The sequence below is a fragment of the Dipodomys merriami genome, unplaced genomic scaffold, assembly GCF_024711535.1.
Source record: "Dipodomys merriami isolate MVZ:Mamm:240054 unplaced genomic scaffold, mDipMer1.0.p SCAF_646, whole genome shotgun sequence".
Lineage (NCBI taxonomy): Eukaryota > Metazoa > Chordata > Mammalia > Rodentia > Heteromyidae > Dipodomys > Dipodomys merriami.
In genome coordinates, this window is record NW_027206231.1 from 500,782 (window position 1) to 572,870 (window position 72,089).

The 72,089-nt window shown below is 37.4% G+C and overlaps 1 pseudogene; it reads left to right on the forward strand.

Annotated features, from left to right (window-relative positions):
* Positions 1-38,000: 38,000 nt before the first annotated feature.
* On the forward strand, positions 38,001-38,113 carry LOC138815525 (U6 spliceosomal RNA; annotated as a pseudogene).
* The last annotated feature ends 33,976 nt before the right edge of the window (positions 38,114-72,089 follow it).

Below are 72,089 nucleotides of genomic sequence, written 5' to 3' on the forward strand. Positions count from 1 at the left end.
GGAATATAATGAGCATGAGGAAGCTACTCAAAGACTGATACAGGAATTGCATGAGCAGCTTGAGAACACTCAACCAGAAATAAATAAATAACAGGCTGAAATGAGTCAAAGAGAACTACTGGGATCGCATGAACCAGAGGAAGCTAATCAAAGAGTAATACAGGAATTGCAAGAGTAGGAAGAGAATACACAAAGATCATTAAAGGCATTCATGGAGTCCATAAATGGAGAACTGAAAGAACTCAAGGATTCCACAAAGAGAATGCTGAATGGAACCCAGCAGAAAGAATGGGAGTCCAAGGAAACCATAACCAATCAACTAAGTGATTTGAGAATAAACAGTGAACACCAAATTAAGGGAAGTAAAGAAGTCCATACAAGATCTAAAGCAAAGCTCCAAAAAAGAATTTGAAGCCATCAAAGCCAACCAACTAGAAAGAAACGAGAAAAAAAAAAAAAACAAAGTAGAAAGTCTTGATAGTAGGTTAGAACATTCAGAAGATTGAATCTTGGGGATTGAAGACAGCATGGATATTGTAGAGAAAAAACATATATCCATCCAAGACAAATCCAAGAAATATGATAGATCTACTCAACATTTGGAAGACACCATCAGAAGGCCTAATCTGAGGATACTGGGTGTAGAGGAGCACTTAAAAAGAGAAGTTAATGGTCTAGGAAATTTGTTTAACAAGATCCTAGCAGAAAACTTCCCAAACATGAAAAAAGATAGACCTATTCAGATACAATAAGTTTTAGGACTTCAAATAGACCAGACCAGAATAGGACATCCCACTGTCACATTATAATCCACACTGGATCAATTCAGACCAAGGAAAAGATCCTTAAAGCTGTCAAGGAGAAAAGATGAATCACCTATAAAGGGAAACCAATTAGAATCACTTCAGAATTCTCAGCAAAGGCAAACAAAGCAAGAAGAGCCTGGAATGATGTATGCCATGCATTACAGACAAACAACTATCAACCAAGAATACTGTACCCAGCTTACCTCTCCTTCATAACCGAAGGTAAACTAAAAACCTTCCATACAAAAGAACAACTGAAACAATATATCTCCACCACACCAGCCCTACAAAAGATTCTTAATGATTTCCTACACAGAGAAAACCAACAAGACCACAATAAATGCCAAGAAACCGCACCCAAACTGAGAATCCCAGAACCATAGGAAGAACCCAGTTGCTGCAGCCCCCAAGAAGCTGCATAAAATGGCAGAAACTCCCAAACACCTCTCAGTCCTATCTGTCGACCTTAACAAACTTAACTCTCCAATTAAGCAACATAGACTGCCAAGTTGGATTAAAAAGCAAGCTCTTTCTATCTGTTCCCTTCAGGAGTCACAACTTGCCCATAAAAACAAGCACATTTTCAACATGAAAGGCTGGAACCAAATCTACCAAGCAAACGGCCCCCATAAACAGGCAGGAGTTGCAATGCTAATATCAGATAAAATAGACTTCAAATTAAAATTAGTAAGAAGTGATAAAGAAGGTCGCTACATACTAATAATTAAGGATATCTCCTGTATGAGAATATTCCAATTGCAAATACCTATTAAACCATCAACGGAGCACCTAAATTTATCCAAGAAACACTACTTTCCCTCATATCCCACATAGATCCAAAGACATTAATTTATGGGGACTTTAACACACCACTTTCCCCACTCGATAGATCAACTCGAGAAATCGCGTATCTAAACAACTGTATAGATCAACTAGATTTAACAGACATCTAGCAAATATTTCACCCAGCAGGATAAGAATACATGTTTTTCTCAGCAACACATGGAACATTTTCCAAAGTAGTCCACATTTTAGGCCACAAAGCAAACTTGTCCAAATTCAAAAACATTGAACTTATACCTTGCATTCTCTCAGACCACAAGGGAATAAAAGTAGAACTCAACACCAAAATCCACCAAAGAAAGTCCTGTAACACATGGAGGCTGAACAATACACTGCTGAATCACGAGTGGGTCATGGAAGAGATTAGAAAGGAAATTCAAATGTTCATGAAATTCAACAAAAATGAACACACAAATTACCAGCTCCTCTGGGACACAGCAAAGGCAGTACTCAGAGGCAAATTTATAGCTCTGAGTTGCTACATCAACAAATTGGAAAGATCTGAAACCAACGGTTTAATTAGGTATCTGAGCCTCCTTAAATAAGAACAGCAATATAAACCCCAATCCAGTAGAAGGAAAGAAATAATTAAAATTAAATCAGAATTAAATGAATTAGAATCCACAAAAAACCATAAAAAGAATCAACAAAACAAACAGTTGGTTCTTCGAAAAAATTAACAAAATTGACAGACCCTTAGCAAACCTTACCAGAAAAAGAAGAGAACAACCCAAATAAATAAACTCAGAGATTAGAATAGAAACATCACCAGAAAAACAACCAAGATTCAGAACATTATAAGGGAATACTTCTGAAAACTTTATACTAATAAATTTGAGAACGTGGCAGAAATGGACCTTTTCCTAGCAAATATTGACATGCCGAAACTAAACCAAGATGAGTTAAATCATTTTAACAGGACCATATCAAGTATTGAAGTAGAAACAGCAATTAGAGTCCTCCCAAGAAAAGCCCAAGACCAGATGGTTTTACAGCAGAATTCTACAAGGCATTCAAAGCAGAGCTCACACAAATACTCCTCCAACTCTTCAATGAAATTGAAAAAGAAAGTTCACTACCGAACTCATTCTATGAAACCATTATAACCTGTCGGGTCTTCGTTCGTCCGTCCCACGAATGATGGATGGGGGCCAAGGAAAGGTAATGCAGCCTCTCGCCTGTTACCCAGCCTCCCTTAGCCCATGAGATAATGAGACCCAGCGGTTAGTCAAGTCAAGCAGGAAAACTCATTTATTAACACAGAGCAAGCCCTTTTTAAAGCAAAAAAAGAAAAGCAGCATGGCAGTGGAGGAGAAGGAACCAATCACTGTCAAGGTCACACCCTATCATGCACCTAAGTTTCCACGGGCTGGTTACACACTGAACGTAAACCAAATTGGGCTCTGCCCACTCAACTCCCTCTCAGAGCCATCTTTGGTGCCCATGTGCTCTACAGATTCCCCCTTTTTTGTTTTAATGGCAGACCCACCTCCCAATTAGTTATCCTTTTCCCTCCACTGTAATGGTTATTTTAACAGGATTACATTGGTAAGAATAGCATTGGCCACCCTGGGGGTTCGAGGAAAGTCTGGGGGGCCTGATTCACCAAACAAGGATAGGGAGGGCCCTCGTGCATGATCCAAGAGCCTGTCCCAGTTACCTCAAATGCCCACCTAGCACAGTAATAAACATCAGTCCCACCACAGTTAGAAATGTCCAAAGCAGTTCAATTAGTTCCTGGGCATATATAAAAAAGTCAGTATCTTGTAAGGTCATTCTCTTCAGAATATGGGAGCACGGTGCATCCTTGTGGGCCACCACACATAGGCCATTCTATTATAGTCCAGAAAAATATGAAAATATAAAACAAACTGCTGACGTAGCAAAGTAATCCTTGTCACCTGGTGTCTTTTAAGTAAGCCAGTTCCTTGTACGTGCCTTTAAGCGAGCACAGGGGTCAAGAGGACCTTTGAGCTTTACTCTCAGCTCCGAAAGGCTCCCAACTTCTCCCCCTTCTTTGTTTAAAAAAGCGAATCCACCTGTCTTAGGTTGGGTGGATTGCCTTGTCTGCCTTCTCCGTCATCAGGAACTTCTTCAGAGTGAAGCTGAAGGCCCTGTCTTTGGTTGGTCATACTGACACCTCCTCTTACCGGTCTCTGGTTGCAATTCCACTAGAGGGAAATTCATTTCCTTGGAGCTTGATCTTATGTAACTGGCTGGCTAAGCTCATAAGAGTTTTGTAGTGCACGCAGAATGCTAGGAAAGCATTGCATTATCAGCAAAAGCATTATCAGGCCAAGAAATGTCATTAGCAGTTTTTTAATAGTCAAGAATGGGATAGCAGTCTTTGCCACTTCAGAGTCCAGAGGTGGGGCTTGTTCTAATCCAGCTATTTGCCTGTGGGGTTGAAAAAGTTCTAAACTGGAAGCATAACAAAAGGTGATTGTTTAACAATACCTATGGATTCAATAATGCCATTATACAAGCAATTAGTAAAAGGACAATTAAAGCAGGTAACATTAAAATAATTAGTTCCTACAGAAATATTAATCAGTCTGTACATAATGACATAGGGTGGTGATCAAAATGAAGGTCAGGCCACCAGGTCTAAGGGACAGCTTCTCTTGTGGTGCTACTGATGATTTCTGCATTGCCAGTGCTGATCACTGCCCAGGTCACCCGTTGAGGTTGATGCAGATTCCGTAGGGCCATTGCCAGGACTGGGAGTGACAGGACAGCTAACAGCTAGAGTATCGCCATCTGCAATTGTTATAGAACACAAGGCTTCTCAAGGGCTGGTTGCCCTTGGGAATGGTTAATGGTTGTCTTTCTGGCTTTCCTCTTTTAAACTCAAGCCTAGGCCACCATAGCTGTTTTTTTTTCTTGTTGGTTAGTTTATCCTTGAGCATCCTCCTGTATAGAGGAAATGGATAAAAACTTAAGGTTCCTCAAAGGTATCCAAATGGGCGTTGTCTCCCATAATGGAAAAAAACGCATCCAAATCCCCTGCCCATAGTAACTAGGGGGTCAGGTCTTCTCCATTGTTGTGTCAGGGGGTCCTTTAGCTGACTTTTACTTGGGGCTTAGAGTTTAGTTGTCCCCAGTGCTTCTGAAATCTGGATTCAGTTGCCCTTTTTGAAAAATTTAAAATATTAATGGTAAACAAAGCTATGGAACTGTAAAAATATTGCCTGATGGCTTTCTGTAATTGTAAAAAATTCTTGGGGCATCCTGTCTTTTACTTGGACAAATAAGGGCACAAGACTATCTTTAGGGACAGAAACCCATGGCAACATCCAATTGATTTTCCCTAAAAGACTGTGAAGTTGGATTAAGGTTAGAGAGCCTGGAATATCCGGCAAAGGCTTAAGGGGACTGGCCTGAGTCAAGGTAAGGTGGGACCCAAGCATTTTAAAAGGAGGTACATTTTGAATTTTATTGAGTGCTATGGTAAAACCCCCCTTTTTTGATATGGTGAGAACCTGGGCCAGAAGGCCCTCCAGGTGTCCGGGGTCTTGGTGCCCCAGAATTATATCATCCATGTAGGCATAAGCAACGGAGGTATCTAAACCTATCACAGGCCCTAAAAGTGTGGCCAAGTAGTGTTGGCAAAAGGCTGGGCTATTAGCCATTCCCTGTGGCAGCACCATCCGTTCAAACCTCCCATCAGGCTGGGAAAATTAAGAAAAGGGATGGAGAAAGAAAACTTCTCACAGTCATCAGGATGAGGGGGATATAAAAAATCTTTAATATCAATCAAAACCAAGGTATATTCTGAAGGTATAGTGGAAGTCCAGGGCATGCCTCTTAGGGGCGTTCCTACTAACTCCATCCTTTCATTTACCTAACAGATCTTGGAACATATGCCAAGCCTCAGAGGCTTTTTGAATAACAAATACGGGTGTGTTCCAAGGAATCAGAGTAGGGCATATGTGCCCAAGGTTTATCTGTTCCTCCACCATAAGGTATAGGGCTATAAGTTTAGGTTTGGTTAATGGCCATTGCTACACCCAAATAGGGCTTCTCATGTAAATTAAACTTGGATCCACAATCCTTTTTCCAAAAGTATCCCTCCCTGTTCCTGGGACAGGGTGTAGGAGGCAGTGTGCCCCCTCCCTCCCCTGTTGGCAGGGATTGTTGTAAACAGTCCATCTTAAAGTGTCCCTCCTGCCCTCATTTAAAACAAATCCCTCTCCCCGATGGTCTTGGGGTTCCTCAGCCCTGGGCTGCCAGTACCTGGTAATAGCCTCAGTCATTGCAGATGTCTGATCCTGTAAAGCTAAAGCTAATGATTGGGACTGTTGCTGTTGCATTCCCACATCCTGCAAGGCCACCACCCATCTGCTCAAGGAACTCTCTCTCAACCCCGTGCAGGCCATGCGATGGTCTTCATTCATTCCTTCCCAGACAAGTAGCTTTACGAACTGATCTCAGAAGTTACCTGCTGGCAGTTTGTGGTGAACGCTCTGTTGGACCCAGTCTACAAACTCAGCTAGAGGCTCACCAGGTTTTTGTTTTACTCCTGCTATGGGGGACTCAGTAGGCCCATCGTCCAGTTTGTACCACGCGGCAAGTCCTGCCTGCCTCACCTGGTTATGGTAGGGGCCAGGTATTGTGGCCTGTTTGACTCCAGTGGAGTACCCTTCCCCCATCCCTGTTAACATGGCATAAGTAATAGGTATCTTGGATTGAGCCTGCCATATATTCTTTGCTCATACTCTGCATTCCTCCTTAAAGAAAGCACATCATTTAATAAGCAGAACTGTTTAGGACAGCTTTGGTCACATGCAGTCAGTGCTTAAGGACACATGGGTAATAAGTAATATCCTGTAAAAAGTTCTGGGCCCAAGGAGAGTTTGGGCCATACTCCACCACCTCCTTGTAGAGCTCATTAAGATCCTTAGCTTTCCATGGATACCATTCCCAGGGCCTGTTAGATCCTGGTGCCAGATTGACCAGATATGCTTGGGGAAGCGAATCCTGTGGCCTAGGGTCCAGGCTCTCAATTGGCCCTTCCCTTCTAAGGTAGGCCTCTGAGTAGGTTACTTCCCAAGGCCTCGGTCCCTCCACAGAAGGTCAGTAGGGATACGGGTCTTGCAGGTGCCTCTTGAGGGTCGAGTGGGGTGCCGTACCTCCTCCCCAATAGGAGGAATAAGGAGGGTGCTTAGAACCATCAGGAGCACCTGAGTCAGAGGGAGTAACTTTCACCCTCGTTTTGATTTCTACTGTGCTTGTTTCAGTGTGTTCTCCATCAAATTTGACCCATTCTTGTTCCTTCTCAATTCTCAAGTCCTCCTTTACTCCTTCTAGTCTTAATGTTGCCTCTTCCTCCTTTTTCTGTGAGATAGCATTACATATACTAAGGGTTTCACTTACCCTGAGAGCATTTAGCCTCAGCCAGTATCTTTTCCTTTCAAGCCCCAAGTTGGACGCCAGATGTCCGGTCTTTGTCCATCCCACAAAAGATGTATGGGGTCTGAGGAAAGGTAACACGGATGCTATCACGTTCCTCAGCCTCCCTTAGCCTGGAAGACAATCAGACCCAGCGGGGAGTCAAGTCAAGCAGGAAAACTCATTTATTAACACAGAGCAAGCCCTTTTTAAAGCCAAAAAAAAAAAAAAAAAAGAGCAGCGAGTGGCATGGCAGTGGAGGAGAAGGAACCAATCACTGTCAAGGTCACATCTTATCATGTACTTAAGCTTCCTCGGGCTGGTTACGCACTGAATGTAAAGCAAATTGGACTGTGCCCATTTAACTCACTCTCAGTGCCATCTTAGCTGCCCATGTGCTTTACAATAACCCTCATCACAAAACCAGGCAGGGACTCATCAAAGAAAGAGAACTGTAGATTCATTTCTTTTTTTTTTTTGTAGACCCATTTCTTTGGCGAATATTGATGCAAAATTTCTCAACAAAATTTTGACCAATCGACTTCAACAATTCATCCAAAAAACCATCCACCACAATCAAACAGGATTAATTTCAGGTATGCAAAGCTGGTTCAATATACACAAATCAATTAATATAATTCATCACTTCAACAGGAGCAAGGAAAAGAACCACATGGGTATTTCAATAGATGCAGAAAAAATATTGGACAAGATCAAACACCCCTTTATGATGAAGGTTCTGGAAAAATTAGGAATCCATGGAACATTCTTCAATACAATAAAGGCTGTATAAGACAAACCTGCAGCAAGCATTATATTGAATCGTGAAAAACTAAAGCAATTTCCTCTTAACTCAGGTAGGAGACAAGGTTGTCCATTGGCTCTAGTGCTCTTCAATCTAGTATTGGAATGCCTAGCTACAGCAATAAGACAAGATGCAAACATAAACGGGATCCAGATAGGCAAAGAAGAATTAAAACTGCCTTCTTTGTAAATGACATATCTCGTATTTAAAGAATCCCACAAACTCCACTCCCAAATTACTCAAGCTGATTCAAAATTTTGGCAGAGTAGCAGGGTATAAAAATAACCCTCAAAAACCAATGGCTTTTCTATATGCCAACAATGAGAAAAGTGTGGCTGAATTTAGGAAAGCAACTCCATTTGTAATAGCCCCACAAAAAATAAAATACCTAGTAATTAACTTAACTAAAAACATGAAAAAGAAATGAAAACAGAACTTAGAAAGTGGCAAAAACTCCCATACACCTGGATTGGAAAGATCAAAATCCTGAAAATGGCAATACTTCACAAGGTTACCTACAAATTCAATGCAATACCTATCAATATTCCATCATCATTCATCAAGTAAATAGAAGAGACAATCCAAAAATTCATATGGAACAATAAAAGACCCGAATAGCTAAAACTATACTCTACAGAAAGAACAGTGCTGGAGGAACATCAATACCAAATTTCAAACTCTACTATAAAGCCATAGTAATCAAAACAGATTGGTACTGACACAAGAACAGACCTCAGACCAATGGAATAGAATTGAAAACCCAGAAATGAACCTACAGACTTATAGCCATCTAATTTTTGATAAGGGAGCTAAAAAAGTAGAATGGAAGAAATACAGCCTCTTCAGTAAATGGTGCTGGCAAAATTGGTCAACTAATTGCAGAAAATTAAGCTAGATCCTTATGTATCACCCTGCACCAGAATCAACTCCAAATGGATCAAAGACCTCGGAGTCAGATACCCTGAAAACATTACAGGATGGAATAGGAGAAACTTTAGGACTCCTTGGCACAGGCCGAAATTTTCTTAATAGAGACCCAGAAACACAACAAATCAAAGAAAGGTTGGACAAATGGGATTGCATGAAATTGCAGAGCTTCTGTATTGCAAAGGATATAGCTAGCAAGATCAATTGAAAGCCCACAGATTGGGAGAAGATCTTCACTAGTCTTACAACAGACAAGGATCTCATATCTAAAATATACCTGGAATTCAATAAATTAAATCCACCAACAATCAATCTTCAAAGAAACAACTGCCCAATAAATAATTGGGCTAAAGACTTAAAGAGAATCTTCTCTGAAGAGGAAAGGAGGATGGCCGATAGACACAAGAAGAAATGCTCAAACTCCCTCGCCATAAAAGTAAAGCAAATCAAAACAACATTGTAATACCACCTCACTCCAGTTAAAATGGCTATAATCAAGAATTCTAATAACCACAGATGCTGGAGGGGATATGGACAGAAGGAAACCTTACTGCATTGTTGGTGGGAGTGTAAATTTGTTCAACCGCTTTGGAAAGCAGTATGGAGCTCCCCTATGGCCCAGCATTTACCCACATGATCACAAACAAGGCCACACTAAAGCTCACAGCACGACTATGTTTATTGCAACAGCATTTACCATAGCTAAGATATGGAACCAACCCAGATGCCCCTCAGTCGATGAATGGATCAAGAAAATGTGGTATATATACACAATGGAATTCTATGCCTCCATCAGAAAGAATGACATTGCTCCATTTGTTAGGAAATGAAAAGTATTGGGAAAATTATATTAAGTGAAGTAAGCCAGGCCCAAAGACACTTAGGTCCCATGGATTCCCTTATTTGCAATAATTAGTATATGTCTGAGTCAAGCAGAAAAGGTCAGATAAGTTGATGTTAGAAAAATGAACCCTAAGTTATGTATTCAAATGCTTTTTTTTCTTTCATGTGGTTGTTTCTAACACATTTATGAGATTATTTTTTTGTTTCTTTGTATGTCCCTCCCCCATGGTATAACCCCTGCTTTCACTGTAGTGTAGGTTGGTATAATTTGTAGAGGAGAAGCGTAAAAACAAATAGTTTAAATAGGGATACAGGTGAATCCGTGGCAATAATGAGATGTACAATACGTTATGTGCAAAAATGAACTTCATGTCTTTGCTTGAGGGGAACAGGATTGAGAAGGTGGTAGGGGGAGGATGGGAAGGGATGGAAAGGGGAAACAAAGAATAGGCAACAGTGCTTGATAAGAAATGTATTCATTATCTTGCCCATGTAATTGTAACTCCTCTGTATGGTATTTTCACAGTAAGAAAAAATCAAAAATAAAATAAGATAAATAAATGCTTGAAGACCTTAAAAAACAGAAATTGTAGCTCCTCTGCAGGTATTTTCACAATAAAAATTTTATTAATAAAATTTTTTAAAAAAGAAGAAGAAAAAGAAAACAATTAAGAAAATTATTCCAGGGCTTGGAAGGTGGCTCAGTGGTAAAGTGCTTGCTTTGCATGTATGAGACCCTGGGTTCGATTCCTCAGCACCACATAAGCAAAAATAAAAAAGCCAGAATTGGCACTGGGGCTGAATTTGTAGTGCGCTAGCCTTGAGCTGAAGAGCTGAGGGACCGCACCGAGGCCCAGAGTTCAGGCCCCACCACCTGACCCCCTCAAAAAAATATTCCAAGCCTAGTTTGATCTAAGACTATATTTCTTTTCTTGTTCTAGTTTTCATATGTTCGTAAAAATTAAAATTCCAAAAATTCAATGGATGTTGGCATTCAGGATTATCTTCATAAACACTAATATTGGAGGCCCTTAAGTGGAATTGTTTTATTTCATTTATTATTTTCCCAAATAAATCACCATGATTGTGTATTTTGTTTCTTTTCATTGTTATTGGCTCTTATGTTGAGAATATTTTTTCCTAGCAAAGTAGAGAATAGCAATTTGATTGAGCAAGTAACATATGGCTTTCATAAAATGCAGATGCATATATTTGTGTCTTCTGTCATTTCTAAAATTTCTTCCAGAAAAAGTTATTAATTACTCATAAGAGATACCTAATTTTAATTCCAGTTATCACATACAATTTTTGATTGAGTTATCTCTGCATAAACTCAAAATAAACAGAAATCACATCTTCGTTTTAAAAACTGTAGTTTACAAAGAGTTTTTAGCCAACACCAAAAATATTTCTAGGTATTCTGAATTTTGTGTGAAGTATTTTTAACAATAGTTTTTTGCTAACATGTAATTCACATGCAATATATTATCTCTTTTTATTGTATACATTTTAGTGGTTTGAAAGCGAATTAGACAATCATGGGTTTTTCAAGCCTAATTTTCAGAAACTTTGATGTCTTCAAATAGAAAATGTGTAAACTTTAGAACAGACATTAAAATAGATATAAAATTCACTTACAGGTATTTGTCCAGCATACATCCTCTATAGCGTGTCTTTTCAAAATTTGTTTTTGCGGATTATTTCTAGGGTCTAACATATACCGTTCCAGTGTACTGTCAATGAACTACATTACCTGTGTAAACAAGTTTTTTACTTCTCTATACATTCATAGAAGTGTAATGCATGGATCCTATACAATTATCTTTGACCTTTTGAAGACTTGAAAACTTGCTTGCTAAAATGATTGCAGTATTATACAAATTGATCTGCTATTTGGAGTATAGCAATTTCTCCACAAATGCATTAATATATTTTGTGTCATCTTCTTATATAATGGTCATGCTAGTCACATTTTCTTTTTTCTTAGTTACTAAAGAGGAGCTTATTTCATATGCTTCTCCTATTGACTATTAATTTACATATGTTCTTTAAATAAATATTCTATTCAGATATAATTTATATAGAATTAGATGATATAAATATACTTAAGCCTCAGGATCATTGTAGATATAACATTGTAGCATTAAAAAATATATGCCCTCTATATGTTGCATATATTTTCACTTCTGTTATACTGTCCTTTTTTGAAATATGAAAGGTTATCAGTTGATGTTATCTAGTTTATTCTTGCTTGTCTTTAGCCATTAATGAGGCTCCTGATCATCTAGGATTATAGGCAAGACCGATTGGTGCATGTTTGTCTTTCAATATTTTAAGTGTTTTCCTCTTTCTTTTGAATTCCAATATTGTCCTTTCAGGAATTCTGCAAATTCTCAGACTGTTATTCTCCAACTGTCAAGATGATAAGCATCTGTTTGATGGGTAACTGTCCTTTTTATTGTGTTTGACATATTTTTCATGATTTCTATTGTTTTATCCTTCCTAATTATTGCATATCATGATTAGAATATTTAATATATAGACTTCAGCTTTGCCTCAAAGGAGATAGTAGAAGTCATATCAAAAGAATGGTTTAAGGAAGTGGCGTTGTAGCTCAAGTGGTAGAGCACTTATCTTGAGCTGAAGAGCTGAGGGACAGCGCTCAAACACAGAGATCAAGCCACATGACTGACAAAAAAAAGAATGTTTGAAAAGATTCTTATAGAGACGGAATTTTGAACTTTATACATAAAAATGGCAAAAAAAAATTTAGTTGGTCTTTGTTCGTATGAAGAAATTTTAAAAATAGGCTTTAAATTATATAGCAATATATTTTAAATGCCAACTAAACAAAAAATTAAAATATTATAATCAGCAAAGTTTTCCCTAGATGATTGTCTCATGTATCCCCCCCCCACATCCTTTTCCCTGTTTTGGAGCCTAGAAAGGAAAAGGAAAATTGATCTTGATTATTAAGCATTGTAAAGTTCTCAAACTAGCTTTTCAGAAGCTCTACAGGCTTGGGATGTAGAACTGTGGTAGAGACCAAGCTTAGCATATGGAAGGCCCTGCATTGGATCTTCAGCACTGAGAAAAGAAGAAGACGACCACGATGACAACGGCGAGGAAGAAGAAGAAGAAGAAGAAGAAGAAGAAGAAGAAGAAGAAGAAGAAGAAGAAGAAGAAGAAGAAGAAGAAGAAGAAGAAGAAGAAGAAGAAGAAGAAGAAGAAGAAGAAGAAGAAGAAGAAGAAGAAGAAGAAGAAGAAGAAGGAGAAGGAGGAGAAGGAGGAGAAGGAGGAGGAGGAGGAGGAGGAGGAGGAGGAGGAGGAGGAGGAGGAGGAGCAGGAGGAGCAGGAGGAGCAGGAGGAGGAGCAGGAGGAGGAGGAGGAGGAGGAGGAGCAGGAGGAGGAGGAGGAGGAGGAGGAGGAGCAGGAGGAGGAGGAGGAGGAGGAGGAGGAGCAGGAGGAGGAGGAGCAGGAGGAGCAGGAGGAGCAGGAGGAGCAGGAGGAGCAAGAGGAGAAGGAGGAGCAAGAGGAGCAGGAGGAGGAAGAAAAAGAAAAAGAAGGGGAAGAAGAAAAAGAAAAAGAGGAGGAGGAAGAAAAAGAAAAAGAGGAGGAGGGGGAAGAGGAGGAAGAGGTACAGAATCACATTTATCCACATTTTATTTAGTGAATAATTATGTCAAAATAAGAGATTCAAGTTTCTTTTTGATCTTTACAGTAGTTCCTGCTTAGCCTCCAGATATACATTCCAAGTGGATATCTGAAATCAATGAAGTAACCTCTGTATTCAGAATTTGCACATTAGGTGTTCACCCAACCAGAAATTTAAAATATTCAGGAAAAAAATTCTTCCCCTCACATTCAATATAGCAACTATTTACATATTGTTACATATATGTTGGTAATAGATATAACCTTGAAGTGATGTAAAGTGTAGCTTACTTTGTATGACATATTATGTTATTTTCTACATGGGCCTGGAGCCTACACTGATTTTAGTACACACAATCAGTTCTGGAAGCCACCCTATAAATACCAAGATGAAAATTTTATGCGTTTACCCAGACAAATATAGCTACCATAAAGCTTAATTTATAAATTAGGTACAGTAAGACAATAATTACAGTAACTAATAAAATAGAAGACTTGAAACAATATACTGTAAAAAAAAGTAATGTGAAATAGGTTTGGAAGTGCACACCTGTAATCCCAGAAAACAAAGTGGAGGCAAGAAAATAATGAGAGAGATTTACAGTGAGACCTTACATCCACAAAAACCAAAAAAGGTATTGTGTGAATGTGATCTCTTTCAAAATATGAGATTTTTTTTCCTTTTAATCTTTTCAGAGCACAGTTGAGCACAGGTAACTAACTACAGAAGGAAATTACAGTGAAGGAGACTACTGTATAATTGTTTTGTGAAGAGAAAAATGTATCCTATTTAAAGGTTCTCTTCTGAGAAAAAAACCCATGCACCATTATTTTGCCTTTTTCTGAAACTAAGACATTTCTCCCCTCCCATCTAACCACCTTACCACCTAGGTTGTGGAAAGGACAAGCCCTTTCAAACTAGCTTAGCTGTGCCATCAAGGCTTTCCATGGACTTACAAACATCTTTATTCTTGAACAATTCAGCTTCCTGTAGCCTGTTTCACTCCTATTTTGCTCCCTGATGCCCAGAAGACCCTCCTTTGAAGACATATTCGGTATTTTCACGTGAGTAAGATAAATGACTCCCTTAGAAGAAAATGTGAATTTGAAGATTGAAATTGAGAAGGGAAATCAAACTCTTCCATCTTTTTCTTTATTAAGGATCAGAAAAAAATGATATGTGCTTACATGCTGAGAGTAAGCAACTTTTTTTTTGGGGGGGGGGATCCTGTCGTGGTGCCTGAACTCTGGGCCTGGGCGCGGTCTCTTAGCTCTTCACCTCAAGGCTAGCGCTCTACCAATTGAGCCACAGTGCCACTTCCGGCTTTTTTCTTTTTTGCTTATGTGGTGCTGAGGAATCGAACCCAGGGCCTCAGGCATGCAAGGCAAGCTCTCTACGACTGAGCCTCCTTCCCAGCCCGAGTAAGCAACTTCTGCAGCCTGTGCTAATGAATTTAATCTTGATGCTGAAATGAAATGTCTGCCATGTGTCCTGAACCCGAATTCCTTATTTTCTGAGAGTACCACTCTTCAGAAATTCAGATTTGTGCTGTGAATATTTACTTCCTGTAAAATGTAGTTGCTTGGATGTTTTGATTTTGTGAAAGCTGGGTGAATTTGATGTTCTTTCAGTTAAAGTAAGCATGTAAAAATGAATTGAACCTGATTAAATGAAGTTCTTTCTGCCCATTTTCTCTGCTACAGATTTTTCTGATTTAGGAAATCTATATTTTAAGTCATTCTGGATGCCTAATTAGGTCTGTGTATGTATATGAATCAATAAGAAATGCAGAATTCGCCACATTGATTTTGGAGCAAAGACTCACAGCTGGTAACTGGGCAATGATTCAGAAGACAGCTGAGGCTGAAGCCATGAGCCTTCCTGCCTGTGTTCAGCTACAATCTCTTCTAAAACGCCCCTCACTTCCCATGGGTTGGTTTCTCTTTCTGTACAGAGGTTTCTAGAGCTTCATCTTATTCTGGCCTCTTAGTATACCAACATGAGGGGAGTCAAAGCAAGCAAGTGAGATGTGTCAGAGGGATTTTTTTCGGAGTCGGTTGTGGGGCCTTACCTCTGAGCATGTCCATTGTCCCTCAGCTCTTCAGCTCAAGGCTAACATTTTCCCACTTGTGCTGCAGCGCCACTTCTGGCTTTTTCTGCTTATGTGGTGCTGAAGAATTGAACCTAGGTCCTCATGCATGCAAAACAATCACTTTACCACTGAGCCACCTTCCCAACCCCAGCAGAACGATTTTATCTCAGGATCTATCACACTTGGGAGCTTCTGGCTGAAAACCCCAGAAAGACAAAAGTGAGGAAACACCTAAAAAATGTAATATAGGAAGTTGAAATGTTTAACCCTAAAAACAGTTTCTTGGATAAGGAGACTCAGGAACTGGTGTCACCTGAGGAGAATCTGGTAGAAGAGAAAATATCCAGAAAATGAGAAGGGGTGTGAGGGAGTGGAGAGAAAGAGGCCTAGATTACCCAGAACTGGACCTGAGTGTGAGCTTAATTTCACCGTGGGAAACCAACCACAATGACACAATAGTTTACAACTTTGATTACTTTCTCTCATGCTACCAAGCCTTTTCCAGGTCCACTGCCACTCAGCACGGTGTCCATTCTGGGATTTACTGACTGCTGGTGGTTCCCAGTGGAAGAAAAAAATGTAAGCCACAGGACTAAAGCTCAGAAAAGACACTTGTCATCATTTCTCACATGTCCTTTGTAAAAGTAAGTTATACAACAAAGCCTGGTATCAATGGGGATGGGAATACATATTGTGAGAATATAATAATATCTATTATTATTGTCATAATAAGCTAACATCTATTGTTTTCACCAAAGGGAAAGAGATGGCATTTCTCCTTTTTCAGGAGTATGGGACAAGTCATTCTGTAGAATGTTCTTCAATTGGGGGCTCTCTGAATCTTTTCTCCTATGATTGTGGCTGTGAGGTTTCAGGAAGGAGAATTACAGTGCAAAAGTATGTTCTCAAGCTGAGCACTGGTGGCTCACACCTATATTCTGAGCCTGAGATCTGAGCATTATGATTCGAAGTCAGCCTGGGCAGGACAACCCATGAGACTCATCTCCAATTAACCAGAAAGAGCCAGAATTGGAGCTGTGGCTCAAATGTTGGAGCACTAGCTTTGAGGGAGTGTGGGTGAGAGGAAGCTCTGGGACAGAATCTTGGCCCTTAGTTCAAACCCAGGATTGAGGGATGGAGGGGAAATATGCTCTAATTGCATGAAATCAAGGGTGTATGTCAGCATCAATATTGATGGTAACTTTGGGGTAGAGTTGACCAGTTTAATTCAGGAAATGATATGTTCCACTCTTCTCTGTTCTGTATTCTTACAAAAAAAAACCCAGCTACGTGCAATCTATACCTAAGAGGTGTGGATTGCACTGATGGATTGGTTACACTTTCCTCTACTTAAGAAATTATACATAAGTCGTGTAAAAAGTGTTTTTATTTTGAGGAGTTTTAATTTAATATGTGATTTTGTGAGTACATCTTGATCAATGTCACCAATTTAATCATTCTTCTCTCTCTCTACCAACCCATCCCCTCAATTTACCTGGTTACACTTTCACACACTTACATTATGACTGGATTAGCCTACTGCACCAGTTTTGTAAAGAATTTTCTTCATTGTTCAGGCAAGGAAGATGAAGATGAGGACGACAAGCCCAAGACAGCATAGCTATTAATTGGCATCAAGATTATTTGACTTACAAAATCTTCACCAAAGGAAGCATTATAAAAAAGAACATGGCCAGGAAAAGTAGAAGCATCTGTATTTGTGTGTGGGGGCTAGTTCTGGGGCCTGTGTGCTGTCCCTGAGCTGCTTTGCTACCACTTGAGCCACGGTAACACTTCCAGCTTTTTGGTAGTTAATTGGAGGTAAGAATCTCATGGAATTTCTATCCTGGGCTCACTTTGATCCACAAACTTCAGATCTCAGTCTCCTGAGTAGCTAGGATTGCTGGTGTGAGCCACTGGCAGCTAGCAAAACATATATTAGTTGTCCCACTTAAACAAATGGAGCAGTAGGTCAATTTATACTGGTGAAATGCAGATAATGATTCCTCTACTTGTTCCTCTCTGGTTTTTATGACTAGTGTGATACTGCTCACTCTGGTTTATATGACTGTGCAATCATTGTTCCATTTTGTTCAGTAAACAGGAGAACTGTAAGGGGAGAATATGGGATGAAAATTTTATCTATAGTTTTTGTGGCCTGGCAATATCTTCTCAGAATATTTACAAGGGAAATAAGACTCCATATCGGCTGAATAAAGGAAAAGACACACATGTGCCCCAGAAGCAGTGCCACAGAAGGACAAATGGGAAAACTCATCTAGGCTCAGAGCAAAGCAATAGGATGGGTTGTTCAGGTGCGTGAAAATTTGTGAAGATTGTCTTTCTTACCATGGAGCCATCATTCAATGCTGGCATTTATGATATGTTCCAGGACTTATATCTATTTAGGTCTGTTTCCTCTGAAGCATCTTTGATAATGACAGAAAGGAGAATGTAACAATGGCACCTGGTTATGTTATCTGAAGGAGATTTCAGCTCTCTCCCAAAACAAATTAGGGTTGTAATGAATGACTTTTATTTCCTTAGAGAATTCATGTTTAATTCTTTGTTTCTATTACGATTATCAAATTAATAACTTTAAATTTGTTAGATATTATTATAACAAATATGGAATTATGATTTTTATGTTACTAAGAGGCACCCATTTTCCTTTTAGATAGAAAATATTTGGCTGGATTTCAACTAAAGTTTTACATATCAGCCTCCTGAGTACCTAGGATTGTAGGCATCAGTCACCTCTCCTGGCTGAGACAAATATTTTTGATAAGGAAAATCACTATGCTATGGAACATGAGGCATGAAGAATGTAGACTAAAAAGGAATATTTTAACAGCATTAACAAACTGAAGTTTATCACAAACTTGCCAGCTTCAGTGAGGAGAAAAATGAGAAAGAAGTTCCAGAGTCAGAATTGGAGACTAAAGAGAAGTTATTGAATATCTCTTTGTTAGCAGAACTACAAAGATTCCTTTTTAGAAAAATTCATTTTGATGTACTGGTACATGCTTATAATTCTAACTACTCATGAACTAGACACTGGAAGTTATAGAAGGTTTGCTGTTGGTATGGTAAAATTAGAATACTGGTACCTCAATATCCAAAACAAACTAGTGCCACATGTTGATAAGAGAGGCAGAAGTAGGACGATCACAGTTTGAGGCAGAAGTGGGCCTTTGTTTATATGTGGATGGTAATTAAGTCATAGAGGCAAGCCTTCATGAATGGGATTTAAATAAAACCAAATAGATTTTACTTCTGATAGTTAATACAGTGCATTACACAGAAGAAGAAAAAATCCTGACTATGTTGGCATTGAAATCTTGTATCTCCAGGCTCCAGAATGTAGAAATAAATTTGTTGTTTAAAACCAATTCAGTAATGGGTAATTTGTCATCATAGGTCTAAAGGGCTAACAGTAAGCCATCTGAAATGGACTGTTTGTGTTTTTGTTTTGTTTTGTTTTTGTGTTTTTTTTTTTGTCGGTCGTGAGGCCTGAACTCTGCGTCTGTGCACTGTCCCTCAGCTCTACAACTGTAGACTAATACTCTACCACTTGAACTTCAGCCCCACTTCCGGCTTTTTCTGCTGAGGAATGGAACCAAAGGAATCGAACCAAGGGCCTCAGGCATACAAGGCAAGCACTCTACCACTGAGCTACCATCCAGCCCTGGTTTCTCTATTTTATTTTTCCATCTTTCCAGAGACCTTTTGATACTGAAAAATGCTAAGGCTCCATAGAGAAAAGTTCTAAAACTGCCCATTGTCCAACTCTGACTTCATAAATTTTGGAGTGTAAGGAATGACATCAAGTACCTGAGAGACCTAAGACAGGACAATTCATAGTCTTCGGCCTTGCTTCTCAGCACCTGGTGCACATTCACACTATGTAATCAAGTCAACTAATGGTAGTTATAATAAATTTAAAAATACATAGCCACAAAACATTTCATGAACACTCTTGCACTGTAGTCTCATTGGCTCCCATGTCCAAAATAGGAAACAGAGGCTTCAAAAGAGGTAAGTAATTTACCAAGGGTTGCAAACCTGGTATATTGGTACATTTAAACTCAGAGTAATCTATATCCATACTTAGGCTAACATACCATGTGCATTTATTTTTTGCAGAAATAAAGGCTCACAGACCTTTATTCAAGTTCTAGACTCATATGTGCTAACATGATATGTCTATCCTGGGTGCTTTACTGGTGCCCCCAAGTCATATCAGCTGTAGTTGATACATCTGTACCCATGCATATAAAAATTGCTGAGACTTGGGCAACTGTACTTTTAAAATCTCCCATGAAGTAATAATGTGTAATTAACAGTATGAAATCCAGGGCTAGAGAATAAAACTTCTATGATGGTGCCAGACCCACCTTTCAATTCTTTCTTGGTCTCTTTCCTTCCTTCCTTTTTAGTGCTGGGGATTGAACCCAGGGCCCTGTGCATATTAAGAAAGTGCCATAATGCCAAGGAATATGGTCATTTCAATCTCTCCAACTTCACTCTCCAATTCACTGCTACCTTGTTCCTGATACTTTACATTTCTTGATCCTAATATTTGGAGATTACTGAACTTCATAAGATTTTCTTCATTTTACAGAATATTTGTTTGCTCTCTTCCTATGTATCACGATACTGAGCAATAAGGATTTTCTTGAACTCCCCAGGCAGAGTTCATGGCTCATCATCAGGTTCTATTTTACCATGTATATCATTATATTATTACATTTATAATAACAACTCACTTAAATAATTGTTTCTCTTCCTCAGTCTATTGGTAGACCCATGTCCAATCCTAGTTTTTATATAAACAGGAATAGAATTTTTCTTGTCTTATTTTCCTCTTTTTGACTTGGTGCAAATTTTCCTGATCTTATAGAACTGTTTTTATCCATGAATATTTTTCAGGACATTTCTTCATATTTTGCATAATTCAATTAAGAGATTTCCAGCCAAAGAAAACAACTCAGAATTCTAGAGGTTAATGACTGTACTCTGGGTTCTTGTGTACTTGGCACTGGATTTGGCATCTCTATGTTACAACAATAAAAATATATATATTGAAAGTTGCTTTGTTTTTGGTTTCCCATTTTGAGCCATATGAAGCATTTAAGGTGCATAGCAAGTTAACCGTAGAAGTATGAGCTGGTAATCTTTTAAAAATATTTTTTATTTTAAAGAAATTGTATAGAGGGGTTACAGTGTTACAGTTACAGTACAGTAATGAGTACATTTCCTGTCGAGCATTGTTACCCTCTCCTTTGTTTTCCCCCTATATTCCCTTCCCTCCTTACTTCCCCAACTCCTCCTTCCCCCTACCCTGAAGTTGTGAAGTTCGTTTTCAACATAGTGTATTGTACTTCTCATTGTTACAATTGGTCAACCTGTATCCTTGTTTCAGCATTTTGTTGTTTCCCTTCCCCTCCCAAAATTAGAAAAATGAATATACATGATGTAGAGAACTGGAATCAAATACAGTGACAACAGAGCATATGGGAGCTGGTAATCTTTAACCTTCAAATTCCAAAACAAAAATAAGCAATGAATGATAAAATTTGTTCAAAAGGGAACCCTCAGACTTCTGATTGATACTCTGATTCTTCCATTTAAATAAAATGTTGTTAGAATCAAGTTCTGATCCAGGGTACAATGTTAATACCTGTGGAAATGATGACATTGAGTTGGTATTAGTTAAATATGCCTTCCTATTAATGAAATACCATGGAAAATGTTTTTACAAAAACTGGATGATAGCAAGAGGGATTTTCGACAAAAGCAGTATAGTGGGTAAGGTATGTAAAAGTTACAAAACTGGAACTGCATGCTGAGAAAAGAATAACTTTATGGGGCGGAGTAACGTATTGTTTTAGATGAGCGAAGTTAAGATGGATCATTATGTAACAAGAAATTTCCTATTTGGTTCCTTCTAACAGCTAACAGATACTTATCTATTTATAAAAATAAATACTAGAATGAAAAATCCAAAAGAACTTTAATGATGCATTTAATATTTTGGAGACAACAAAGATTTTCAGTGATAGGGACAGTTTAATTAATTCTCAAATTTATAAGCACTGGACTCCCATGTAATCATTATAAGTGATGTTCTTAGAATAGTATGAAATTTCTAAGGATATGAAATATATGAAAGATATAATTAGATGAAAAGTCAACTTATAAAGTAGGCTCACACCTGTAATCTTACCTACTCACAAGGATGAGATTGAGTATCATGGTTCAAAACCAGCCCCCAGAGGAAAATCCATTTAACCACCAAAATGACAGAAATGGGCCTGTGGCTAGCGCTGAGGACAAAAAAAAGCAGAGAACAATGTGTAAGCCCTGGATTCAAGCTCCAGTTTGGGCAATAAACAAATGAATAATCAAACAAATATATGACAACAAATTGTAGGAAAATATGCATATGCATATATGCATGGCAGAGTGGTCTAACCGTGGTGTTCCAGTGTTTACATTGTGGAGTTCCAGGATGGGAACATCACAAACATTTAATTAAAGGAAATCAAATGTAACAATACGTTGGAAATGATTTGCTCAACTTGGGAGGGATTGAGAGAGTGAAGGAAAGAGGAAGAAAAATAAAGGATAGGGTAACAAGTTAGATAAGAAATGTTATCACTACCTTACTTATGTAACTGTAATCCCTCTGTACATCACATTGACAATAATATTGAAATAAAAAATAAAAACAAAAGCTTTTATTTATATCATTATATTTAAAAGTATACTTTAAAAGAGTTATAGGCATGTTTTAAATTTCTAATGCATTGCCCCACTCTACTGGAGTATACTGGAATATGGGGAGAATTACTTACACACGAGTCCATGAGTAAGGACCCTAATAAGAATTCCACAAAGATATGTCAACATGAACCAAAGGGTCCTACCCATAATACCTTCCTTCTAAAGCAAATCCCACAACCTCCCAAATCCACATAATTCAATCATTTAAAGACAAATGATGAACCAACGACTCCATGTGTAGAAATACATAGTTGCGACAAGGATGGAAAAGGCACTGAGACAAAGTGAATAATGCACAATTTTAAGGAAGATTCCATAGATAAAGGAATGTGTCCCACACACTTCAAACTGTAAAAATGGGAAAGTCAGTCATCTTTGTCGTACTAATAAAAACCACAAAAAAATCTAACTGTGGGATTCAAAAAGATTGTTCACTGTGACAGCACAGTAACATCAGTGCAAATTACTATGTCCCTCTTTCCTTGTCTTATTCCCACCTCATTCTTGAATTCTGAAGGTGAGATTCTGGGGAGCCAGTTCCCTTTGCTCCAGTAATTCATGAACGTGAATGGGTGATTGGAGATACAATTTCTTCATATAGTTCTTGGATTCTCATTTTTTATTAAACTTACGGAGAAATAATGGAATTGCATAACACAAGAAAGTCTTAACTTTTCCACTAATTTCTAAAATGCCTGCTGTAAGAACAACAAAATTAATGAAAGAAACAACTCAGAAACCATATAAAGATATTTTTGGTGTATTGATACCAGGAGAAATTGAAAACTCACGTATAAATACCAAATTACATTTACAAAGCACAAAACCTAATTCTTCACTGAGCTAATATGATAATTACACATTTATATTTTCCAACAAAATCACCATTGAGAATACCACAGTCAATTTCAATCACAGAAGCAAAGCTTCAAAGAACTGCTAAAATTTTTACCTATTCTTTCCTGGAGTTGAGAAGGTTGATTCTGCTGACGTTGACTGTTTGATCCTCTTCCTCCTCACAAATAAGTGTGCCTATGTAGAACAATATATACCTATACCTTAACTTCATGGGTGTCTAGCCTTTCTGGTTGGATCTTCGGTCTGAGTACCACCTACGGAGCATATATAGTTTATGAACATGGACCATGCCTTAACAAGCTAAAACATGCTCTAAAACAGTTCTAACAGAAACATCTGTGATAATGGAAATATTCTATATATGCATTGTCTAACAGATTAGCCACTGGCTATATGTGCCTAATGAATCTCATATGTAAAGAGTGTCTGAAAAATTAATTCTTCCGATTTCAGTTAAATGAAATTTTAAATAATAAGATTCATCTACTCATTGTTAACTGAACAACTCATTTTCCAAATAAGGAAGCTGAAGTTCTGACAAAGATGATGATAAAATATAATCCAAGTGAAGAAGTTTCCATTAGATACTAACTGAATGCCTGTGAATTATCTGAGCTTTCTTGTCTTATAGAATTCAGCCATCACTCAGCTAGATTGACAGCTGGGAGGAAAGGGGTGGGAGATAAACACAAGCTACTTGGGATACTGAGAATTGCTCCTTGAAGATGAGGGTTATGCATGAATCTTTTCTATATTTAGTAGATAACAAAGTGTGTGGAGTCCTGAAGGTAGAAAAATAATGATTGTATTTCAATCAAACAGGTGCTCTGTTTATCAAAATGGGAGAGAAGACAGATGGGTGAATTCTATAAATATACAAACTATATAGAGAAAATTTGCTATGTTCTATTCCATGATAGGCCCTGGCATAAACGTTGGCACTTTGTACATACTCTGTAAATATTCACACACTAAAAAACAGAAATGTAATTCTTTATTACTGTTAAAATACATAGAATATCTTCATACTATATATTTGTGGGCCTATTTTTTTTCCTTAATTTTTTCCACCCCTATATTAAGAACTGGCCCTAAGAGAAAAGCTTCTAGATGTGTTAAATTTGAATTCCATCTATTTCTTTTGTTGAATTGTACTCTAGATAGGATTGAGGGATTAGGACAAGAAAAATAATAAGCATTATCAACAAGTTGTCATGCCTCATTTTTAAGGGGAGGTATGCGTTTATTAGGAGAAATATGTATTGGTCTTTGTAGCTAGGAACAATCAAGAAACAAAAGAAAAAGAAAAATTCCATGGCAGTCTCAAGTGTTTGCATATCTTCAAGTGAATACTAGCTGTTCTATATTCCATAGTATATTTGCAATCTTTTTCTAAGCTATTGTCATCCTCCAGAGTAAAGTTCAGGCATGCCTATTGCTCATTATAAAGATCGCAGTTGCTCAAACTCAGAATACATTGTTTGTATAGGCTTCACATGGCTATCTTTATTTCACTCAGTAGCATTGAGGAATGGGAGATACACTTGAAATACATAAATATACACATACACACATATCTCACTGGCTTTCACTATTACTGTAAAAATTAAGTCCTTTTTGTCTCTGACCCAAGAGCATCATAAATCGTCTAGCATCCATTAATGTGTGACAAGTTCATTATTAACTTGCAAGTAGGTTAAATCTCTAGATTCACACAATTCTAAATACTCATATGCAGAAAAATATATACCTAGAATTTTGGTGTGCTTCTATATTACAAAGCTCTCAATTTTCATCTTATTTGCACAGAGGCGGCAAAAATGCTTGATAGGAAATGTACTCATTACCTTGTCAGGTAACTGTAACCCCTTTGTACAGTATTCTTACAATCAAAAATGTACAAAAAGGAAAAAAAGAAACTGGAAGTCACGTATTTCCATTAAAACTAACCAAATTTAAGGCCTGTAACTTTCTACAGGTTTTTAAGGACCAAATAAGTTGTAGATATGCCCCAAGGCCTTTACGAAAAGCTTAGGGAGAGAGATCCAAAAGTGGCAGGAGAGCATAATTATATAGCTTTACTTCACTGTTACCATAGCAGGAGTACAAATCAATATGATGGTTCATAGTTACAGGACCAGAAGATATACTAGAAACTGACATCAATGAAGGTCATTCATTGTAGGAAAACATAAATCAGGATGCAACAAAGGTTGCAATCAATAGTGACCAAAAAAGCAACACAGAATGGGATAAAGTTATTTCAAGTATATATTTGATAAGTGGTTCACATCAAGAATATATATAAAAAAACACATCATTGCAACGACAGGCAACCTGATTTTACTATGTGCACAGAAATCAGATTTTTGTCCAAAGAAGACAAAGTGTTAACAAGCCCATGAAGAAGGTGTTTAACATTACTAATCACAACAAAAGTGCAAGTCAAAATAATGAAGAAAATTATCACTTCATATGAATTAGGTAGGATAACTACAAAAAAATAAAGTACAATATTGATAAAAGTGTGGTAAAATTGGAACCGTTCTATGGGAAACAGAATGGCATCTTTTCAAACAATTAAAAACAAGATTACTCATACCTATAATCCTAAGCACTCAAGACAGGAGGCTGAAATGCAAGGATCACGGTTCATAGCCAGCCTGGGCAGAAAACTGGAAGTGGATCTGTGGTTTAAAGTGGTAGAACTCTAGCCTTGAGGAAAAGTTCAGGGACAGTGACTTGGCCCTGAGTTCAAGCCCCATGACAAAAAATTTAAAAAAAACAGAAAGTAAAGAGAGTTTTCCTGTGATCCAGTGACTCCATTTCTGGGCCTATACTCTAAACATCTAAAAGCAAGGTCTGGAAAAGGTCTTGTACACTCATATTTATTTTGTTCAATATTCAAAACATGGAAGCAATCCAGTGGCCATCAACAAAAGAATAGCTAAAGCAAATGTGGTTTATACATACAGTGGCATATTATTTCAACTTTTAAAAGAATTATGGGGCTGGGAAGGTGGCTCAGGGGTAGAGCACTTGCCTTGCATGCTTGAGGCTCTGGGTTCAATTCCTCAGCACCATATAAGCAAAAAGAAAAAAGCCGGAAGTGGCGCTGTGGCTCAAGTGGTAGAGTGCTAGCCTTGAGCTGAAAAACTGAGGGACAGTGCCCAGGCCCAGAGTTCAGGCCCCACGACCGGACCCCCCTCCCAAAAAAAGAATTATGTTGTGACATATTCTATATTATGATTGAACCTTTGGAATACTGCTAAGTGAAATAAGCCAGTCATAAAAAAGATCAAATATTACATGATTCTACTTATATCAGTAGTTACATAGAACAGTCTAATTGATAGAGACAGGAAGCAAAATCATACTTGATGTATACTTTGAAGCAGAGGAGAGTGGAAAATTGTTTTAATGAATAAAGAATTTGAATCTTGGAGTATGTAATGAGTGTGGACATTGAGATTGTACAATATTGTAAATGTACTTATTACTACTATGTTGTATTCTTAAAATGATTAATAAAACCTGGGAGAGAATTATGAAAGGGTTAAGCATAATCATGGTACATAGTATGCCTATGTGGATATATCAAAATGAAAGATCCACTTATTTAAGTAGATAATGCTAATAGAGTTGAAAAAAGACAATAAATTTTAAGTTAAGGGTGCAAGTTTAAGTCAGAGGGCTTTGCTTCTTCAAAAAAGCAATTTAGACATCCAATTTCTCTGTCAACATAGTGTTGATGGGACATCACAATGTACAGTGCCCTGTGAGCAACAAGTGCTTATGTGCCACTTAGAGGGAGTTAAACCACTTCATCTGGGTAGTTATGGATAAAAGGTAATGCTTGGACAGTTCCAACATAGTGGGGATGAATGATGCAGCAAAAAATACACACCCTTTTCCCCATGAAGCTTTAGGTGCTAACACATGGATTTTTCTGACTATGGTCTGGGAGTGTCCTTCTACTTCCCATCCAATCAAAAGTGTTTTCTGTGCTTGTGCTCTGAGAAGGGGCATCCAATAAGGAAAAATTCCATACTCATGCTCTGAGACTAGGAAACCAATTATGAGACACTATGTCCCTCTTTTCGCTGGGGAGTCTGTTTCACTGCTCTGTTTTTGCTTTGAGGAAGAGTCTGTTGCATTGCTCTCTTTTTGCTTTGAAGAACAACTGCGATAAAAATTGTTCTGCTCTCTAATTCTTTAAAGAAAACAAACCCGAGACATAGACAATATTGCTATTCTGAAGATGTTGCGGGGAGGGAAGCCTTGACCTTCAGCTTTGAGAATAGATTTAGAATTTGATAACTTAGGTGCTGTGGTTTCAGATTAATCTGAACCAGGCTAATGTCTGCATTTTCTCAATTCTTCTAACTAGAATCTCTAAAGTATTAGGAAAAACAAAACAAACAAACAAATAAAAAATAACAAGAATCTGATATTAGGCTAGCAAAGGCTCCAGAAATTCTCAGAGTTCTTTTATCTTGTATAAATCTAATAAATGAAAAGTTAATGCAGCAAAGTGTTAATTCTGTAGAATGTGGTTTACTTTCTTCATCTTATTCTGAGATAGAAATTGATCTATTCTAAAGCCAGAGGCTATGTTTTCTTTACAAGCTAGATCAGGTTCGCTGAATTTTGCTTTCTTAAAAATTGCTTAACGCCTGTAAGAAGGAATTGAAGACTGCTAGGCAGGAGGGATTGAGTGTGAGATGTGGGAAGTGTTCTCATACTCTGCATCTAGAGGGCTAGAAAATATGATGATCTGCTTGCTGCCTCAAGCAATTCAGAAAGTGGCTTGCATTTTCTAAAACCTAAATCCAACCTTTCACCTTCTCTTTCCCACCAAGAATTCCCCCTCAGGCTTCTTCTTACCATAGTGTCTTGGCAGCTTAGAACTGCTTTGCCTCAGAAATGTGGCATCCGAAGTGTGCCCTGTGGTCAGCCCAGCAGCTGGTATCTGACTGATTCATCTATGGCTCTGAAAATGCTGCAGCTCAATCTGTGCTCTGTGCTCAGGGTTCAGTAAGCATGCTTAAGTCCATAGCTATGTGCTTCCAGAAAGCAGACTTTCCTCTTTCTATTAGCAGTAGGAGCACAAGTACAAGACAGGTTCTTTATAATGAAGCAGCCACACATAGTTGTTGGTTTCATAATTACATGCTAAGGCGAGTTTGCCTAAGGGAACCAAGGCAATATGCGAATAAGGTGTTTTCACCTGGAAGCTCATAAGCCTCCATTCCAAAAAGGAAGCTGCTTATAATAAATTCTGTCTGGGAATGGACTTTGTAGGAGTTAGAATAATCTTTTTCTCTGAAAATGATTGATTGAGGGAAAGCATTGACTAAGCCTAATCATCTTCTAAAAAGCTATATAACTAAAGTATATCCTGTTACTAAAATAGTCTAGGGACTTAAGGAATAGTTTAACTCCTAAAGCACAAGATGAGTAAGAATTTTCTAACAATTCCTGGTCTGGTTGTCCTGGTTTAGTGGATTGCTCTGAAACTGTTAACCCCTTTCAAAATAAACAGCTGAGCTTCAAAAGAGCTAATAGAGCAAGATTGTGAACATAACGTGTGATCAATACCAAAAGTAGTAACTCATTAGGGGTATAACTTGGGCAGACTTCCTACTCAGAGTGGTTGCCTCCTGTCAATAGCATGCTCTTTAATAGAGCTAAACTTTGCCATGCTAAGTTCCTTTCAACTTGGTGGTCATTCTTGGGATATTGGGTTACAGTATGGGAGTATTCCCAACAATGTGGGGACTAATCCAGGATCCATGTGTAGGGAGACCCTCAGGAGGAGACACATCCTGACTTGTTGAGATAGCTCAAGGTTTGGTTAAACACCATCTGTTAGGGTAAAGGATGGAAAGTTTATCAGCAATTTCAGGAAAGGGCCCAAGGAAACACCTCAATAAAAGGTAATCTCATGCATAAGCAATGTGAGGAAAAATTGGACTAGAGCATACTACCTGGTTGGTTGGGGATTTTTATGGGATGAGTGTGCCTTAGGCACAAAGAGAACTTGAGTCTCAATGTGTGTTTTCATTCTCTGGCCCAAGAATAAAAATGTGGGAGCTGGAAGAATCCATTGTTGAGAAATCTCCAATAACGGGAGCGTTATAGGGAAGATTAAGTGCACCAAAAACTGAAATCACAAAAGACATGCTAAAATTGGGAATAAGAATTCTAGGCCTAAGGAACCCAAGGAAAATGATCTAAGTACCTGTTTCTGATAATCCATTGGGAGAATGTTGACAAAGGTCTGAGAACACTATTAAAGAATGGATGATTTTCATTATGGAGTTCCATAATGTGCACTTGTCCAAACAAAAACTTGTTATGAATATGTGCTTGCATGTGTGTGTTTTAAATACTATATCCTGAAAGGGGAACTCAAAAAAGTCCTACTCACTAAACTCCCTCAGCTGCCCATTTTGACTCTGAAGTCTGGATTGATCATCTAGCTGATCCAAGGATGTATGATATTGAACCTTAGTTTCAGAAGGAGACTCTCTGGGTAGACTTAAAATTCAAGTCAAAAGTCAGATGCCAGTGGCTTGCACCTGCAATCGTAGCTACTCAGGATCTGAGAATTAGAGTTCAAAACCAGCCTGGGCAGGAAAGTCCTTGAGACTCTTATCTCCAATTACCTACCAGCAACTGGAAGTGGTGCTGTGGCTCAAGTAGTATGGCTTTTGCCTTGACCTCTGGGCCTGGGTGCTGTCCCTGAGCCCTTCAGCTCAAGTCTTATGACCAATAAAATAATGCTTGTGTTAAATGGGTTAAATATTCTGCCCACCATTACTGTTAAGATTCTGTGGCACAGAAACCACAAAAACACGTGGTCCACTTCCTACTATGATGAACCTCAGATCCCCAAGAGCATGGAGTGCATGATCTGTCAGTCAAACACAGCGTGGGGAAACTTGTAAGACCCTGCTGTTGCTATTCACAAGAGTATGGATCTAAGACAAAAACCCTCTTTTCCCAAGCCAACTATACCCCTTGCTTCTGTAAGTATGGGGAGGGATAATTGGCATTTCTGGGAAACTTATCAAGATGCAGTTAAATCCAAACCTTGAAGAGATGAGCAGTAATCACTAAATATAGCCAGGGGAGATGTCTAATGGTATTGTGGAGGACCAGTGTTGTAGACCTTCCTGGCCAACTAGAGTAGAACCTGTACTTTGGTTCAATTAGCCATCCCTTTCACCTTAGCATTTCATCCACCTGTCCATTCTCAAACATTTTATACTAGTTAGGAGAGACCCCTTCCCTGGAGGGTCATTTGTATTTCCTAATTACTTAAGTGGTTTTCAGGATCCCCCCCTCCAAAGTTTCCAAAACGTTCAAAGCCTGAAACCAGACAGCACCTTATGAATCAATTTTATTTTATGATTAGTATAAATAAAATATTTTGGGGGCTGGGAATATGGCTTTGTTTGTCCAGCATGCATGAAGCCCTGGGTTTTATTCCTCGGAACCACATAAACAGAAAAGGCTGGAAGTGGCACTGTGGTTCAACTGGTAGAGTGCTAGCCTTGAGCAAAAGAAGCTCAGGGAGCCACAGGATTGGCAAAAATAAAATATAGAGTAGAATAAAATCAAAAGAGGTTTGTTAATTATACTAAATTTTTTTAATCCATAAACTAAATGCTCTAGTAGGGTGGCATGGAAAAATTAGCTCTAGAAACATTATCTGACAAGGGAAGAGCTTCTGTAGTGATTGGAGACCAAAGCTGCACAAAGATCTTTTTTTTGGGGGGGGGTCTGGTCCTGGGGCCTAAACTATGGGCCTAGACACTGTCCCTCAGTTCTTCAGCTCAAAGCTAGCGCTCTACCACTTGAGCCACAGTGCCACTTCTGGCTTTTTTTCTTTTTTGCTTATGTGGGGCTGAGGAATCGAACCCAGGGCCTCAGGCATGCAAGGCAAGCACTCTACCACTGAACCATCTTCTCAGCCCCTGCAAAAAGACCTTAGAAGGTTTGAACATTGGCAAGTGAGTTAACTAAGAACTCAGACGAAGAACTGGGAAGGTGGTTTAGCGGTAGAGTGCTTGTCTTACATGCATGGACCCGTGGGTTCGATATCTCAGCACCATGTAAGCAGAGAAAGCACTGTGGCTCAAGTGGTACAGAGCTATCCTCAAGCTGAAGAGCTGAGGGACAGTGTCCCGGCCCAAATTTCATGCCTCACAACCACCAAATCCAAGAACAAAGAAAAGAAAAAAGAAAAAAAATATGGGCACTGGTGGCTCACGCCTGTAATCCCAGCTACTCGGAAGACTAAGATCATAGGATGGTCATTCAAAGCTAGGCAAGGCAGGTAAATTCTGTGATACACTTATCGCCAATAAACCACTTAGGAAACTGGAAGTGGTGTTGTGGCTCAAGTGGTAGAGGACTAGCCTTGAGCTTAAGAGCTGAGGGACAGCACCCAGGCAAAGTGTTCAGTTCCAAGACCAACCCCCCCCCCAAAAAAGGCAAGCTACACCTAAAGGGTTTCCTACCAAGAGGGAGGAAGGGTTTTGTACCAAGAGGAAAGGAGTTTTGGGGGTTTCTATCTAACAAGAATGCTAGTTTCCCTTCTAGTGGGCAGGGGCATTAGCTTCTAGTAACGAGGGTGTTAATGAAAAAACTGGTCAAAGCATGATTCAGTTTCATAATGTCCAGATAAATGTCTAATGTTTGACTTGTGAAAACATCCTACTTGGGGAACTCCAAACACTCTTAATGCCTTTAAAGTGATCATGCTTAGTTCCAGGGCCTCAATGGACCCTCTAGGCAATCTTACGATATGATTGCAAATTCAATCTTGTAGCAGACATTCTGCATATGTCTTCCAATTTTGAGTCTACCCAGATTCAAATTGAGACTGAATAAGTGAGGTAAATACTGTGGTGATTCTGTCCACATATGGAGTACTGCGATGACTGTGTTGCAGAGAGGGCACACAAGAGGTCCTATTTGTGCTGTCATAGAGCTCAGACCCCATGTGCATGAAATTCATGGTAGGTCAGCAAAATGTGATCCAAGACAACTTGGAACAACTTGTTGCTCTTCTCAGAAGCAAGAGTCTGTTTCAAAAACCCCTGAAACTGATCAGCTCCATTCTTTCCAGGTCAACTACCTGGGGAAAATTGGACATTTCCAATTGGACATTTCCAAGAAACTTACCTAGAGGTAGTGAAGGCCAAACTTTGAGGTGAGCAGTAAGTACAAATCATAGCCAGGGGAAATGTCTGGTGGTATTCCAGGAGACCACTATTGGAGATGTTACTGGCCAACTGTAGTGGAATCTGTACTTTGGTTCCTTTGGCCAATCCACACCTGACCATTCTCAAACACCTTAAATTAAGTGAGGAGAGACTTCTTAGCTAGTGGGTCATTCAAACTTCATATTTGCAAATACAAACTATATATTTACAAATTTTATATTTACTTAGGAGCTTAAAGCTAGAAACCAGAAACAACAGCTTAAATTAGTTTTATTCTGTTGATCTCCACAATCTATGATCTCCATAATCCAATTATTCCAATATGTGCTTTTATTTATCAGCAGGATTTGTTTATTGGAAATGCCACCATGTAAAATAACTAGGACCCACTGGTAGGATTGAATGGGAAAAATTTGGACTAAATATAATACTTGACCAGATAAGATGGTGATAAGTGAAATGAACCCCCACATAGGGGCACAAGTGTTTTTTGTCATTTCTTGCTATTGTTTCTAACATATTTATAATGTTCCATGTGATTTTGGTTTCTTTGTATTCTGTCCCCCCAAAAAACAGCATAACCCCTGTTTCCAATGTTTTTGATGTTGGTGCCCTCCATCTTGTATATACACTTCTCTAGTTTGGAGAGGGAAAGTGAAAAATAGAATACTTAAATGGGAATACAGGTTGACCCATTGTAACAATGAGATGCACAAGACACTGTTGAAAACAAACTTTAAAATTTAGGCGGGGTTCGGGGGGAGTGTTTAGGGTAGTTTTGAAGCTAAGAGGTTAGGGATGGTAGGGGACATATAAAGCAGGAGGTAACAATGCTTGATAGAAAATGGATGCTTTACCTTCCTCATGTAACTAACCCCTCTGTACAGTATTTTTACAATAAATATATAAAAATAAAAGAATAAATATACTTCAAAGGTAATCTGTGTGGTGGTTGGAGGTCAATGATACAGAAAGACTTACAAGGATTGAATACTGGAAACAAATTACCTAAAAACTGAGATGATGCTGAGTATAATCCTAAATGCTCAGTTGACTGAATTCTGAGGATTTGTGTTTGAAGCCAACCCAGACAGGAAAGATGAGACTTTTATTTCCAATGAAGGTGCAAAAAAAGATACTACTGGAGTAGTGGCTAAAGTGGTAGCCTTGAGTAAAACTGCTCTGGGACAATGCCCAGAGCATGAGATCAAACCTAAGACCAGCCCCCAGTCACTTATAAAGAAGGTTGTGTGTCTGTGTGTGGTGGCAGATCCCTTTACAAGTTTGATGATAGAACAAGCATTTCAACAATGAGTCATGGTGTCAATATTTACCTCTTTAGTAATTGTTTTCATAGTAATGGGTACATGTGTGCTTTATCTCTTCTATAGCAGTTTTTTTTTTCCGTGACTGACTGAAAAACTGCCTTAATCAAACCCTTTTTTAAATCAAAATATCTTATTGGATACTGCTGAATAGGAAAGTCAATGATTATTGTTTGAAAGAAAAAAAAGCAAAATCAGATGGGAGAATTGTAGAAGTTAAATCTTGAAGTGCTTGACTGATATAAGCACTGCCCTTGTAAAGGTAGTCAAAACCTTACCAATTTTAGAGAAGTGCTAAGGGCTAGAGGCATGGCAATAGTAGTAGAACACCAGCTGGGTAAAAGTTGGTTATTTTTCATATGGCCAGGTGTTCGGATTTGGTTGATTGTTAAGGCTTTTGACTAGTTTGAAAGGGGTCAAAAGTTTGAGCCATCATAAAAGATGATCCCAACGCTCAAATTCATTGGAGCTGGGCTGCCTATCCAGTGTGCTTATTCAACTTGGACATGCGACAGCATGCCTTCTGCAGGAGTAAACTTTGCCTTGCTGAGATGGTGTTTGTAGAATACCTTAATTGCCCCCGGTATTTCCAACACAGATCTTCTGTGCAATTCATGAGGGATCCTAGGAACCCCTCATAGGAGACACATTCAGCTGCCCTGTTGAGCAAAACTCCTCGATGTTCTAAACATGCCAACCTTGGTATCTGATAGTGGAACTAGGTATAAAGTTAATCAGAAACATCAGTAAGAGGCACAAACAGGCACCCTCAGAAGCAAGCAACCTCATGCATTGGCCTTGGTAGAAAAAAATGAAACTATGTATCCTGTTTTGGTACTTGTGTCTTTGTAGGGATGGTGTATGAGAGAAGTGTCTTAGATTCAGGCTCTTAAATTCTTTCTGTCTAACAGTCTTGATCTGCAAATGCATTTGTCCAGCTAGGAAGAGTGAAAATTTGGAGATGGATTCATCTCTGAGAAAAATCTCTAATAATGAAGTTGAGAAAAGGGAGGAACAAGAAACACAGTCTGAAGGGCAAAGCATACCAAAAAATCTTACTCCCATTACAGCATGTCTCTGTGATTTAAGAATTGTAAATCTACAGACCTATAGCCATCTAATCTTCGATAAGGAAGCTAAAACAATAGAATGGAAGAAAGACAGCCTCTTCAGTAAATGGTGCTGGCAAAATTGGTTAACTACATGTAGAAAACTAAAGCTAGATCGTTATATATCACCCTGTACCAGAATCAACTCCAAATGGATCAAAGACCTTGAACTCAAAGCAGACACTCTGAAAACATTACAGGATGGAATAGGAGAAACCCTAGGTCTCCTTGGCTCAGGTCGAAATTTTCTGAATAGAGACTCGGAAGCACAACAAATCAAAGAAAGGTTGGACAAATGGGATTGCATAAGATTGCAGAGCTTCTGCAGGGCAAATGACATAGCTGGCAAGATCAATAGAAAGCCCACCGATTGGGAGAAGATCTTTACTAGCCATACAACGGACAAGGGTCTCATATCTAAAATATACTTGGAACTCAAAAAATTAAACCACCCAACAACAAATCCTCAAAGAATCAACTGCCCAATAAATAAGTGGGCGAAAGACTTAAAGAGAAGCTTCTCTGAAGAAGAAACAAGGATGGCCAATAGACACATGAAGAAATGTTCAACATCCCTAGCCCTAAAAGAAATGCAAATCAAAACAACATTGAGATATCACCTCACTCCAGTTAGAACAGCAAAAATCAAGAACTCTAACAACAACAGATGCTGGAGGGGATGTGGACAGAAAGGAACCTTACTTCATTGTTGGTGGGAATGTAAACTTGTTCAACCACTTTGGAAAGCAGTATGGAGGTTCCTCAGAAGACTTCACATAGATCTCCCCTATGATCCAGCAATCCCACTTTTGGGCATTTACCCAAATGTTTACAAACAAGACCACACTAAAGCTACCAGCACAACTATGTTTATTGCAGCATTATTTACCATAGCTAAGATATGGAACCAACCCAGATGCCCCTCAGTAGATGAATGGATCAAGAAAATGTGGTATATATACACAATGGAATTCTATGCCTCCATCAGAAAGAATGACATTTCCCCATTTGTTAGGAAATGGAAAGGTTTGGAAAAAGTTATATTAAGTGAAGTAAGCCAGGCCCAAAGAAGCATAGGTCCCATGGTTTCCCTTATTTGCAATATCTAGTATAGGTATGAGTCAAGCGGAAAAGGTCAGATAATGTGATGTTAGGAAAATGAACCCTTAAATATGTATTTTAATGTTTTCGTTTCTTTCATGCATGTGTTTCTAACGCATTTATAAGATGATTTCTTTGTTGCTTTGTATGTCCCTCCCCCACAGTTTAACCCCCGCTTTCACTATATTTGATGTCAGTATAACATGTGGAGGAGATGGGGACAAACAAGTCGTTCAAGGATTCAGGTGGACCTGTTGCAACAATGAGAAGTACAAAATATCATGTCAAAACCAGCTTTACAATGTCGGTGTGGGGGGGGAGGGGGGTATAATTGGGTGGGGGGAGGGGGGTAAAATTGGGTGGGGGAGGGGGGAGGCCGGGAAGGGAAGTGAAGGGTAAACAAAGGAGGAGGCTGCAATGCTTGGTAAGAAATGTATGCATTATCCTGCCCATGTAATTGTAGCCCCCCTGTACAGTATGTTCTCAAATAAAATAAAATACAATAAAAAAAAAAGAATTGTAAATCTAGGAAACCCAACAAAATTGGAGCTAAAAAGCCTCCCTCATACATTGTAGGGAAAGATATGACAATATGTGTTAAGGCTGATTTTTATTTTTGAGCTCAAATTTTAATGTTCATTTGGTAAACTAAATCCTCTATATCCCTGTCTCTGTGTAAATACCCATCAACATGAAATATAAAGTGATTTTTATAAAAAATAAAAATTACTCAGAAGAAATTGTAAATGCAAAAACAATCTTCACAGAAGCAAACTCTCAGAGATATTTCATGACTTTGACAAGGATAAAGTGGGTGAAGTTAGTATATAAATTTAGAAGTATGACAATGCACAAAAACATAAAAAGATACTCATCTATTTCATTATATACCCAAAGCAGAAAGCAAATCTTGGTTAGATGATTTTTTAAAACCCAGTCTCTCAGGTACTGGGAAGGTGGCTCAATGGTAGAGTGCCTGCCTTGCATGTATGAGGCCTTGGGTTTGATTTCTCAGCATCACATAAGCAGAAAAAGATGGAAGTGTTGCTGTGGCTCAAGTGGTATCACTAGCCTTGAGCTGAGGGACAGCACCAAGTCCCAGAGTTCAAACCCCATGACCAACAAAATAAAAATAAAAATAAAAAACAAAACACAGTCTCTCACTTTTGTGTCCTCAACTCTGTAATAACTCTGCTTCAGCCTAGGGCTAATATTTTAGGTGTGGACATATATCAACACTCCTGAATCAGACTCCACTTGATCATTTTTTAAATCCATATTTTGTTCTTAAGTTTCCTCTTTATAAATTCACATACACCTATAAAAAATGGTGTGGCCATCCCAGTAACCTTCTCAAAGTACCTCCTAATGACAACTTACAAAAAGTTGTATTATATTACAACAAGGAAAACAATGCTAAAAATAAAGAAAACAAATTATGAAATATTAATGATTAATAAAATAAAAAACAAAACAATTACCAGTGTTTTCAGTATTTGAAGTGTACTAAAAATTCGATTTTATTATTGCCATATTTCTTTACATTTAACACTGTCTAAGATTATGATGTTCAACAAGAATTTTATAGGCTATGAGTAGTGTTTAAATCACCCACTACGATTACCATTTATAGTTCATCTCATAATTTGTATATGGCTTATATCATCATTTGTTCCTCACTAACATATGAAGTAAGGCAGGCCTACAGTTTTAACAGAATCTGTGTAGTTAACATAGTCAACTCTTTATTCTGCTCCTTTACACAAAGACTTTGCAACTTCTCATTAGTAAAGTTTCTATAAAATCTGAAATGTACATACTTAATAGTACTTATCTGCTACCATAACTCTTAAATACTTTATAGAAAAGAATTATGACCTGCCAAACAGTCCCAGTTTTGGCATATATAAGCAAATTCCCAAAATTAAATATATTGAAAACATTAAAACTTTTAACAAATATTAACACTTGTTGCAGTGTTCATTACGACAGATCCCTTGTATAGAATAATTGAATTCCTCCTCCAACACATCTCTTGAACAACAAATATCTGGAATTATTTTGTTTTTGACATGTCAATCTTGACTTTATTCTTAAATGTGTACTTATGTAAGAAGTACATGGTTCTAAAATTTGACGACAATTCTTTTAAACTTACATTTTGTTGAATTGTCTAGTTTAAGAAAATCAATTACAATTTATATATAGAAATGTTCTGTGCTCAATTCAGCATCACATACACTAACATTGGAATGATACAGAGAAGATTAGCATGGCCACTGCGCAAGGATGACAGGAAAATTCCTGAAGTATTCCATCGCCCAATTTGTTAGGAAATGGAAAGACTTGGAAAAAAAAATTATTAAGTGAATTAAGCCAAGTCCAAAGAAACATAGGTCCCATGGTTTCTCTAATTTTCAATAACTAATGTATGTCTGAGATAAGCAGAAAAGGTCAAAAGTTATGTGTATATGACCAGATAAGATTATGTTAAGGGAAATGAAACCCAAGTTAGGGACACAACTGGTTATTTTTTTCTTGCTATTGTTTCTCACGTACTTATAACGTTCAGTGTGTTTTTTTTTTTGTTGTTGTTTCTTTATATGTTCCTCCCCCATGCTATAACACCTGTTTTCACTGTATTTGAAGTTGGTGCGCCTACATCTTGTATATACTCTCCTCTAATTTGCTGAGGGGAAGGAAAAAAAAACAAAATGCTTAAATAGGGATACAGGTAGACCTATTGTAACAATGAGATACACAAGACACTGTGTTGTAAAGTGAACTTTAAAATTGAGGCTGGGAAAGGGAGGAGGTTAATGGACTTGTGGAGGTGGGAGGGAAGGGATGGTAGGGGAACAATAAAGGAGGAGGTAACAATGCTTGTTAGGAAATGTACTCATTACCTTGCTCATGTAAGTGTTACCCCTCTGTACAGTATTTTTACAATAAGAACGTATAAAAATGTTCTGAGATGGAAGAGTTTATTTCTTTTATTTTACACATATAATATTGTTAGCAAAGAAATTCATGCAAAACTCCGATATGAAGGCATTTTGAATAAATATGTGTGTGAATGCACGCATGTGCTCAAGCACTTGAATGTGTGTTGACGTGCTTAGAGTTTGAAATCAGGGCTTCAAGGTCTTGCTAGGCCTTTTCTCTCTAGCTACTAAATGAGCTACATCTCCATTCTTGGCCCTTTGCTAGTTCATTAAAATTTTTTGAAAAATAATCACATGAATTTATTTGCCCCAATTGGCTTCCAACTGTTATCCACAGATCTCAGGCTCCTGTGTAGATATCCCTAGTAGTTAGGATTACAGGTGTGACAAACTAGCAAAGGCTTTCAGAATAAAGTTAAAAGTAGAAGAAAATAAACTTCAGAGGGCATGTTTTAGCATCTCCAATTTTAAAGCATTTTGGAGTGATTATTTATGATTTTTTTCTACTTTTTGGATACTTATAAGACAGTAGGTGATGATATTTAAAAGTTTTAGTACTTTTTAAAAAGGATACTGGAATTGTGGGACAGAAGAAATTTGGACCTCAATGTATAAGCTCAGTTCTGTGCATGATAACCCAATGTCACCAACACAATCTGTATTGAAGACAAATGTGACAGAAAACAATCACCATGGGCAATATTTAGTATGCTATTATTTCTTGGACAATATGAATATTGAATTGAGAGTGTCATAGAATGGAGAGATTTTATCTACCTTTTGTGTATTGCTGAAAGGCTTTCAGAAACTTTGACTCATTTCTTTCCTCACTGTGTGTGTCTTTAGGCCATGCACTTACGGCCTTTAATTACAATTTTTCCCAACACTAAACATTAGCATTATAATAACATTAGCATTATAGCAAATGTTATCTTAACAATTAAGGGAATAAAACTTGTGAAATACTTAACATAAACTTTTAGGAATGAGCTTTGAGTTTAGCCAGCAATCTTTTTTAAATACTAAATAGAATGTGAAAAGTAGTACAGAAACCATTACATGTAGTGAGCAACTAGAAGTAATATCTATTGATCATGCTCTGCTTCCAAGGAAGCCAGGTGGATAACTTTTCATGCTGTAAATCAAACTGGTTATGTTATGTCTTGATAGTGTAAAAATATCAGGGACAGAATGATGAAGGAATGTTGTAGACTGAGGTGAAATCCATATGAAAATGTGCAAAACTGATAAAACATAAAAGTATCTGAGCAGTATTTTGTGTTTTACAACATTTAAGTTACATCGCAAAGATAAAGAAGACATAGAAGAATAAATTCTTTTTTTGTTGTCCTATCATAGGTCCTTAGAAGAATGAACTCTTTCCTTATTCTTATACAGGCATCATCGGATGAGAGGAACTGTATTTTTTTTTGTTTGCTTCCTTCCATTTGTTCTTCAGTTTGAAATCTGAGCTGCTTGAGACTGAAAGAAACCAAGAGAAATTAGACAAACAGGCTTTGGAAAGAACAATGTAAAATAAATAAACTACAGCCTTGTAACAGGTCTAACTAAATTGGGTTATATATTGCTAATTTTTAACAGAAAATGATATAAGCAATACCATGTTATTGAAAACTGAAAAATGTTAGGAGTTGCTTCATTTTTTTTTCTTTGCTACTACCTGGAATTAATTATTGATCTGGTTTAGCAAAATTAAAGATGAGATTAACCAGAACCTGGATTAAAAATGGACAAAATTTCTGAATAGACATGTTCTGCATAAAGCCCTGAAAATTGCCTGTGGGTTTACAAAGTTGTGTTTAATACAACTTCTATGCTGCCTTAATGCTTTTTGAGCAGAAGTCATTAGAGAAATATAATTCAAAATTACTATGATACATCTTCATAACTATTATAACTCATTAAAAAATTAATGGAACCAGTTATGGTGGTAAAGGCTTTTAATTCCAAGCATTTAGGAGGTTGGATTTAAGTCTAAGGCCAGTCTAGGGTACTGCAGATAGTAAAATCCTGCCCTTTTTACCTTTGAATAAACGGTAATAATGTTGGTGAGAGTGTGGAGAAAAGGAAATTTTCTACACTATTGGTCAAAACACAGGTTAGTATTCTCGTTGTAGAAAGTAGTATGCAAGTTTTTAAAGAAATACAAAGTTGAGATATCATCTGACCCACCAATCATGTGATTATTTCTCTCTGGGTACCTCATAAATATATCTGTAGTTCATTGTTATTCACATTATTCACAAGAGCAGCCAAGATATAAGTCAATGTTCAGTGTTCAACTACAGATTAATAAAGCAACTGTGGTACATGCACAAATACCTTTTTCTGTTTCATCCTTAAAAATAACAAGAGACTGCTCCCATTAGCCACAACTTACAATGACCTGAAAGATGTATTCGAAATGAATAAAAATGTTGTGTTCTGATCTTTGTAAACACACACACATACACACATACAAACACACACACACACAAACACACACACACACACACACACACACACACACCTCAAATATTAAGACAGATTTTTTTTAAAGTAAAGCAAAGTGGAACTTCTGGGGCATTTAGTTCACAATGTAGAAGATACTATATATACAGTAGGAGGTATAGAGTTGAAATGTACAATATGAGGATACAGGGGACAACACTGGCCTTACATAAGAATGAAGCTAAGTAAGTAGGAGTTGTTCTTCCTAGTAGGGGTTGCTCTTTTAGTTGTTGTTCTTTCTTTCAGTAGTTGATAAGATGAATGTAATTCTTTCAATATACCTGCCTGTTTGCAGAAATGATAACAAACAATATTATTATAATGTTGCATGCTCAAGATAGAACAAACTGTCAAAATAAAATACATGAGATTATCCTTGATGTAAACTAATTATTACAAATAAGGGAAACGTTGGGAACTATGTTTCTTTAAGTCTGGCTTATTTCACTTAATATGATTTTTTCCAAGACCTTCCATTTCCTTACAAATGAGGTGGTATCTTTCTTTCTGATGGAAGCATAGTATGTGTGTATGTGTATATGTGAGTGTGTGTGTGTCATTTTCTTGATCCATTCATCTACTGAGGGGCTTCAGCGTTGATTCCATATCTTAGCTATGATAAATATTACTGTGATAACCATAATTGTGCTGGTAGCTTTAGTGTGGCCTTGTTTGTGATCATCTGGTTAAATGCCCAGAAGTGGGATTACTGGGTCATAGGAGCATTATTGTGTACATCAAGGATAATCTTAGTAGATGAGTAGAATAGCTCAATAGCTATGTACATATGACCCTATAGGATGATTCTAAGTGAAATGAACTCCAAGACATGTTCTTTGTTGTTGTTGTTCTTAATGTACTACATGATTTATTTTTATCCTTTTCTGTTTTCTCCACCTAAGGTTTATCCCCTGTAGTCACTGTATTTGATTTTGATACCCTGGGTATTGTAAATATGTTGATCTGAACTTGAGAAGGGGAAGGAAAAAAACAATATAGTGAGACAAAGGACAAAGGGGGAACCTATGCAACAGTGATACTCACAAACAATAGGTTGGAAACGATCTTGGGAGGTGCGTTGGGAGGGAAAAGGGAGAAAAATGGGTGAAAGGGTAACAAGTTAGAAAAGAAATTAATCCATTACCTTAATTATGTAACTATAACCCCTCTGTACATTACCTTGACAATAAAATTTAAATAAAAAATAAAATAAAATATATGAGAGCAGCAATACAGTCGGTGGGACTAGGGGAAATTGTGTACTATACAAAGAAAAGTACAACAGCTGTGGAGAGCAACAATTTGACTTTAACGTAAGAAGTAATAAACTAGCATGCAGATTTTCAGCCTCATGTCAGTCACTATAAAGGGAAAACAAAATGCATAATTAGCAAACCAATAGAGATAAAATAGAAAACTAAACAATTGAGGTGAAGAGGTGACTTGGATCAAGAATAACAAATGACACAATTAGAAACAAATAACAAGATGGTAAGTTTAAAAAACATTACCCATAATTCTATTAAATGTTGTTTATATCAGAATTTGTTAGAACTATAATACAAATCACAGTTTAATAGTATATCATTTTAATAATAGTTTACTTATTATTGATTACTTCATATTGAATGTTTAATATATAATTTTACTTTCTGCAGATGTAGAAAAGAAAAAGTGAAACTAATTTTAATAAATTAATGTAATAATTCAAAGTGTATCCTACACTTAGCACTCATCTTAGCATGAAAAAATAAATTATTGTACATGACTCTCGGTATTATGTGGAAGGTTTCAGCATTGTAGTAAAATTCACACCACACAATACAGGAGGGTATTACTCCTCTAATCTAGCTTAAATTGTGGAAATTTGAATTTTACATGCATGTTAAATTCCTGTCTAGGTAACATCTAAAACATATACAATCATATACACGAGGAGTATTTCAGATGATACTTAAAAGTCACATTCATTAATTAAATTTTTATCATTTTGTACCAAATAAATATTTAAAGAGAGACTGGATTTCTGAGTGGATGATGGTGTATATTTGCCAGATTATTCATATTGAGGCTTATTTTATATTTCTGACATTGTTTCTACAGTCAGATTTAATTTTCCATAAAGGGTTAAGAGCATTATATAGGGTATATGAAAGTAAACTGAATGTTTATTCCAGTAATCCTTTGTGACTTGTCTAATCCCAATATAATTTATCCATGTGTTTGAAGTAATGAAAATAACAACAGATAAAAGAAAGATAAATCAGTCTGTAGTAGACAAATATTTTCACCTTTATTTTCATAGTTGGTCCTCTTTTACACTACAGAATATTCTTGGGGAAATGTGCTCCAGGCTGGCCACAACTGCAGAATATTATGGTTTGATGTATCATAAGAGAAGGAAGGAAGGGGACCTCCCTTCCAAAAGTCTGCTCCATGGGATGTGATCTGCTTCATGGTGCTGAATTGGAAATGAACATTTTTCACACTCAACCTTGAAAAGCCATCTTGATAGGCCATTTTTATAAGTGGTTCCAGAGGATTATTACTGGCTTTGCAAGGATGCCAGATTGCCTCATTTTGAGATAATTAACAGGAATTTAGTCAGCTGTTTCTTTGTATCTTTAGGAGAAAAACCCATTGACTTTAGGTCAGGGGATCACTGGGACCCAGAGAAGCTACTACCTTGAATAGTAATCCTAGACCTCTAAAACAACAAAAAAAATACCACACAAAACAAACAAACAAAAACTCCAGTAAGCACAGCCAGTCAGGTCTGCTATCACAGCCTACATGAAGTCAGAAAGTCATTTAGCTGATAAATAATATATTTTTTATGAGGCAAACTCAAATGAGACTCCAGAGAGTGTCAGAAAGACTGAACAGAGAGACTGAAATTGATCACACAAAGATTAGAAAGTAGAATTCCTGGTAGAACAAATAAGTCATAGATTAGAAAGTAGAATTCCTTGTAGAACAAATAAATCATAGAAAGCCTATGCATGTAAGAACAAGACAGATCTTAGTCAGATTTAGTAATGGTCTGTCAAGTCTGTTAATTTATTTAAAAAACCAACTCTGATTTGGTGATTCTTTCTATGTTTTATTTTGTCTTTATTTAGTTATTTCTGATTTAATTTTTTTATTTGTTTCTGTCTATTGCTTTGGGTTTGGGCTTCTTCCTGTTTTCAAGGAGCTTGAGCTACATAATTAAAATATTCATTTGAGATTTCCCAATTACTTGCTGTAGGCACACAGAGCTATAAATTTTCGTGTAAGTATTGCAAGTATCAGAGTAGCTGGTATTTTGTGTGTTCATTTTTGTTAAATTCTAGAAACTTTCAGATTTCCATTTGAATCCCTTCAGTGTTGCACTGGTCATTCAGCAACTTTTTGTTGAGTCTTCATTGGTTTGAGAATTTTTTTGCTTTAGCTGTTTAATACTAAGTTTATTCTGTTATGGTCTGAAAAGAAATGGGAATTCAATTAATTTTTCTTTAAATATTGACAGAATTTCTATGTGACATAGGATATGTTCTATTTTGAAGAATCTTCCATGAGCTGCTGCGAAGAATGTATAGTCTGACATTGAATGTATATCCTGTAGATGTCTGTAAGGGATAGGTGGTCAATGGTCAATGTAGTGATTTAGGTCTGCAGTTTCTTGGTTGAGTTTTTCCTGCATAACCAATCCATGGAAAGGAATGATGTGTTGAGATGTCTTTTTAGGTTAACTAGTATTTGGTTGACGAAGTGGGATGCTGCAGTAATCAGGACACTGATATTTAGACTAGTCATATCCTCCTAATGGAGAGTTGCTTTTATCAATATATAATGTCTCTTCCAACTAATTTTAATTTGAGTTCTATTTTACCTTATGTTAGTAATTCTGCTGTGGACTGTTTATGGTCTCCATTTGCTTGAAAATTTTCCTTTCAGCCTTTTAGTTTGAGTATGTGTTTGTTTTTGTCAATAAAATGTGTCTTTTTAGATATTATATGGATGCGTCTTGCTTTTTTGATACTACTATCTAATATATGTCTTCTATTTGGAAATTTAAGTCCATTGATATTGAGAGTTAAGATTGAGAAATATCTGATAAATCCTGCTATGTTATAGACCTGCTGTTAGGAGCTGTGCCTCATCTACACTTAATATATTTACCTTGTTCTGCAGTAGGGAGCATTTTATATATCCAGTTCCTCTTCCTCTTCTCCTTGATCTTCTCTATGTAGGGTATATTTGATTAACTTCAATCCTGCTGAGTTGGTGGAGATACATTGTTTCAAATTTTCTTTGTCATGAAATATGTTATATATCCTTTAAATGTAAAGGAGAGTTTGGCTTGGGACCATATTCACGGTTGGTAGTTGTTTACCTTTAATGTTTGTCATATATAATGCCAGGCTCTCCTTTTTACCATGTCAGCTAAGAAATCTGTATTTATTCTGACTGTATATGACCAATTCCTTAAATATCCTTTATAAATAATCCTTTATAAATAATCCTTTATAAATTTATAAGTCCTTTATAAATAGTCCTTTATAAATAATCCTTTATAAATTTATAAGTCCTTTATAAATAGTCCTATATAAATAATCCTTTATAAATTTATTAATTTATAAATTTATAAATCTTTTATAAATAATCCTTTATAAATAATCAATCTTTTCTCGATGGCAGCTTTAAGAATCCTTTCCTTGATCGCTGATGATCCTTTAATGGATTATGATGTGGTGGTGGATTGTTCAGTTCTAGAATTCTGTTTGGTTTCTAAAGACTTCTCTGCATGAGCCTATCTCGTTGGATGTTTGGCATGTTCTCTGCTAGAATTCTGTAATATGCTTCCCATCCATTTATTTTTTTTGCTTTTCTCCTTCTTGATACCTATTTCCCTGAAATTTGATCTTCTAAATGAGTCTTGAAGTTCTGGCAAGACCATTTGTTATTTCTTGGAGTTTTTCTAAATGATTATTTCCTCTTTCCTATTAGGCCTATTCTGTCTTTGACCCTGAGATTATCTTCTATGTCATCTATTTACTGTGGAGACATTCTACTTTGTTTTTGATTTACCTGTCTTCTAATTAGTCATTTTAGGGGTTCTATCCCTTTATTAATGCTTTGTTTTAGGTCTTGCATGGACTTTCTGTACATTTTTTCTTTGGGTGGGGGAGTTGCAAGGGTTGTTTTCTTAGCTGTGTCTTCTCTTATATCTTTTAACTAGGCATCCATTTTATTCTTGGACTTCTTTGTACTCTCAGAATTTATTTAACTTTCTGTTTGTAGTCTCCATGAATTATTTTTCTAATGATTGGTTTGTCTCATCTTGTTCACAAATTTTCTTGTGGAGGTTTTCTATCTTTCCATTAATCACATTTTTCAGCCGTATATGTAATGTATTTTGGTAACTATCTTCTAGATCCTTGATTGTCTGTTCTAATGCCTGGTTATTACTGTGTGAATTATACTACCTTGACATCACTTTTCTTGTATTTTTCTGATTTGTTCTGTCCATTTGGAGGTTTTCTTTTTGGGGGATCTATGATCTTAATAGGTGAATCTCTATGTTTTTGGTTGATTTTCAAGTGTTGGTTTGGTATTCTGTTGTGATTTGCTTTTCTGGAATTAAGTTTTTGTTTCGACCATTAAGTGTAGGAGTAGAAATCAGTTGTGGTGAGAAGTTGTGATTTTCATACTTGTGGTTCCAGTGACAGTTCGGACCCAGTGGTATGGTGAATTGTCCCTCTGTATGGATGTGGCTTTCTCTGATGTACATTTCTGTTCCTGCTTTTTTCCATGTTACCCTTTTATTTTCACACTGCAAATGTGCTTTTGAATATGTTGGCCAACACAGTCACAGCAGTCACCTGCCTGGCTGGACACTTTTTCATAGATTTCTGTTTTCTTGTGAAGACAGTATAAAATCTTCTTTTGAATTGTATATTATAGCTGACTTGGTGTGACCCTCTAGAAGAGGAGTACCTGCTAGGACTCTAAATCTCTATTTTATCAGAGAACTAGAGTAAACTTCTGTTGATCTTCTGCCAATGTTTTTCCTCTTCCTCAGATTTATTTTTTATATTGTGGACTTTTTCACGTAATTTAGGATTTCTGATTGTTGTATCAGGTTATTTTTGTATTTCTGTTTGTGTTACTTTGAAGTAGTGATTTCAGGCTTGTATTAAGAGACAGTAAAGTATGGAATGTATGTTAATTGAAAGAAAGAGAGTGAATATTTTAACTTATTTGCTACACAAGTAAATTAATATTAACCAAAGTTGATTAAAATAATTACTGATTTACATTTCTGAGGATGAGTATAGTACTCTTCAATATATTGGAGGAAAAGACTTTAGACTCATTACAACTGAAGACTTACATTGAAATTACTGGCTAAACTTTCTTCTTCAGAAAAGCAAAAGCTCCATTTCTTTCATATTTGCATTACAAAATCATAATAGCTGCATGTTGAATGGTTTTCCTCTGCTATTTTCTATTCCATTTTTCATCCATTAGGTATCTAGGACTTTGAATGACCAATTCCTTAAATACCTATATTGCTTATATTGTGATGTAAATCTCAGTAATATAAATATGAATTTATCTTTGAGTCTCATCTAGAGCTACATTCATATGAAATTTATGCAGTCTTAAGCAAGAAACCTGGCTTTTTTACTCTTTTCTATGTTTTAATCAATAAATCCATTCTCCTTAGAAATAAGTTCTCATCTTTTATACTGCTCCAGTAAACATCATGTATTTGTAGTACTTTTACAGAAGTACATATCAAGATTGGAATAGGAAGACACCTTCCCGATGATCACTTTAAACTAAATGCTTGGGGACTATTTTATATGTAAAAATTAAAAAGTGCAATGCACATGTTCATAAATGAATAAGATAATGGTTAACTCAATCAGACACAAGAACCACCACATCAAGACTCAATTTACTTAAAGGCACCAAAATATTGTGTTTATGAATATCACTCATTTAGTCATACAAAGTTTATATTATATTTGATATATACATTGCTCCATTAGTTAGGAAATGGAAAGGCTTGGAAAAATTATATTAAGTGAAGTAAGCCAAGCCCAAAGAAACATAGGGCCCATGGTTTCCCTTATTTGCAATATCTAGTATATGTATGAGTCAAGCAAAAAAGGTGAGATAATGTGATGTTCGGAAAATGAACCCTTAGTGTGTATTTAAAGGTATTTTTCTTTCATGCATTTGTTTCTAATGCATTTGTAAGATTATTTCTTTGTTGCTTTGTAGGTCTCTCCCCCACAGTATAATCCTTGCTTTCACTATATTTGATGTCGGTATAATTTGTGTAGGAAATGGGGAAAAATAAGTCATTTAAGGATACAGGTTGACCCGTTGCAACAATGAGAAGTACAAGTTGTCGAAAATGAACTTTACAAATATGGTGCCGGGGGGTGGGGGTGGGGGAAGGGTTGGGGGGCGGGGGGAGGCTGGGAAGGGATATGAAGGGTAAACAAAGGAGTAGGCTGCAATGCTTGATAAGAAATGTACTCATTATCTTGCCCGTATAATTGTAACCCCTCTGTACAGTATGTTCACAAAAAATAAAAAAATAAAAATAAATAAATAAAGTTTATATTTGAAATTTACAAAATAAAAATTACACTCAAATTTGCTGTGAATATCCTGTTTTCAGGAATACATTTATTCAGCAAACAGAGAAACAAAACGTAAGGGTTCATCACATAGAAGGAAAGATGTAGTAGCAGACTGTCTCAAGATTATAAGTACATGCAAATCGTGTGAATTATTCAAAGATAGTATAAACATTCATAAAACAATTTGTGATCAGAAATGATAGGTAAGCAAAGTAACTAGAAAACTGTATATATAAATTGACCTTTCAATAAAGGATGAGAAGTATTCAATAAATAGGCCTATAGAAGATGATTCTGTATCTCTAACACACATACAGTATTCTACATTTTCCCACATACTCAAGTTCTCTTACCTCAGTTCCTGATCAATATTCTTCTACTTTCATGATGTCAATTCCTTTGGTTTCTAGATCCAATACATTTTAGTATTTTGGAACAGTAGTATGAATTCATGGAGTTTGACTTGAATGCAAAGTTTGAGGATATTGTATTCAGACTACTGTTAATTGGCCTGAAGCATACAAAGAAACAAAGGATACTAAGAACAAGGGACTTGATCTCAGGGAAACATACAGGTCCAGTCAATCAACTATAATTACAAAGGAAAAGAACTGATCTCTGATGTGTCTGGGTAGCAGCTCTGTGAGAGAGAGACAGAGAGAGAGAGAGACAGACAGAGAGAGAGAGAGAGAGAGAGAGAGAGAGAGAGAGAGAGAGAGAGAGAGAGAGAGAGAGAGAGAGAGAGAGAGAGAGAGGCAGAGAGAGAGAGAGAGGCAGAGAGAGAGAGAGTGGCTTCCATATTTACAGTCCATAGAGCATTACATTTTAGGGAGCAGGTGCTCATATCAGAGCTCTGATACAACTGTCATCACTTTTTACTGTGAAAAACACTTGCTTAATCTCTATTTAAAAAGGGAAAACTGAACTAACATCTTACTTGATTGTTTTGACAATTAATTCGTATACTGAAGGTCAAAGGGAGGAATTGAAGATCAGTATAATTTTTTCCTCTCTTCTGAATATTACACAGCAAAAGCTGTGATTTTCAGGAGTCTCCTGCCATCTACTGACAGCTGAATTACTAATATGCTTAATAATATGAAACATATGAGAGAGAAAGATATCAGCCAGCAAGCACAAAGAACTAGTGATAAGATTGAACTTTAGAGCTGGGTTGTCACATCTTTTAGGAATGTAATTCCTTCATATGAACTTCAAATGTTGTGGCTTTCCTTGTCTGATTAAATGGTAAGAATATACTGTAGAAACAAGAATTCCTGTTCAGACAAGCAGAAAGTGCTTATGATCCCATCCTCACGTTGCAGATTTCCATTCCATATACTTCAGCAATAGACCCTTCCCTGTGGGAGACAGGAAAAATAATTTTGATTGAATATTAAATTACACAAATTAGTGTGTACAGGTATGATTTGTATAATTACAGAAGTTTGTAATAAATGTAAGTAGGGACCGTGTCACAAATAAAAAATATAATTAAAATCAAATAACAAGACTAGAAGTCACAGCATTTTGTGCAGGAAAACATACTTTAGTTGCAGAATTTCTATTTTGAGATATACTTTATATTAAACTACAATGCACTTTACCTAAGGATTGAGACATTTTATTGAAAAATATATTTCTTAGAGATATTTTTGCTGTATAATGGACCCATTGCAACAATGAGATGTACAAGACGTTATGTCAAAACACGAACTTTCCAACTTTGGCTGGGGAGCGGGTGGAGAAGGGAAGGGATGGGAAGGGGAAACAAAAGAGGAGGCAAAAATGCTTGATAAGAAATGAACTCATTAAATTGCCCATGTAATTGTAACCCCTCTGTATGGTATTTTCACAATTAAAATAATTATGATAAAAATATTTAGGTTCAAAATGCAAGTAAAATTTAGACCTTCACTCTGAGCAAGAGATAGGATAAATGTGAAGTAGAGGCTTGCTATTAACATTATAATTCGGTCATATGTAGGTGTAGGATTAGGAAAGGTGTTGCAGTTAGAGTTGGGCTTAGAATGAGAAAAAGATGTAAGACATTGAGTAAAACTGCAACATATTTTAAGAAGAATGAATGACATCAAAGTAAGAATGAATGAAAACCAGTGTCGGTGTTACTTTAAAAATTCAGATATAATTTGGTTTAAAGTGTGAGATACTGTTTTAATTCTTGTTAGGATTAAAGAAGGATAAGCTTTAGGGTAAAATTTAGTCTTCCACTAAGAATTACAAGCAAAAAAATGTGTGATTGAATAAAATAGAGACAATTTTCCTTGCATTAACCACTTGGTGTTGATTCAGATTGTGATTAGAATTAGGTTTCATGTTAAAAGGGGTTGAGGATAGAGTAAATAAATAGATTAAACTGGTGCCTCACACCTATTATCCTAGCTACTCAGGAAGCTGATTTCTGAGGATGCAATTCAAAGCCAGTCTGGGCAGAAAAGTCTGTGAGAATTTTATCTCCAATTATTCACCAGAAAACCAGAAAGTGGTTATTTGGTTCAAGTGGTTAAGTGCACACCTTGAGCTAAAGAACTCAGGGATCATGCCCATGCCTAGAACTCAGGGATTATGTCCAGGCCCAGAGATCAAGCCCCACGACCAACAAAAATAAAAAAAAAAGGAATGGGATAAATGTTAAGTAAATGTGAACTTATTTTAGGTTCTAGGACTTCAAGAAATGCTGGGATAATGGAAGTACAATGTATTTCATTAGATCAGGATTTGAGTCAATGGGTATCATGATTCCTCTTATGGAACAAGATAGATTCAGGATAAGAGTGAGAAAATCTATAGGGTTTTGGAAAACCTGCAATTTATTTCAAGAATTCCAAGTGGAATTTCAGTTAGAATAACACAAAATGAGCATTTTTCATAAAATTTAGAATTGAGATAGCATTAGTGTCAAGGTTATGGTTAGGATTCCAGCCATGGTTAGAGTTAGAGTGAAAGATTAAAAAAAATAAGGCTCAAATTGAAGATAAATTTTAGAATAATCCTTGTAAGAATTAGAATGAATGTTAACTAGAGTATTGCTGTTAATATTAGAATCACCTTGCAATTAGGCTTATGTTTATTCTCAATGTTCCAGTTACCATTAAGTTTAGGGTTAGAAAATGACTAAGATTTTGGAAAAAAATTGTAACCTATGTTTGGAATCAAGTTAGGATGAGTGAAAACTAGTGTACTTGTGTGAATGTTAGTATTGATATATAATTTGGATTAAGATCAGGGTCAGTATTTTGTTCTAATTATAAATAGTGTTACAAAATACGAAAGTTTTTTGTATAAAATTAAGATTTCACTAACAAATAGAAGCAAAAATGTCAGATTGAATAGTAACTATAGCATTATCATTATATTTATTTCTCAGTGATCATTCTTGTAATGATTAATGAGAGTTTTCCAGCCAGGTTTAGGTTGAGAGTTAGCTTTAAGTAATGGACTAGATGGTAAGTAAATCTGAAACTGTTTTAGGATACAGTGATTTAGGAAACGTTAAGATCAATGGAAACTACAGTGTTTTTCCTGATAAGAGAATTTGAGGACAATTAATATAATGGTTCATATTAGGGAATAAGATCCCTTCAGAGGTAGAGTCAGGAAATTTGTTGGAATTAGGGCAAATTGAACCTCATTTCCAGAATGCAAATTGGAGTATTTATTAGAAAGATAAAAAATTAGAGTATTTTTAACATTAATTTTGGACTCTCATTAGGTGGAAAGTTAGGTTTCAGTTCCGGCTGGGCTTAGTTTTAGCATTAGGCCAATGGAAAATTTAGTGTCAAACTGGAAGTAACTCTTCGAATAACAAGTCAAGTTAGAATTATGATGAATATGAAAGAGGAAACTGCTAATAATATTAAGATTAGGGTATTATTAGTGTGAGAATTAATCTAAAAGTTCCAGTTAGGGTTCAGGTTATGGCACGATATGGAGTAAAATGGCACGATATGGAGTAAAACCACATACTATTTTAAGAAAGATGAGGTGAAACAAAGGATGAAATCTAATGTATTGGTGTGGCCTTTTGAATCCAAAAGCAATTGGTTCTAGGGTTAGGGTTACTTTTCTAATTTATGAACTAATGAATTAAAGGGACAATTATCTCATTCTTACAAACCAAAAGAGTCAGGATTTTGGGAACAAACAGTTTTCTACATGAAAATGGGTCTTGCAACCAGGATTAAATAATAATGAATAGGGTGTCATTTATTAAAATTAGGTAAGTTGATGCTACAGCTTTCAAAAATATCCAAACATACAGGATAGTTACTCAGACATGTTACTGGGAAAACAGATATTCTACTTGCTTTAACTGGGAAATGTGTGTGTGTGTGTGTGTGTGTGTGTGTGTGTGTGTGTGTGTGTGTGTGTGTGTGTGTGTGTGTGTGTGTGTGTGTGTGTGTGAGAGAGAGAACTCACCACAGGTCTTCAACTCAGGCCTTGGTTCTGCTGTCAGTTTATTCTGTGCAAGGATGACACTAAACCACTTACCCATAGGTTTTCTTCTGTCTTTTTAGTAGTTAATTTGAGATACAGATCTCATGGATTTTCCTTTCTGGACTTAGTCTTCTGATCCCCAGCAATCCTTGGATTAGTGTTACTGTGGCTGCTACCGAAAGCATAATCAAAATCTATTAGCTACAATGTAGGAAGTAGCACATATTTATTTGTATAGCTATATTTATTTGTATTACTGTGCTTGAAGAAATTCTGGAGATTTCTGGTTAATTCATAGGGCTCTATGCAAAAATATAGGACAAGAGGAAAGTAACTCTTTTTAAATTAGAATAGGTTATCATTGATGAAAACTTTTAGTGGATGTCTTTCCTTTTTATTTTTTGCCAGTTATTCAGTGCTGCAGCAAGCCTGTGCCCTGGAGCAATTTTCGAATCACAACATGAACCTCCATTTCTGTAGTCCCTGTGGGTATGGGTGCCTCCTCAGGTCACCGGTTGAGAAGTGGGGCCCCTTCCCTTGGTGGATATGCAGTAAGTGGATATGTTGCATGCTCTCCAGCGTTGCCGGATGAGCCCCGCCCACCCTGCCCACCTAACTTCCTGGTCTCTGTTGCTCAGTTTCACCCAGGAGCTGGCAGGCATAGGGCTGGAGTTGAGATCACTGCTGTCCCATCCTCCTCCAGCTGTGCTGGTACTAGTCTGCAGTGGTCCTGAGTATGTGGGCCATCCCAGGAACACTCTGTTCTGGGGTCACTGCTTGCCCCCATGAGTGGAGGGTGGGGGGACACCATGTTTGTACACTGCACAATCCATGGAAGAAGTAAGGCTGGGCGTGCACTCTGCCCGCTTGGGGCCAGGCAGCCCAGCCTTGGTTCACCTCATCAGTCTGTAAGGCGGTCTGGGAACTGGAGCCATGTGCTGGCGCTCTGCCAGCCAGCTTGAGACAGCTGCAGCAGCTCAGCAACCTGGAGCCCCTTCAGCATCTCTGCAGACCTCCATTTTAGGGTCCCTGTGGACCCTGTGGACTCAGGGTATAAGGCCATCGCTATACCCTCAGTGCCAGAGGAGCCTGTACTTTCATTGCACCCACTGCAGCACATGGGACCAGAAGCCCCTTTTGCTTTGCTGTGTAGCCTCCTCCATTGTCCTTCTGGTCCACATGGGCCCAGCTCTCAGTGCTATTCCGGGGATGATCCGTTTTGATGCAATGAGCTCACCCCCTAACCTCATTGGGCTCCAAAGCAGGGCAATGGGTCTGGCCTTGTCAGTGTAGGCTGCACAGATGGAAGGCAGGAGTTAGGGTTTGCCTTGCCATCCCTCTTGGCTTTGGCACCTGAATCTGGGTTGCTTCATTTGGTCACTCATGGAGCCTTGTTGGCTACAGCCCACCGCAACAAGTGCTGCACACACGGCATCAGAAAGGCAGTGTCCTGAATCCCCTCAAAGTCACCACACAGACCTCTGATGGGTCTACATGGTCTGTGTGGTTTTCATCCCATTAGTCCCATTAGGAAGTGGCTCTCCCCTTCGTGGTACTTCAAGAAAGAGGTGCCACATATAATTTCTACTTTCTAACATTTTCCTTCACTGAGATAAAAAGAAGTGGGAGATATAAATAAGTTTTTAAAAGCATAGAACCCATGGTTTCCCTTGTTTGCATGGACTAGCACATGTCTAGGACAAGCAGAGATGACCAAAGGCTGTTGTAACATGACCATATAAGATAATAAGCGAAATGTACCCCAAGTCAGAGACACAAGGGTTTTCTTTCTTTCTTTCTTGTTTTTGTTTTTAATATACTTATAATGCAATATGATTCTTTTGTAGGTTTATCCCCCCATGGTATAATCCTTGTTTTCACTGTATTTGATTCCAGTGTTCTGCACTTCATATACATATTTTGCAATTTGGGGAGTGGAAGGGATATAGCAGAATGCTTAAATGGAGATGCAGGTTGACTCATTGTGATGATGAAATGTACAAGACACTGAGTCGAAAATGAATTTACAATGTCAGGCAGGGGTCAAGGAGGGAGGAGATGGAGAGTTGGGGAGGGAAAGGGTAGTAGGGGAAAAACAAAGGAGGAGGTAACAATGTTCGATAGGAAATGTACTCCTTACCCTACTCATGTAACTATAAAACAATTGTATAGTATTTTTACAATAAAAATATTAAAAAAAAATCTCTCCCTGGTGTAGATTTCCAGTGTTGCCCTCGGCATTGCATTTTTTGCCTTTTCTGGCCGTGGATAGTTCCACCTGCCCAGTGCATCAGTAGTCTTCAAGGCATCTTGGTCCTGAAGGGGGACATGGATTATCCAATGGTGGTTGGAACCAGGCCAAGGACAGGACAAAACCACTTCCAAGACATGGCTTCCTCATTCCCCATGCAACTAAGATTGCAAGCAGAATTTATCTGAATTTGACTCCAGAAAACAACCACTGAACCAAAAGGCAAGTTCACCAAACAGCATCCCTCCTCCCCCCATTCCCTCCTTTCTTCCTCCTTGGGAAAGTACAAAATAATTTTGCAGGTTTTGGCAAACACATAATTTGCCCACCACCTCCCCTGGAAAACTAGGTTTAAAGTCACTAAGTCATATAAATGGATAATGCCGCACTCATTATTCTGGACAACATCTTCAGGTTGTTTGATGCTTTAATTTGCTGTTGTTGGTGGTGGTAGGAGGGCCTGAACTCTGGGTCTGGGCACTGTCCCTTATGAGCTCTTCAGCTCAAGGCTAGTGCTCTACCACTTGAGCCACAGAGCCATTTGCAGTTTTTTTCTGCTTATGTGGTACCGAGGAATTGCCAGGACCTCATGCATGCAAGAGAAGCACTCTACTACTGAATCTCCTTCCCAGCCCTAATGCTTTAATTTTTAAAATTTATTTTCTTTTTGTCAGTCATGAGGTTTAATCTCAAGACCTGGGTGTAAAAATATCCCTGAGTTCTTCAGCTCAAGAGGAGCCCTCCACCACTTGAGCCACAGTGTCACTTCCTGTTTCTAGATAAGGGTCTTTCAGACTTTCCTGTCAGGGTTTGCCTTGAACTGTGAATTTTTAAATCATATTTCTATTAAATGTCTATTGGAATATTAAAATTTATCTGAAATTTAAATTTTTCTGTAAACCTTTGTCTTCAAGTAATCCAATAGCATTAAATATTACATTTAGAATCTATTCTGTAGCAATCCATTTATTTATTTTATTGTGAAAATACCATACAGAGAGGTAACAATTACATGGGCAAGATAATGAGTACATTTCTCATCAAGCATTTATGCATCCTCCTTTATTTCCCCTTCCCATCCGTTTTCCTTCACCCCCCCCCCAGCTCTCCAGACACCTCCCTGCCCACCTCCCACTCTCACTGGCCAAAGTTGAAAGTTCCATTTCTACATAATGACTTGTACATCTCATCGCTGCAATGCGTCCACCAGTATCCCTATTTAAACGATTTGTTTTTTCCCATTCCCATCACAAATTATACCAACATCAAATACAGTGAAAGCAGGGGTTATACTGAGGCGGAATGACATTCAAAGCAACAAGGAAATCATCTTATAAATATGTTAGGAACAATCGCAATAAAGAAAAAAAATCATTTGAATCCTTATCTTGGGGTTAATATCGCCTAACATCAGCTTGTCTGTCCTTTTCTGCTTGTCTCAGACACACAGTGGTTATTGAAAATAAAGGAAACCATGGGACCTATGTTTCTTTGGGATTGGCTTACTTCACTTAATATAATGTTTTTTCCACGTCTTTCCATTTCCTAAGAAATGGAGCAATGTCATTTTTTCTGATGGAGGCATAGAATTCTATTGTGTATATACACCACATTTACTTGATCTATTCAACTACTGAGGGGCATCTGGGTTGGTTCCATATCTTAGCTATGGTAAATAATGCTGCAATAAACAGAGTTGTGCTGGTAGGTTTAGTATGATCTTATTTGTGACCATTTGGGTAAATGCCTAAAAGTGGGATTGCTAGGTTATAGGGGAGCTCTATGTGGAGTCTTCTGAGGAACCTCCATACTACTTTCCAAAGTGGTTGAACAACTTTACATGCCCAACAATGCAGTAAAGTTCCCTTCTGCCAACATCCCCTCCATCATCTGTTGTTATTAGAGTTCTTGATTATAGCCACTGTAACTGGGATGAGGTACTATCTCAATGTTGGTATGATTTGCAATACTTTTATGGCTAGAGAGGTTGAAGATTTCTTCATGTGTTTATTTGCCATCTTTCTTTCCTCTTCAGAGAAGTTTCTCTTTAAGTTTTTAGCTCACTTATTTTCGGGTCAGTTGTTTCTTTGAGGATTTGTTGTTGGGGGATTTAATTTTTGAGTTCCAGGAATATTTTAGATATGAGACCCTTGTCTGTTGTATGGCTAGTGAAGATCTTCTCCCAATCTGTGAGCTTTCAATTGATCTTGCTAACTATGTCTTTTGCCATGCAGAAGCTCTGCAATTTCATGCAATCCCATTTGTCCAACCTTTCTTTGATTTTTTTGTTTCTGGGTCTCTATTAAGAAAATTTCAGCCTGTGCCATGGAGTCCTAGGGATTCTCCTATTCCATCCTGTAATGTTTTCAGGGTGTCTGTTTGACTCTGAGGTCTTTGATCCATTTGGAGTTGATTCTGGTGCAGGGTGATACTTAAGGATCTAGCTTAATTTTCTGGAAGTAGTTAACCAATTTTGCTAGTACCATTTACTGAAGAGACTGTCTTTCTTCCATTCTAATTTTTTAATTTCCTTATCGAAAATTAGATGGCTATAGGTCTGTAGGTTCATTTCTGGGTTTTCAGTTCTATTCCTTTGGTCCTGAGGTCTATTCTTGTGTCGGTACCAATCTGTTTTGATTACTATGGCTTTGTAGTAGAGTTTGAAATCTGGTATTGATATTCCTCCAGCACTGTTCTTTCTGTTGAGGATCGTTTGTGCTATTTGGGGTCTTTTATTGTTCCATATGAATTTTTGGATTGCCTCTTCTATTTCCTTGAAGAATGAGGATGGAATATTGAAAGGTATTGCATTGAATTTGTAGATAGCCTTGGGAAGTATTGCCATTTTCAGGATTTTGATCTTTCCAATCCAGGTGTATGGGAGTTTTTGCCACTTTCTAAGTCCTGTTTTAATTTCCTTTTTCAGGTTTTAAAAATTTCATCATCGAGGTCCTTCACTTCTCTGGTTAAGTTAATTCCTAGGTATTTTATTTTTTGTGGTGCTATTATGAATGGTGTTGCTTTCCTGATTTCAGCCATGCTTTCCTCATTGGTGGCATACAGAAAAGCCATTGATTTTTGAGGGTTAATTTTATACACTGCTACTTTGCCAAAGTTTTGAATCAGCTTGAGTAATTTGGGAGTAGAGTCTGTGGGATTCTTTAATTATAAGATCATGTCACCTGCAAACAGGGAAAGTTTTACTTTTTCTTTCGTATTTGGATCCCTTTTATATTTGCATCTTATCTTATTGCTGTAGCTAGGCATTCTAATACTAGATTCGGTGCTGTCCCTCAGCTCTTCAGCTCAAGGCTATTTCTCTACAACTTGAGCCACAGCGCCACTTCTGACTTTTTTCTTTTTGCTTATGTGGTGTTGAGGAATTGATCCCAGGGCCTCATGCATGCAAGGTAAGCCCTCTACCACTGAGCCACCTTCCCAGCACCTCTCTTCTCTTTCTAACAGGATTTTCTAAAGATCTGTAGATTTGTTAATTTTTGAGGAACCACTCCTGTTTTGTTGATTCTTTCTATGGTTTTATAGATTCTAATTCATTTAATTTTGATTTAATTTTAATTATTTCTTTCCATCTACTGGATTGGGGTTTATCCTGCTGCTCTTTTTCAAGGAGGCTCAGATGTCTCATTAAATTGTTGGTTTCAGATCTCTCCAATTTGTTGATGTTTGTATTCAGAGCGATAAACTTACCTCTGAGTACTGCCTTTCCTGTGTCCCAGAAGAGCTGGTAATTTGTGTGTTCATTTCTGTTGAATATTATAAACATTTGAATTTTGTTTCTGATCTCTTCCATGACCCACTGGTGATTCAATGGTTCTTCAGCCTCCATGTGTTACAGGACTTTCTTTGGTGGATTTGGTGTTGAGTTCTAATTTTATTCCCTTGTGGTCTGAAAGAATGCAAGGTATAACTTCAATATTTTTCAATTTTGACAAGTGTACTTCTTGACCTAAAAATGTGGTCTATTTTGCAAAAAGTTCCATATGCTGCTGAGAAAAACGTGTATTCTGATACTGCTGGGTGAAATATTAAATCTAGGTGATCTATGCAGTTGTTTATATCTGTAATTTCTTTGTTGAATTTTTGCTGAGTTGATCTATCTAGTGGAGGGAGTGGTGTGTTAATGTCCCCAAAAATTAATATATTAGGATGTAAGTGAGATTTGAGAGAAAGTAGTGTTTCGTGAATGAATTTGGATGCTCCATTGTTTTGTGAATAGTGATTTAGAATTTTAATATCCTCCTGAAGGAGAAATCCTTTAATTAGTATGTTGCAACTTTCTTTATCTCTTCTCACCAATTTTAATTAGAAATCTATTTTATCTGATATTAATATTGCACCTCCTGCCTCTTTTTGGGGGCTGTTTGCTTGGTAGATTTTGTTCCAGCCTTTCAATTTCAAAATGTGTTTGTTTTTATGGGCAAGGTGTGAGTCCTGTAGGGAGCAGATGGAAGGATCTTTCTTTTAAATCCAACTAGACAGTCTATGTTGCTTTATTGGAGAGTTAAATCTGTTAATGTTGGGATATTGGAGTGAGAGGTATTTGGGAGTTCTTGCCATTTAATCCACCTTCTTCAGGGCTGCGCCAAATGGGTTTTTCTTATGGTTCATAGACTCTCAATTTGGGTGTGGTTTCTTGGCCTTTATTGTGGTCCTGTTGGTTTTGTCTGTGTAGGACATCTTTAAGTATCTTTGGTAAGGCTGGTTTGGTTGAGATATATTGTTTCAGTTTTTCTTTTGTATGGAAGGTTTTTATTTGACCTTCAGTTATGAAGGAGAGTATAGCTGGGTACAGTATGCTTGGTTGATAGATTTTTGTCTTTAGGGCATGGCCTACATCAATCCAGGCTCTTCTTGCTTTAATTGTCTCTGCTGAGAAATCTGAGGTGATTCTAATTGGTCTCCCTTATAGGTGATTGATCTTTTCTCCTTGACAACTTGAAGATCTTTTCCTTCATCTGAATTGATCTTATGGGGATTATAAGGTGGTGTTATTACGTTCTGTTCTGGTCTGGTCTATTTGGGGTTCTAAATGCTTCTTGTATTTGAATAGACCTATCATTTTGCATGTTTGAGAAGTTTTCTGCTAGGATCCTGTGAAACAAATTTCCTAGACCATTAACTTCTGTTTCTAGGTGCTCCTCTACACCTTTATCATCAGATTAGGCCTTCTGATGGTGTCTTCCAAATGTTAAATAAGTCTGTCATATTTCTTGGACTTGTCTTGGATAGTTGTATGTTCTTTCTCTATAATATCTAAGCTGTTTCTAATCCCCAAGTTTCGATCTTCTGAATGTTCTAACCTACTGTCAAGAATTTCTTTTTTGTTTTTTTAGTTCTTTTGCTTCTAATTGCTTGGCTTTGATAGCTTCAAATTCTTTGTTGGAGCTTTGTTTTAGATCTTGTATGAATTTCTTTATTTCCTTAATTTGGTGTTCAGTGTTTATTCTCAAATCACTTAGTTGATTGGTTATAGTTTCCATGGATTTCCATTCCTTCTGTTGGCTACATTCAACATTCCCTTTCTGGTCTTCCTGACTTCTTTCAGCTGTCTTTTCATGGATTCCATGAATGCCTCGATTTAGTATGAAAGTAATACCAGCTTTGTGCTAGAACACTATTTTAAGGCAAGCATCAACCAAAGTCTGTAGTTGTAGAGTCAAAAGTTTGCATATACAATGGAGTTCAATGGATACAATCTATTGAATGTCAAAAAAACTATGTATTAATGGGCTAAGAACAGCAAAGTAGAATTTGGCAAAACAGAAATTATTAAGCTTAGGGAGAAATGTGGGGAAAAATAGGATTAGATAGATGTGGAAATGTAAAAAGAGAGTAAAGTTAACTAAGTCCTAATCTTAAAGAGGGAAATGGATTGGACAGAATGATAGGAGAAAGAGAAGAGTAAAAAAGAGAAGAAAAAATGGAAAAACAAAAATTTAAATTTAAAAAGTGAAACACAAAAATTATGCAAATTTAATGAAGTAATATTGAGATAAATGCAGATAGGATGAGAAGAGGGGAGGAGTAGAAAGCAAATATGAAAAACTAAAAAATAAAAATACTTAAAATATTATATAATAAAGAGATAATACAGTTATTAAGGAATTTAAGCCTAAGAGGTTTTGAATTAAGTAATACATTACTGGTTTATATGTGTACACAAAGTGGGATAGGGTCTAATATTCCATGATAGGTATATCTGAAGATGAGCAGAACAGCAGTTAAGTCACCCCAAAAAAAGAATGAAAGAGAAGAAAAAATGAAAAGAATGAGAAAGAAAGAAAAAGGACCAAAAGTTTAGTAGAAATAATATAAAAATAAAAAAGAACATACACATGCATATTCACCTAAAATAAAAAATTATAAGAGGAAAAAAAGATTAATAGAATACAATTTTTTAAATATTAATAATTAAAAATAGGGTTCTTTGAATTTTTGGGGGGTCGGGGGGGGGGAAGGGGAAGAACCTGTACCTCCCTTTTGTCCATAACCAGTCCCTTGGTGGAGTCTCTGGTCTGCTTGTGGTGTTTGGTTTTCCTGTGGATTGATTGGTTTCTTAAATCAGTTTGTTTGGATAGGCAGAAAAATGCTCTGCTTTACCCATAATTTTGTGATCCTCTTCCCAGGCTAGTTCAGTGGGAGGGAGATCTGTTTTGAGTTTCACAAAAGAAGATGGCTGTTTCCTCTAGTTTGGAGGTGCTGTAATGAGGCTAGGTTCTCCTTAGAGTTGAGGCCTTTCAGCAAACAGTAGTTTTTCCCTGAGGGGCTAGCTTCTGAGACATTCAGAGAGCCCAGCCTGGAGCCATTCTCAAGGTTTATGTTTACTGAATTTCAATACATTATCTAGGCTGCTATAGGGAGGGGCAGCCTTTGGCTCTGTTTACCCGGTGAAGAAAGACACTCCTGGGCTGAATGACTTTCTCCTCTGTAGAACAGAGTCTTGGTTCCTTTGTAGTCTCTGGTCTGCGATCTGTAGAATGAAGATATCTGCTCCTTGTCAGTTCTTGCTGGTGTTGAGTAGAATCTGCTAGCTTGCTGTACCTGGCACCTTTGTCCAGGATTCTCTGTTTTGTAGGTATGGCGGGGGCCGCCAACACCACAGCCACGGCTACCAGCAAGTGCTCAGATCTGTCTCCTTGCCTGGATTTTCCCTCTCTGGTCAAACTCTCTATACTGTGATTGCACACTTGGTGTAATTCTCCAGCATAGGTCTGTTCACTGGAACACTAAAACTGCTTTCTATGCGAGAGCTTGTTTAACCTCCAGCTTTTCTCCGCCATTTTCCCAAAACTACTCCTTTTTTTTTCTCTCCTGTATATTTTTTGTTTTGGAACAAGTGTCATGGACTGTCCAATCATTCAAAAGGACACTTATTCCATTAATTTAATAGAACAGGAATACAGCCTTACTGCATCTCAAGGCAACTTTGAGTATAACGTTAATGTGATAATTCACATCATTGAATTTTCAAAGTTGTTTTGATAATTTTTTGTTAAACCATTCATTAAAGAGGTTCCTAATAGCAAAAAAAAACAATGTTTTTCTTTCTAAGAATGTTTTAAAAGCTAGTAATTCAAGAAAACAACTTCTATTTTTCCAAGATTCCACGGTGAAGAATTTCTCTTTTATCATAGCCCTTACTACTGACCCCCTCACTTCAAACTTGTAGCTTTATTCAGTTTTATGGTTCCAGCTTTCATTTTGGTACTAGCATCTGTAATCTCCTTGTGGTATTTGACAATGAAATTCCATTTGTTGTTAGAGAGCTCAATTTATATTGCCAAAGGCAGACTCATGAGCATATCACAGAGCATAAACTATTGAATATAATTAACGTGATACTATGCAACTATTCCATCAATTAATATTAGTACTGCATAAATGTGTATCTTCATATAATTTTTAAATACAAAGTAATTACATATCTATGTCATAAAATAATTCAGGCCACTAGTAGAAGAGACTACGCTCAACTTTTGCATCATCCCCAATATTTTTTGTAAAATTTTCTTTTTCATTAACTTTCACTGCAAGGCCTTCTTTTTCTAGCAATATGGTATAAGTCATGTCCTTGGATTTTAGTCACCTTTGAGTAAGCTGTTTTCTTTCCACTACCAGTTAGTCCCTCGTGTTAAATACCTGAGGAATAACTTGTCCCAATGTGCCTGCAAAAGAGTTATCCAACTCGACTATCTGTGCCCACTATTCCGTGGCTTTGTTTGGGATTGGTATATCAGAGACAGGGGTGTCAGGTTTCAGATGGCTGGAACCATGGCGTTATGAATTATGGGTAGCAGAAAAGAGTAGTAGATACTAGGATACCAGGTAAAGGGGAACTGTGACTATAATTGCTGAGTTACAGAGTTAGGAAATTGGTTATAAGCAAGTTTTGCACGGGTTGGGGTAGCTAATACAGGCATCCAGAACTGTTTAGCAGGGAAAAGTAAACATAGACAAAGTGAAAGAGTAAAAGTTGTGAGGGATTGTGGGGCACAATCAGGGTAACAAGGACATGGGTGTGCAAACTGGGTAGCCAGTACTAAGGTAGAAACAATTGGCATGGTGGTCTAATGTGGTGCAGAGCTCTGGGTTTGCCTGTCCAGTTGTGGCTGTTAGATCTTTAGGGAAACTACCTCTAGCAGCTCATTATCAGCTTGTTGTGTTCAGGCACGTGCCATCGATAAATGTGTACTCCAAGTAGATTGCATTCTTTGACACCACTATAGGATCTTTGCCCTAAGCATCCTGAGAGACCACACTCCACAATGCTGCAGAACAGCATCCACATAGTGAGTTGCAATCACTTCATACAACTCTTGCTGCTCCTCTCCAATGTCAATTATCATGGTAGCAAGGGATCTGTGATGTGCTCAGCAGCATTGCTCTGGGAGGCTACCCTGTCATTCTGGAAGCTCCCTAGAAATGGGTATGAGCACTTGCTGATGTTCTTCCAACTTCTCTCTGTGGCTCTGCACAACCATACTGTTGTACCTCAGATGGGTTACCTTGATGTCCAGGTGGCTTCAAACATGCTCTATCTTCTCTCTCTAGGTGCTCTTCTGCTTCAGCTGCCTCGCCTTTTCCTTTCACATAGCTCGATTCATCTCCACATCCTTTGAATTCTGCTTCATATCAACCTGTGGCTTTCACACCAAGCCTTCCAATTTCTCATATACCTCTCTAGCTGTGAATTTGGCACAATAAGTTACATGTATGTTCTATGTCTGTTCATCAAGATTTGAGCTGGAATCTAGGTGGTACTAGCTAACTGAGAACATGGGGAGCTTCTAAAATACTCCCCTACCATGCACTGCTCATTGAGAAAAATGCAAATGTGTTGTGTTCAGTCTCTCCTTCTCCATTTCTGGTGAATAAAGTGAAGTCACAATGGAGCTACCAGACAGCTGCTATGTCAGCAAGTAACCAAACCAAAGATAATATATTGAGGGGATACTTATCAAGTGTAGTAGTATAAATGCACATATTTGTGGATATTACTAAGGGCTTTCATCAAACTAGTTATTTTATGTCCAAAATGGCAGACCAATGTTAGGCTCTCCCTGAGATCTTCCTGTTCTGCAAGTCCTGAGGACTCCTACATACAACTCAGATCTAATGATATGGGTGAATAAGAAAGTAGGTGAGTATGGATTAGTATTCTGATAGTGTGCTAAGGTTTTGTCTTGTCATGACTATGATGAAATCAATGTCCTTTCTCTGAACTTCACCATATCTCTTTATTTGGCATAATTGGCAGATTTCCTAGTGTGTCATTTTCTCCTGTTAGTTCAGTGCACAAGTTAAAACATTAAGGATGCCAAACCATGGGTTTCCATTGTCCTAGTAGATGCTTTGCCTTCTAGGATCTTTCTTCCAGGTAACACTCTGTTTAACATATTGCACAATGTCCCAATCAATGAAATAATTTTGAGCCTAGGAGAAAATCTCCATTTATAAAGCACTACACATAAGAAGCAGAAGATGCCCTACACTCAAACGCTCCTGGAGAACAGAGTGTAAGGGTGTCTACACAGTTGGGAAATAGGATTCTGAGTGGTGGGAAAGGATGAGTTTAGAGAGCAAACCTAGAAGTAATTATAAGTTTCTGAATTCCTAACCTTAATTCCGTCTGCCCCTCAGGTCCAATTCAGGAAGAGGTGGAATGTTCATGATCACAAAAAGGAGTTTTTAATCCCAGGCCCAAAGTCTAGGTGTTCCTGTTACATCTTCCCACCTGCCCCTGTAGTAAGTGGTCAGACGGGCAAAGAGGAAGGGAGCCCCATGCTCAGGAATATAAATGGAGCTTACAAGTAACTTCAGTCTCTGACTTTCTATTTTGAAGGTAAGATAAAATGCCGTTTGGGTTTCTACGAAATCAGTTTCTAGGCTCTATGTTTCCTTCAGAACTTCTTTCCCTCCTTCTATGTTTTGACAGCAACAGTTAGTTCAGTGCTTCTGTCTCTTAGGGGCAATCTTTCTCTTCACACATGCTTAAAGTAGACAATAGGTGGGAGCTGCCATTAAATCAAAAAGTATGAAATAGTACACAGTGAGTGCTTTCCCTGAATTCCTGGATCTAACAAGTTCACAATTCTGAAGAGAACGTGATTATGGGTGAGTACTAACAATCTCCACTGAATGCTTAGCTTAGAACACTTTTCCCAAGGCAAGTTCTGTCTAGGTTATTAGGATGACTGAGATCTACTGGATCAATGAACTTATAGAAAATGCAAGACAGAAAAGTCTAAGAGATTGAGTCCCAAAAGAAGAAACTAGACCAAGAAGAGAAAACTTATCATTGCTGGAAAAAGAGGAACACTTAACTAGGAGAATGTTTTTCTTAATACAGAATGTTTTTTCTTAATACAGAATGTTTTTCTTAATACAGGGGTATAATTATAACAAAGTTCTAAGTTGTGGCTCATCAGTAGAAACTATCAGGTCAAACCTCACTAAAACTAAAAAATAAAACTTATAAAATTTAAATAAAACTATTTGGATTTCAGTACTAACATCTATTTTAAGATGTGTGTGTGTGTGTGTGTGTGTGTGTGTGTGTGTGTGTGTGTGTGTGTGTGTGTGTGGTGTCTGAGATTATGTATGGGATAGCATTGGTTCTTAAAAATCATAATATTGGGGCTGGAAAGGTGGCTCAGTGGGAGAGCGCTAGCCTTGCATGCATGAGGCCCTGAGTTTGATTCCTTAGCACCACATAACAAGAAAAAAAGCCAAAAGTGGTGCTATGGGTCAAGTGGTAGAGTGCTAGCCTTGAGCTGAAGAGCTGAGGGACAGCACTCATGCCCAGACCGGACCCCTCCCCCCAAAAATCATAATATTGACACTGTCCTTTAGGTTTCCAATTCAAGTCCGGTGGTGTTCTAACTCTACGAGTTGAAACACACAATTCTCAATTTCTTCTGATTAACTGGAGGTAAACATGTAATGGATATGTCAACCTGGGTTGATTTCAGGTGATGATCTTCAGATCTTACTCTCTGGAGTAGGTAAGGTATAAGAGTGAGCCACTATGCTCAGCCCTGTATTTCCAGTAATTTACTTAATCTTTCTGAATCTTGTCTTCTTCCTGTGTGGAAAGTGAAAAGAATTACTTTGTGGACCTTAGAATCGGGTGGGAATTATGACTTGGTGCAGGAAGTATACATGTTTGGGATGTGTGTACAGAGCCTGACACTCTCATAAAACTACTGATGTATATATTGAAATGTATTCCAGGAAATAGAAACAAGAGGGATTTTTCTGTTCTTGTTTATCAATTTATGGGCATTGAGGGAGTCAGAGATATTCAAGGAGAACAGGGAAACAAAGGCAGCACTTGTACTCTGTAGATACTGTATTCACAATGAACTATACTACTGTGGACAGGGAAAGGATTGTCAAACAAGAAAGGAACTCATTACCTGACTTACAATATGTTTGTATGTACGTTCCCTTAACAATAACAATTTTTAAAATACAGGTTGATGATTTTCTCCTCCAGTTTTTGTAGGTTCCCTTAAGACTCAGGCTCACCAATGGAGTTTTTGAAGGTCAATTTATTTGATAATTAACATAAAGCCATAATCTCTTAAGACGTTATAAAAAGTATTTCATTCTTAGTACCGGTTTCTCTTTGAGTGGCAATTCTACATGTTGTTGGCAGAGCTAATGTTTTACTTTCTATTTCTAGTATTTGTCTGGTGCTGTATCTTGGCAACCTGCCCCTACCTACAATGGTAATCAACCTTTGAAATTAATGTACTTGAGTATGAGTTTCATTTATTTATTTAATTTGTTGGTGGTGGTGAACTCTGGGCCAGGTCACTGTCCTTCAGCATTTCAGCTGTAGACTATTGCTTTACCACTTGAGCCACAGTACCACATCTATCTTTTTCTGCTGAGGTGGTGCTGTGGAATCAATCCTATGGTCTCATGCATTCAAGATAAGCTGTCTACCACTGATCCACCTCCTGAGCCCCTAGGACTGGTATTTTTTTGCATGGGTCTATCAAGCAAACTTATTTAGCAAATGCATTTATTTGAAACTAGACATATTCAAAATTATGAATTATCAGATATTTTAATGAATAAAACAGTTATCATTGTTACTAGGAATTGTTTGCCTCCCCACGCTATAAACATGGAGGAGATATTTTAAAATAAAACTACAAAATAAATTTTAAGATCTTGGTGCAAACATATCTGTCCAGGTGTTATTACATTAAACAGAGAATTCAAAATTATTTTTCTTCATGAATACAGATATCAAAGGTCTTATAATACTTATTTCAAATTACAAATTAAAGGGAAAATCAGTTAGGAGGTAAAAATTATATTGAATGTTAATTTTCGAGGAGGAAAAAAGATCCCAGATGGCAGACTAAAGACAAAGCAATATCAGAGTCTTATATGATCAATAATAAATAATAAGAAGTTTTAATTAAAAAATTGAGCTGGAATGTGCACATCAGGCAAAGTCAAGCAATCAGATCATACAACCAACCAAAAAACACCATAATTATATCTCAGAAAAAGGAAACAAGTTCAGACCAGGGCTTAACATCCTTATCTTTGATTTTAATGGTATACATACACATACACCCCTCTACACACACACACACCCACACACACACACACACACACACACACACACACACACACACACACACACACACACACACAAGAATGTATGCAACAGCTCAACCTACTCATATCCATTCAACATGAATCAAAAATCTTCCTGTAATATTGGAAACTTTAAAACTTTCAAGTCTTGAAAATAATTGATAACAGATGCATAAGCAATTATTTTCTGAATAGACTCTGCTATGGAAATGAGAGTTCATGATGGTTATAACTACTTAAACATCTCTGAATCTTTAAAGAATTAAACAAGAGACAATTCAAATTTTGGGACTATATTTCTACCAGCTATTCTTCAAAGGCTTAATAAAAAGTTACAAAAATGAAAATTAAATATCAAATCAATACAACTAATACTTGTGTAAGTAAAGTGAAAGACACTGACCAGAGACCTATGCTGCCTCCATTTCTAAGCTGGCTGCACATTGTGGAACCTTTGATTCTGTTGGACCAGGCTCACAGTTGTCTTCCCCAGAGCAGTGGCCCTGCTGGGGTTGGGCTGTGTGGAGAGAAGGGGAGGCCTTGGGGGAGGCCGAACTGGGGTTGGGGATGGGGTAGTAGGGAGATTACGCGAGGCACTGGCAGAGGCTGGTGAAGGGAGGAAGGAGGCAGTAGGCCAATGGCTAAGGAAGCAGCAGCCCCAAAGGCAGCTGGGTTCTGGGAGTGTCTCTGAGGTTCAGAGTTTGGCCCCTGGGGCCTCGTGGCTGGGTGAGGAGAGGAAGGAGTCTCAAATCCCACCCAAATAGGCAATGAGAAATGAGACAACCAGTGGTTGAAGAATTTCAAGAAAAAAGGCAAGGACTTGCAAGGGGGTTGGTCAGTGGCTATAGGTATGTCCATAAACTAAGGCATCAATCTAGCTTGTGGTTACAACTATTAACATGAGGTATTGTTTGTATATATAATGATAATTGAATCTTTTATTATTAGGGAGCAGAAGGGAGCAATAGTGATTACATCCACAACACAGACATCCATCTTGTCTCCAAATCTTAATCTTTTAGTGTCCATCAGCTCGAACTTAAATACTCTTGAGATAATAACTCATACCCCTGTCTTCCCTTGACTGTTTGACCTTTCCAGAGCACAGCTCTCAGCCTTTTGATTGTTGTTTGCAATGGCTTCCCAATCTATCCTTTTCCAAGTCTAACAGCTTGACTTCAGAATCCTTCACAAGTACTGTGACAGATGTATTATTTAGAAAACTATATTTGTTATAGGATAGGTTCAAATTTTAAATTTTATTTTATTTCAAAAATACTGAACAGAGTGGTTACAGTTACATGAGTAAGATACATTCCTTATTGAATCTTGTTACCCATTCCATTGTTGTTCTCCTCTCCCTTCCCAGCCCCCACACGTCTCCCCCACCCCAAAGTTGTAAAGTTCACTTCCGATATAGTGTCTTTTGAATATCATTGTTGCAATGGGTCACTCTTTGTACTTCTTTCATCACTATAATTTTTCCCTTTCTTTCTCCAAATCAGATAAATGTATATACAAAGTTGAAGATACCACAATCAAGACAGAGATTGCCAGGGATAAACCAATGGCAAAAGACAAATTAAATAAAATAAGATCTAGATGCTGTACTTTACAGACATCAAGGTTGTCATCTGAAAAATAAAAGACTTTTTTCCATGTCTTGGAGTTCATTTCAATTAGCATCATTTTGTAAGGTCAAATGTACATAGCTCTGGAACCAGCAATCTGACTCCTAGGCATTTGTTGAAATGATCTCAAGCTAAAATACACTAAATCTACAACTACGTTTCTGGCAGTATTTTTAGAACCAATCAAAATGCCCCTTCATAAATGAACAGATCAAGTAAATGTGGTGTATATACACAATGGAATTTTTATGCTTCTATCAGAAAGAATGGCAAAGCCCCTTTCATAAAAAAATGGAAAGATTTGGAAAACAATCACATTATGTGAAGGAAGCCAGACTCCAACAAACATAGGTTCCATGATTTCCCTCATTTTATTAATTAATATATGCTTAGGATAGTTCTTAAACTCTTAATATTCCTTTTTTTCTCTCTTCCTCTTCCTCTCTCATTCCATTTGTGTGTGTGTGAGTGTGTGCATGTGTGAGCGTGGATGCACACACACACACAGTAATTAAACTTGACGCGGAGCCTTAAACTCTTGCTTGGTTTATTCACTCATGACTGACTGAGTCTGTTCTATTTGAACCAAGGTTCCACTGTGCTTTGATTGAATAATTGAACATAAATGTCTCATGGATTGGTACTCCAGCCATCTGTGAACCATGATCTTCCAATCTCAGCCTCGTGACTATCTAGGAATAGGGATGAGGCACTGGTATCCTCTATTGTCTGTTGCTTTGTTTTGTTTTTGGTTGATTTTGTACATCCAATATATGCAAGGAAAACAAATCATTTATAATCAGGACTATTCCCATAAAATGAGTGTTGTATAAAGATTACCTTAATAATGTTATGCTTTTGCATCCACATTATGTGATTTGATTTTTTGAACTCTATTTTTGCAAACAGTCAAGTCACTTATATACAATTTGAATCTTCTTGTCTTGGTTTTATAGTTTGTTAGATGTTTCAAAACAGAATTTTTCAAGGTTTAACTCTGCACTACTGAAGCAAGACCTTTATGATCATTTAATGTCTTGTAAATCATAAGTTCTTCACTTCTTGTGGCACCATATGAGTACAGGTAGTTTCCTATAATATCTCCACATAGTTTAGACCTCAAGGCCATGCACGCTTCTGCCAAATATGCAAGGGCATCCTTTGTAATTCTCCTTGCATTTTCACTGTCCTTGTCTCTACTCTCCCATGCTAAGTCCTGTGATGATCTTGTTGATTTTCTCCTCAGTTTCATTCATCTTTGCATCTTGGGAACTACTGTTATACACTACTGTATTTCTGTCCATTCTCTTTGTGCTTCATCTTGTACCCTTCTCAAAGCGGAGGGCAAGAGATTGGGGATATTTTTTTCACTCTTTGCTCAGACATCTATCTTTACTTTCTAGCAATACATTCATTGAATTCTTTCTGTAAAGTTTAATGTCTTGAAAATGATTACTGCATTTTCATGACTTTGTTATTTGGCATTAGAGAAGAACATAGGTCAGTAACTAACTTAGGTAAAAGAAGATTGCAATCAAGCTTCAATAGATGTTGTTCATTGGATAATATTTACTTCATGGTCTGCATGCCTGCTTCGTTTTCACTCTTTATTTTTCAATGTAGAATTTTCTTCTGGAAAGTATTTATAGACCTACCTAGTGAAGATCAATTCCTACTGTAATTAGTCATTAATTTTATTATACCATCATTTCATAGATCCT